The following is a 72,089-nucleotide window of genomic DNA, read 5'->3' on the forward strand; positions in this document are numbered from 1 at the left end:
TATTTGCCTTCTCATTTTAATCGATTGCAGTATGTATGGAATCATACTCCCTTTGCGTATATCAATAGTGGCAGTGAGTTTGCCATATTCATGAGCAAAGCACTTCCAGATGCAGCTGAGAGGGGAACTGTGATTTATGTGGTTTATGTGCTAATCAAGAATGAAAACTTAAAAAGTCACTTCAATAAAATTAGACATATACTCATTTACAGAAGGCTGGCACAAAGGTATTATTACAGAATGCACAGTGGTGTATAAAGAGGGGCAGGAAGTAACAGAACATGGGTTAAACCCACAAAAGAAAAAGGTTGAAGCTATTCAGAAATTAAAATATCCCACCAATTTGAAGGGTTTAAAGAATTTGCTAGGAATGACACGTTACAACAGAAAATGTATTGATGTTTATGCAGAAATTACACATCCATGTACTGAAGCAAGGAGTTCCCTGGACATGGGGAAAGGAATAATGTGAGGCAATGACCAAGTTGAAAAACTGTTTAATAAAAGCCCCATGTTTAACTTATCCGATAAAGAACCAGGATGTCAGGAGCACTCTCAAAAACTCAGATTGCATTGGCGTGAGCTCCTTTTTGGCCAACCTTTTCACCCACAATGCAGAAGTTAAGAATTTTGTGGCAATTTGCTGCCACATGGGTTAATTGCGGTATCTACCTGCGGAGTGTGACCCAGATCCCTATTGCAAACCAAATGTGAAGTATTCCATGGAAGTACTGAATGGCTAACCACATAGTTCCTTTGTTTAGTATTCTTTATTTGTTTTATATACTACAGATACATACATACAGTGGCACGAACATTGTAGCAGAGTGCCAGTCTTCCCTTTGGATGCAGAGAAACTGTGATAGCCCAGGGCCCGCTCCAGGCAAGGAACATCCTCTAATCTAATATGATTGTGCTTACAGTAGAGGTATGGTAGTTATTTCCCCCTTGTTGTAATTCAATGCCCAACTTATACAGGAATAATAGCATCTTTTGGTTAGACAGGCCTGAGCTTTTCTAGGATTGGGTCCAGGCTATGATATACAGAGCTATATGTGGCTTTGCACGGTCTTTGGCCACACCGTCTTGTGGCCTTTGTGGTGTACCTCTCTCCCTCTGTCTTAGTGTTGGGCCAGGTGGGTTTTGGGTTTTCCAGTGAAGGTGGATGGTTCCACAAACCTTTAGATAGATAAAATTGGTCTTGATTTAACTTTTTGAGTGATAATACGAAATGAGTCAGAAAAGAGACAGACAGATTCACCAGTAGGTGTTTTATATTGCAAGGTTAATTTAGGAGGATGGTGTTTCAACTCCTGAAATCAATTTGACAGATGCAAAGAGTAAACAATGTTTAACTAATTTTACCAGTTGAGAATACTGATCTAGATATGTACTTGTTCTCTTTTCTTATGAAATTTCTGCAGACAATCCGTTGATTCAAGAAAATTGAACACACACCTTTGTGATCAAATAGAAGACTGCTTATATTTCCTGATGAGGGTGTTGGTTGAAATATTTCATCAGCAACCAGCCCCGAAACTCGAGTCGACATTCTAGTTTCTCCTTTTAGGATTTTGACTGTTTTCTGGTCTATATGAATGTATCTGGTGAATTGTACATGTTCAGAACAATTTGAGAATATGTGCGAATATGATATTAACTCATTGATGTATGGTTAGATGATAAATACGTATTTGTTTTAAAAGTCTAATAGATAGTCCTTATGTGTTTAGAAACAAAGGTTTACAACAGCATATTTTGCACAGTATGATTGCTTGGTTTTAAATGAGGATGGGTATGACTGAGGTGTATGAATAGGTGTGGGTGATTACAATTTGGTGTGTTTTCTGATGATATATAATGGAATTGCATTATTGGATTGGCTGATTTTTTATTACAAATTGTATTAAGAATTTTAAAGATTGTGTATCAGTGATTGTCAGTTTGTGTATACTGTCTCTATATTTATGAATATAATGATATCTGGAAGAGAAAAAAGAAAATATGAATAAAATAAGTAATAAATTGATTCCACAATAAATGTTTCATGAGTTTTGAAATGAATCTCTCTAAAAGGAAGTGGTATGTGAACAATTGAAAAGCAATAAGGAATGCAAAGAAATTCTGTACATGTCCTCTGACAATTGTATTTTTTGTGATGCATTTTCCACAAACAACCGTATTATTTACTCAGGCCGTTACATTGATGATGTACTGATAATTTGGAATGGAGATCTGAAAGAATTAAAAGAATATCAATATCATGACTATCAGAATAACAATGAGTACAACTTACAATTCACTATCCAAGAACGCACATCTTCAATTCACTTTTTGGATTTGGAACTATATATCAAAAATGATACAATACGTACAACTCTATGTGTTAAACAGACAGCAAGCAATACTATTCTCCACGCAAAACTAATCATCCAGACCATGTGATTCTCAATATCCCATATGGAGGATTATTGCACATTAAGAGGAACTGCACGGAAGAGCAAGAATATGAGAAACACACAAAAGATTCAATTAACTAATTCAAATCAAGAGGGTACGACAGCTAGCATCTCGAAAAGACTTATGAGAAATTGAAGCTAGGACACTCAAGAAACATGTCTTCCACAAATGTGGACTATGAAATCATTGGTAGGAAATTTCAAATGTGGAAAATGTAAAGTATGTCTGAATTCAATAAATGTAAAGTTAAACATCCCAATGCCAAATGGAACAATCAAACAAATCAAGCAATTCATAAACTGCAACACTAATTATGTAGTACATGGCATCCAATGCATCTGCCAAAAACTACACAAAGACAGTACCATAAAACCGCTAAAAATGAGAATATTAGAACATTTGAGAACATTCAGGCACAAGGACATAAGATTTCCCTTGGGCTTCCATTTCCAACAGGAACACCAGGAACAATCTATGAACGGCATCACATTCTATGGCATTGAAAGAATCTGTTTGCCACCACAAGGAGGTAATAAAGAGACGATCTTGAGATCAAGAGAGGCTTTATGGATATGTTTATTGGATACATGTCATATTGTTTTGAATGAAGATGCAGAGATGCATAACCTTCTTTAGAACTCTTGTGTTAGTATGCATATTGGAATGCAATAGCTAATTCAGCCCCCATTGAAATTCTCTAGTGTTCCTTTCAAATATTACTGCCACAAATAGTATATCAAGCAAAATGTTGGGTAGAGCAATATACATGGCTCTCCCAATATTTCAATATAATAATTAGTAGTATGTCGTAACACACGGCTGTTTTGGACTCTAGATCGACTTTTCAAATCAAGTTTTACATTAGTCACAGTATACATTCTAAAGTGACATAGATTGAATTAAAATAATAGCACTCCGTAAGGTTTGAGCAAGCTTATAATCAATCGGCCCAAGCAATAATACTAACATTGAGGCCAATGTAAAGTAACTGAACCCTATCCAAGCTTTTGGAAACGTGATGACATGATTGTGCACAACAAGCGCAATCGCGTCATCACGTTGTCATAAATATGCAGCAATTTTGAGTCCTACATGGTTAGCATGCCGCAAGGACTTCTGTATCACGGGAAACCTGCGAGAAAGTACTTATATTTTCCAAGGTAAGTGGCAGATTTAGCGCAAAGCCAATCTGACTAGTTTACATTAGACGCTAAAGAAATTCAAACTCTGATATGGGACCCTCTATGGGAAACTAAAAGTAGTATAATTTATATTTATCCACAGCAACACGTTGTTTAATACAAAAGGATTGATAAATCAAGAAAGCCTCTGAATCTACTTAGCTTAAACCAATGATCCGGGATACTAAAGATTACTAATTCTGTAAGTGCGTCACTGCCAAAAAAAATTGAAAAAATGTATCTAGAGTCCAAACTAATGCAAGATATCTTTTGCCAGTCAACAAAATATAAATATTTAACTAAACAATCACAATTTATTTTAGGCACAAAGTCAGAATAATGATACAAACCCTCCTGATGAACCACCAGTATTATTAGGTGGAGAAACAGGTGTCAAGGGATTTTCTTTCTTTCACTTGGTGAAGTGCCCACATGTGATAAAGGCTTCTGTGTGTTAACACTGAATTAAAACTAAGTCTGGCGCAAAGTAACGGATTTCTCTCTTCATTTTGCATCATACTATTCGGTTACTGGTTAGCCTCAGCATCTGGAATCGAATTGCGGCCGACCCCTTAACAACAATCAATATATGTTAAAATTAATGAGGAATCACCAACAGTTGCTGTAATGCTGCACAAACTCCCTGATATCGAATGGCTATCAGGTCAACACTGTCAAAGTCCACAAACCTCAGTCCACACAAAATCATGACAGGCAGAAAAATTATTTTGCCACAACATTTATTATACCGGACCAATGACCAGGTTCTGGTAAATGCATCCACAATTCATGGATATGTGGAAGAGCTGAGAAAGCATTTGCAGTATGCATTTGCATTTGCGCAGCAGAATTTGGAAAAAGCTGCTGACAGTGCTAAATCATAGTATGATAAGAAAACATCTGTGAGAGAATTTGAAGTAGGTAATCAGGTGCTTAAATTTTACTTTGCAAAAGGTAAACAGAAAAATGCCAAATTGTTAGCATTCTGGCGTAGCCAATACAAGATTGTGGACAAGGTTTCACCTGTGGCCTACAGAATTATGGTGAAGGAAGGAGAGCTGACCGTGGAAAAATGTGACCATGTTAACCAAATCAAGCCATTTCACCTGAAACATGAGGTGAAAAGGCTAAAACAAGCTGGAGAAACTACTGGGGGATGAAATCAGAGAGCATATTTTCTTTGAAGAGATTTCACAGTAACAGGTAAGTAACTGCACCATAGCAGGTAAGTAGGTGTGAATGTAATTATTAAGATAAGGGATAAAAAGGGGGAATACATCAACTAAGTAGGTGTGAATGGAATTCTTTTTAAGTGGAAAAAGTGGGGATAAAACAGGTGAGTCTGTGTTCATGAAAATTTGAATGCAAGGTGTGTAAATAAAGGACAAAAACATAGCGTTGACGGAGAATTGGGATTCCAGGCTGGTAGATGTTCCAAATTGATGCTTAATTCTAATAGTCATTCTAAATGCTTGCAAAGGGAAATAATATTTCATGCAATGTATTTCTATGTTTAACTCACATGTTTGTGTCCAAATAGTTGTAAAAGAAAATGTTATTGTTGTGTATTTATATGTTTAGCCCACATGTTTATATCTAGGTCATTACAAAAACTGCATAAATGGCACAAGTATTGGTGGAATTGTATATATCTTATGTTGCCTAATCAGCATAATTTTATTCCACGTGAATTACTAAAGAAAAAGAGGGAAATTAATGTATTCTATCTCCTGGATAGTTAACCTGTCTATTTCTTCTTTAATTTAGAAGTTACCCGATTTTCCTCATGAGCAGCCCTGGTGTCGGTTGTCCACGGAGGAGGCCCCTGGGTGAACGGGAATACCCTGGACTGAAGAAGGGGGAAATATGAGCAACTGGAGAGCTTGAAAGGAACCCCACAAATAGTGGATGAAGACTTGTTTCCACGTCTAGGAAAACTGTGGCATGGACAGAACTGCTGATGAACAGACACAGTTTGCAAAGCTACTAGGGCCAGCTGCAGGCACTGTGATGGATTTGCTGCCACCAGTTTAAGGAGGTTGCCATTTTGTGAATAATTCTATACTATTTCGTTTTATCATTGCTTCTATCTATCCTTGTCTCTTGAGTGACTGAAGGATGAACATTTATTTTAGGGGTGAGTCATTTTATCAACATGGACATTGGTTTCAAATTACTTATCACTAGAGATGGACTGGTACAGCCATCTATTCTTAAAATATTCAACAGTTATTAAGCACATGGACAAGTATTGCAGATTGTATTTTTTTTTTGCAAAATGACTTGCCGTTACTTGTGTTTTGGTGATTTATTTATTAAAAAATATGTAAAAGAAAGGTTCCAAAAAGGTTCAAACAATTAATTTCTCAAAATGAAATCATATTTGAAAATCATAATTATAAACCAAATTACATTGGGGACATGACAACCTGTGAATGAGAGATTTTGCGAATAATAACGGATGCTTCTTGAGTTGAAGAGTGGAACATGCTTAGATTCTTACAAATGCACCCAGGATCACATGGTTGATGGAGTGGTGATGTAGCTCGGATTTGTATTTGTTTCTAAAGATGCCCTTAGATTTTGGGACTTTACAGAAACAAAAGGGGGGAGTTATGTAGGATAACCAGGGCGAATATTAGCCAAGAGTGAATTTTGGTGACTTCCCAGTCTCCTATAAAAGGGGTATATGCTCATGGTTAAAATATTGCATGCAGCATGTGTGCAGCTGAGACTGATGTGAGGCAGTGTTGTGAATTCAAACAAACCACGGAAACAGTGGTTTGGTTTTAACATTACATAGCATAGGGTAGCTTGAAGTGGTTGAATAGAATACCATAGCATTAGTTACCATAACACACCATTGCAGTGTAGGTACTTACGTTAATAACTCCTAACACACTAATCATTAAACCTTAACCTCTAACTCATTAACGTAATTAGGTGGTGGTGGAATTTCGACACACTTCTCAAGTTTCGCCGTGGGCGTTGAGCAGTGCCTGTGGGCCAGTCCCACGGATCCTTAAGCTCTGTGCGCTACGAACCATTTCAACCCGTGGAATATAGCGCAGCACAGACTATCTTTAAAGCCTTACTTTGTGCAATATATCTCTTGCAGAGTGCAGGGCTGAGAGTGTTTCGTGCTACCTGGTGGAGACGCTACTACTCTGGACATTCTTTCTTCACTTTCTGCTTCTGGTCCTGTCCCCACTCCTGAAAGACACAAAAACAGGAAGAAGCGCAAAGCGTGGTGCACAGAGTTAGGGGCTGAGAGTGTTTGGTGGTTGGTACACTGGTCCAGGGAGCAGGGAAGAACATGCCAACCAAATTTACTGACTTGAGATTGAGGAGCCGATTCATGGAATTAATGTGCGCTGAAATTTTCAGCGCAAGCGTGCGAAAGCGTGCGAATCGCAGTGCCAGTGCGAAATCGCAGCGAAACCCACGCACAGTGATTCATGGAAGTCCATGCACGAGGAAATTCCAGGATGTACGCCAAAATTCTGCATGGCGCACGCTGGCGCACACGACTCCAAACAGCGTGCACTAAGCGCACAGCGAAATCGCACATAGCGCGGCGCACACAACAAAAGTAGGAGGAACAGGGGGCGTGACACGCGGAATGGGGAACAACCCGTGAAAATGTGGGCGTCACAGGGGAAGTACAGGAGGCAAGTGCGTGGAACGTCCACACGCACGTTCAAAACACATATTCATGGAATCAAACGGGGCTAATTCGTGTGCCAAAAAAGACGCGCTAATCCGGAAACACGTACGCCAGCAGGAAGCAGGCATAGGTGGACCCGCGCAGCATAAAAGTACGCGCAAACAACAAACAAGCTCAGACGCCAGGATGAATATACCGTTCCTAGCAGCAGTGGTCGTGGGATACCGCAGGAGGAGGAGGATAGTCAGGCCCAGAATTTCTACACCCAGAACCAGCCTTTTTGGGATGCCCGATGACCAGGTGTATGGGAGGTACAGGTTTCCACCTCACATAATACTCGACCTGGTCAGTGAGTGGGAGGATGACCTCACATCACCCAGCCTGTGCTCCCAAGCACTCAGCCCCCTGCAGAAGGTCCTCAATGTACTGCACTTCTTGGCCACTGGATCATTTCAACGGACAACTGCTATAGTGGGGGGGGGTGTCACAGGCCAGGCAGTCACGCTGCCTACACCAGGTCTTGGCCATCATGACTGCACGCCCATCAGTCCGCAGGCACATATACCTGCCCAGAACACCTGCAGAAAGGCAGGCTGTCGTCCTGGATTTTTACGGGGTGGCACACTTCCCCAAAGTGCTAGGTGCCATTGACTGCACCCATGTGGCTCTACGTCCCCCCAGGGCATCAGAGCACATCTACAGAAACTGCAAGCACTGGCATTCCATCAACGTCCAGGTAGTATGTGATGCCAAGGGAATCATCACCTCAGTATATGCCAACTATCCAGGGTCCACCCATGACAGTTTTATTTACAGAATGTCAACCCTAAACCGGGACCTAGAAGATGGGCGGCATGTCGATACATGGCTGCTCGGTGAGTATAAATGCCACAGCACATGCATGCATGTCAGACACTGAGCAATGTCACAACCCACTAATGACACCCATCACCACCTCCCCAGGGGACAGTGCCTACCCTCTGAGTACCCACATGATGACGCCGATTCGGAACCCCACCACGCCACCCGAGGTAAGATACAACACAGCCCATATTGCAACCCGGGGCATAGTGGAGCGCACATTCGGAGTGCTCAAGTCACGCTTTCGCTCCCATGACCATTCTGGCGGGCAGCTGTTATACACTCCCCCAGTAGTGTGCAGGATCATAGTGGCAGCATGTATCCTGCACAATGTTGTAACACACCGGGGCCTGCCTGTGGACATGGTGGTGCCCCCAAATCCCCAACCACAAGCACGCCCTCTGCGCATGGGAGGGGAAAGGGCACAGGGTGAGGCAGCCCGTACACAGCTGGTGGATAATTACTTCACCTAAAATCACACCCCTGTGGAGTGCACACAGCCCTGGCACATGCCAGCTGACAATCAATGATGATGACATAAGGGACAATCAACTGTCACAACCATAGCAGCCTGGTCACCTGGAAGTGTTACATTGTGTGCCCTACCTACACAAACACCACCAATGGTGTGTCATCAAAAGACACACTTCTATGCTGCAAAAATCATTACCCCCTTGCAAAATACAACATGACAACAGTGCCATGTCACCCAACCCCTCCCCAGCACCGCCACCCAACACACCATGGCATGTCATGCTATGTGAGAGCAAACAAAGCAATCCCCAAAACATCACACAAGTGTCACAGTACAGTGTCCTCAATGGAAACTGCGCACACACAATATGCTCCCAGTAATGTAGAACTAACAACATGACCAAATACTTACCAACAATACAATGCAGCTACACATCCTCAAACATAGCATAAACATGACAGTACTAAGTTAAAGTAGTGGTAGTCTTACAACCTGATCATGCCAGCACATCAGCCACTTCCAACTGTACAGTGCTACTGCCACGCAAATGTCCAAGTGCACTGCTTACAACATGAACTCCATCTCCAAAGTAGACGGCATTGTGAAGACATGAGGAATTAACCTGCAAATTAGGCAAAAGACATGGATGCACAAGCACATAGCAATACACCATGCAGTGTACAATTCAACAACAATATCCACTAGGAATGTATACACAGTATTGACTACAGACTGCCCACACAGCTCATGGGAGTCCTACGTCACCGTGTAAGTCAATGTCACTTGGGCACACCCTTTGTAAGCCCATGGAAACGGGAAGCAGGAGTGGTGTGTGTCTCACGAACCCAAGCATCTAACCCAAACTCAGGACAAGCCTGCATGTGCCCCTCCGGAATACAGTGGATGCCCACCCGAGCCACACAAGGGAAGACACTGCAAAAAAATAAAAATAAAAATAAAACATAAAACATCAAAAATCAAAAATGGACATGTGGGGACCAGGGGGGGCACCCAGGAGGTCCGAGGACAGGGTGCGCACCAACACCTTCCTGTGTGGATGTTGGGAAAAAAAAAACAGCTCCATGGGCTCATGGCCTGCACGGCTATGCCAATGTGGGAGAACTGCTGCTGTCGCTATCATCACCCTCTGCTGCTGCCACAGGAGGTGGTGCTGCCACAGGAGGTGGTGGTGCAATGGGAGGCAGCCCACGCAAAGCCCTGGTATGGCCCTCCATGGCAGCAAGGATGCGGGTGTGGAAGGTCTCGTTTTGGAGGATTATAGTGCGGAGATCCCCATGCAGCACCTGACGTGATGCACGGATCTCCTCCGGAGTTACCTGCATCTCAGCTGAGAGCGAACGTGTGAGCTGCTCCAGCTGCTGTTCTGTCCTCAAGTTAGTGGAAGCCTCAAGGTCAACAAGAGTCTCCCTGAGGTGATGGATTTCTACCCTCAGAGCTTCCCTGTGGCCCTGGGACTCTATTGATATCAATTGGTGTAGTCTCCAGTGCCGCCCGTCTGTCCCTTTTAGACACCAAAATGTCCTCCCTTTGTGATTGGCAAATGGAGTCTGTTGCCTGCTGTAGTAGCTCCATCTGCCTGTCAAGGGGGGCAATGGAAGTGGCCACCCTCTCCATTGCTTGAGCCATCATCTCAACTGATGCTGCCTGTTGGGTTGCCATACCGTAAATGGATTGCTCCCATGCGGTATTGCCTGGTGGCGTACGGCCACCGCGTCGGCGGGCACCACACCTGTTTGGGGCAAGGCGATCTGCGCCTTGCTGTGCTGGCACTGCCTGAGGCTGCAGGACTACATTCCCCCTCTGATCTGCTGGCCCAGGAACAGGATCAGATGTTGTGGAGTGTGACCCTGCATCCGATACCGCCAAAGGCGGATTTACCAACACTGACATCCCCATAGAGGGTTCTACCCCTGGTACAGGTGGGTTGGACAGAACAGAATCCCTGCCAAAAACACTTACCTGCGACGGCACATAGGTCTCATCATCCGAATCAGCACCTGAATAGAGGTCTGGGGAGGTGCACCCAGAGGCACCCCTCGATAGAATGTTCTGCAGCAAGATTGGGTTCTCATCCACCACCACACCACGTCCCCCACTGGTGCCCGGTCGTGCCTGAGATTCCTCCTGGGTTTGCACCATCTCCTCAGCCTCAACAGCATCAAGTGCGTCATCCCCTGAAAAAACATGAAAGACAAAAAATGGAAACAGGCATTAGCATCATAGCACACACATATGCCTGACAAGCTACATAACCAGTAGATGATTTACACGATTTACACATGTCCCACATGACTATAACCCTCCCATGCATGCACTGTCACTGAGTTTGAAGGTGACCCAAAAGGCAACACTGATGACACCTACATGGAAGAGCAACACATTTGCTGCATGCTGGGTAGCACTGCCATCACACATTGGCATGTGAGTGGCATGCCCAATACACAAACATGACACATGCCATCACACAGATGGCATGTACCATAGCCATGGTACATTCCACAAGTACATCCATATGTCAGTGAATGAATACTGTCAGCCATCCATGTGAGATGGACTTGTTGAGATGAAAAATGCTACATAGTGTGACAAAATAGGCATGTGCCACACACTGCAACACATCCAGTGTACAAAAATACAGCGATTGCAGGCCGATGTATACATCAATGGTTTGTCACTTCAACATGACAGGAAACAACTATCATGTTCCACATTCAAACAGTCCTCGAAAATTCATGTGATCAGGCCAATACTCAATTAGCATGAATGGTCAAATCATTCAACTAGCAAGGTAACACATGTGGTCCAATGTGGGGTTCATCAATGACAGAAGCATGTCACAAATGTGTGAATAGGGCTGAGGAATGCTAGCCAAAGTGGGAGAATTGAAACAATCAGCCTGAACGAACACTGAAAAATACAAACAATGTTGTTGCAAGATGCCACTTCAAGGGCAACTGCCGTAATGTTGAGCCAAATTACTAATGTGGGCAGAAGGGATACTGTCACACCCAAATCCAAGGCTGCTGAATGTTTTGGATGAAGCACATGGGTGACCCATACCACTCAGGCACACTCACCCTCACCTGGCACTCAATCAGAACCCGTCACCCAAACAACATACACATGCACTACACACACATGCATGGGCACTCACCGGACAATGCTTCATAATCAGGTAGCCCTCCCACACCTTGGATCTGTTCCTCTGTGACAATGGTCCCAGCAACAGACTCATGTTTAGTGAGACCCACCGCCAGTCACCAGAGTATCGGCATGATTTGAGGCCAGCTTCTTCTTTGCTCTGTGTTTCAGGTCATTCCACCGCTTGTAGCAATCATCAGCTGAGCACTTCACAAATCCAAGGGCACTTATGCGGTCGGCGATGGTCTGCCAGTGTGCCCTACGTTGACCAGGTGTGGTCTTGCACCCTGCAGTCACCAACATTTCGTGGCTATGTGCCGACACATAGTGCACAAGTGCATCAAGTTACGGATCATTGAAGCAAGGCTTCCTTGAGGTACCGGAGTGTGTAGCCGTGTCTGGGGTCTCAGCCTGTTGTGCCAGAGCACCCTTCTTCCTCTTCTTTAAAGGTGGAGCAGAGCCAGAGTGGCTTACGCCGCTCTGGTCAGTAGGGGCAGAATCACCGGTGGACTGGGTAGTAGGAGTGTGGGAATGCACAATTACCATAGTTCTTGATGCAGGCATTGGATGCTGGGTAATGTTGGCAGGGGGAACATCAGTTTGATGGACTGGGACTGACACTGTCCTGGCTGGGAGAGTCGAGCTGGGGCGGATGGAGCTGCAGCTGCCCCTGCAGCCTCCCCACCCTACATACTTAGGGCAGCAGATGACATAGCTGCCCCAGATGCACGTTGATTGATGACAACTTGCACCGCCACACGTGGCCTAGACCTGCTGACCTTGAAGTCAGCCAGGGAGTCATCCTGTGCCAGGTCAGGTGCCACAATGGGCTGGTCCAACAGGGGCTGAGCTTGAATGGTGTCAGCCACGTTTCCATCAACCATGGGAGGGCATGGGTGTCCCTGATTGTTCCTCCACACATGGGGGCATAGGAGCACCCTGCAAATCCCGGCCACATCCCCTATCGCGCCCACCACGCCCACCTTTTTAGGGTCGGGCACCTTTGCCTCTCTTACCGCTTGGTCACCTCCCAGCCATGGCACTGATGTTGTTGTGTGTATGGGAGTTGCAGTAAACTATGGTCCTGGGCAATTGGGGGTCAAAGGGGTAGGATACCAGGTGGAATTCGTACCCTAGTGCTCTAACAAGGCTGTCTGTGACCCCTGGGGGAAGATGACGGGTCACGCAACGCACAGGCAGCCCAAAAATAAACGTGCACGCAACCCCTCGTAGACCACGTGCGTGAAAAACTTAACTCGCACTACGCTGTGGCACCCAGAAACACAAAAATAAGCGTACGCGTAATACACGCAGCCTACAATGACCTCTGAAGGGGAACGCGACACACGGGGCAAGCACAGTTGCTAAGTACGTGCGGAACTCACTGTCTGCCTGGAAAAAGAACGTGAAAAATACGCACGTGTGCGCGATGGCAACACCCCCGCCAAAAGAAGAATTGTACGCTGTCTGAGGAGACAGGACAAAAGGAGAAGTGAACTCTGTTTGAGGAAACAAGCCCAACAAAAAATCAGAAAAGAACTGTCAGAGGTAACAGGGAGTACGAACTAGAAACGCTGTGAAGTAATCGTGTGTGAACCGACAAGAAGTACAGATTTCACCCACTCGCTCTACACGAAAAGCACGTACAAGGAAATGGCGTCCTGCACGCAGCTTTTAAACCGGCCCACACGTACATGTCAGAGATGCATGTACACGGGCGCTTTCATCCAATTACACGCGATGACACTCGGACGTGCAGCTTTTCCAGGTGTGCTCTGTCATCACGTGCTATAATGTAACTTACACGCCTACGCGCTAAGGGCCTTTGGTCCAATGAAATAGCGTGCGTGTGCTGACGCGCTCACGCGCTAAGGGCCTTTCCTCGAATTACACGCTGACGTGCAATTTGTTCACGTGCCAAATCACTCCGTATCAAGCTGGCCACGCGAAAACACATGGAAGACCACGCTCCTGCCCTGAAGGCCATTTTCCTGCCCCCAAGAGCCCCGAGCATACTCCCACCTGCCATCTGCTGCTGCCTGCCTGCCTGCTGCCCACGTGCCCTGCTATTTGCTGCCTGCACATCAGCCATCTGCAGGGGTGCAGTTGCTGTGACCACCCCTGCTGGAACTGAAGACTCCCGACTGGGATGCCATTGCTCCACAGCCCAGCCTCAGGACCCAGTTGCCCACCCACGCCTGCCTCTGGGGTTGCCATGTCGGGCACACCACCATCTGAGACCACTGGCAACCCCCAGCCAGAGAGGCAGAGGGCCACCAGCTTCACTGCCACCGAAGTTGGTGTCCTGGTGGAGCAAGTCCTGGGGCAGTATGATGCCCTCTTCGGAGGTTTGCGTGCCGACAAGGAAGGACGGACCAGGATCTGGACAGACATCGTGACTGCCAGCAACGCGGAGGGGGTGGCAGTCCGAAAATTCCAACATGTCAAGAAGGGCTGGGAGGACTTCAGATCCAGGATCCTCAACAAGGCCCGGCGCCTCTTGAAGGCAGCGGATGCTAAGGGGCGCCGGGGCCACCTGTCGGAACATCAAATGAGGATCCTGGAACACATATCCCCAGCGCTCCACGTCCAGGTCCTTGAGAGGCAGACCCGTCTGGAGTCGAGCGGTAAGTGTACATGCATACTGATTGTAAGCTGTGCGTGTGGTGGTGTGCCAGTAGTGTGCAGGTTGCACTTGTGGTTTTGTAGGGACATGTATGGATGTGTGTGTACAGGGCCGTGAGGCTAACACATGCGAGTCCTCTCATGTGTGAGACACATGGATGGTGCATGTGTGTGTAAGCTTGCATGCCAAATGCAGATGTGTGAGCACACATGCTTGAATGACTGTGTATGTAAGTTGGCATGGTTGTGGTGTCACACATGGATGTCGGTTCCAGCTGCATGTATCTGCAACGTGTACATGTGCATGTGTGTGTATTTCACAAGGGTGCAACAGTGATGCAACATGGATGCTTGGGACACTGATATGTAGAAGACTGATTGCCATATGTGACATGGATGCCGATCTCATCACTGCGACAGTTGGTGGAGGTGTACACATGCATGTAAGTGTGGTGGCATGTGTGCATGTCTAGTGCACTCCCTGTGTTTCATGTGATGTCTGGCTCACCTTTGGCTGCTCATGCTGTTGTATGTGTATGGATGGTGCTGGCTGTTGCCATATGGCTGTGGAATTGCTCAGGTGTGTGAGTTGACATGCCATGTGTGTTGGGGATTGTAATGCCTTGTCTGAAGTTTGACACTGCCACTCAGGTGCAATTGGCATGTGTGTATCAGTCCATTGTGCAGTGTCCTGATGCCTGTCGCCTATCTCTCCCCGTCTGCAGCGTCAACTGATGAAGAGGGCGGAGAGGGTGCTGTGGAGCACAGCGGCGGGGATCACACCACCAGCCGGAGACGCAAGGCCCGGCTCCCCTACCAGGTTGTGATCTCGTCAGGGAGTGAGGAGTCCGGTGCCGCGTCCCAGGCCGCAGCTGCCGAGGGTAGGTCCAAGAGGCGGAGGTCGGAGTTGGACTCCTTGGCAGCAGAAGGGGCAGCTGAGACCCCACAGGGTCCGACGAAGGAAGATGGCACAGAGTCATCCAGGTTGGTGGGGGGTTTGTTGGAGGAGGAGACCGCGCAAGGGACAGAGACGGGGTCTGGAGGTGGGGATTCCATTGGTGCCAGTGGTGAAGTGCAGGACCAGGGGCAGGAGGCAGCACAGGCCGCCGCGGAGGTGCCTGTGTGTAATCCTGTCCCCGATCCTGTGACTGCATCATCCCGCACCAGCAGGGATGCCTACGTTCAGACCCGTTTTCAGGGATGGGATCAGCTTACAACAACTGGCCTTCCTCTCCCTGCGGACGTGGCTATCCGGGACCGGGTTGAGCCTGTCCTGGGTGGGGTGGCATTGTGTCAACGGGACATGCGAGGTGACCTGCAGTCTTTTCATGGGGAGACTGCACGTCATCTCGAATGGCTCGTTGACCACGTCAGCCTACTGGGACAGGTCACCCAGGCCGGATTCCTCCGTTTGCTGAACCTTGCTTCGACCCCCTCCTCACCTGAACCCCGTATGCGCCAGTCGTCCTCCGTGCCATCTTCCCACCCATGTATCACCTGGGGACCCTGTGGATCTGCCTCTGACCGTGCGGCCAGGCTGGTGGAGGACACATTCCTGCCACAGTCAGGAGTCGGACGTCCAGCAGGGGTGGCCAACTCAACAACTGCACCCCAGCCGGAGGAGGATGTGCAGGCAGCAGGAGCCAGGGCACGGGCACTGGCACAGCAGCAGCAGCAACAAGGTGGGAGCCATGATGGCTCGGGGCCTTCGACATCGGAGGTGCAGGCATCGGCCGGAGGGCAGGAGGACCCAGGACGGGAAGTGTCTTCCTTGTGGCAGCGGTTAGGCCATGCTATAGATGCGGAGCGGCAGTGGGCGGAAGAGGCACGGCTCACGATGGTCAGGACGGAGAACTCCATTCAAAGGGCTCTGAGGCGGGCCGAGTGCCTCGAGGCAATTCGCAGGGACCTGGAGGTCCGGATGTCATCATCCCTGCGAACCCTCTGGGCCTTAGAAGAGGACCGCCTCCGGGACATCGAGCAGGAGTTCGATGATGCCCTGGCCCGGGAAATCAGGAAGTGAGCCGTCGGACTAGCCCGCTGCCATTGTATATAGTTAATTAGTGTTAGGTTTCTTTTTGGTTTTCATTTCATTTGGGGCGCTTGGACAATGCCCCACCTTTTTTGTATATATTCTTCATTAGGTAGGGTTTTTGTAGGTTTCCTTTCAATGGTTGGGCTCATGGACCCTGGATTTGTACTTTGTATATAGTTCTACACTGGATTTCACTTCATTTAAGTTTCTTTTTTACCATGGATCAATGGATGTGTTTTATTTTTACACTTTGGATTTGGTTGGACGGACAGACTCTTTGGACCCATTTGCTTTTGGATTGATTTGGATTCTGCTTTCACACATTATTTTTGAATATTTTGGACATGCAGCTTTTTTCTTCATTATTTCCATTATTGTGTGTTTTTTTTATTCATTTGGTTAATTATTGAATACACATTTATAATATACTTTACTGATGTGGTCTTATCTCTTTTGTTTTGTGCATGTCACAATGTTGATCTTTTCACAGTCATGTGTCACCATTGCGTGGGTCTGAGGAACATTGATTCATGGCCATGCTGGCTATGTATTTTCTATCATGACTTTTGGAATTCAATGTGGGGTGTTTGGACTGGGGTGGGATTTGGGTGGCCATGAGGGGCATGGGTCTGGAGTGTGATGACCTGTCGAGGGGGACATGTGTGGGGGCCTGCTGGCAGGTGCCCCTGACTGCTGGGGGTGGGGTGCAGGGGGACATGTGTGGGGGCCTGCTGGCAGGTGCCCCTGACTGCTGGGGGGTGGAGGTGCAGGGGGACATGTGTGGGACACGAATGGGGGCCGGCTGGCAGGTGCCCCTGACTGCTGGGGGGTGGGGGTGCAGGGGGACATGTGTGGGGGCCTGCTGGCAGGTGCCCCTGACTGCTGGGGTGTGGGGGTGCAGGGGGACATGTGTGGGGGCCTGCTGGCAGGTGCCCCTGACTTCTGGGGGGTGGGGGTGCTGGGGGACATGTGTGGGGGCCTGCTGGCAGGTGCCCCTGACTGCTGGGGGGTGGGGGTGCTGGAGGACATGTGTGGGGGCCTGCTGGCAGGTGCCCTGCACTGCTGGGGGGTGGGGTGCTGGGGGACATGTGTGGGGGCCTGCTGGCAGGTGCCCCTGACTGCTGGGGGGTGGGGGTGCAGGGGGACATGTGTGGGGGCCTGCTGGCAGGTGCCCCTGACTGCTGGGGGGTGGGGGTGCAGGGGGACATGTGTGGGGGCCTGCTGACAGGTGCCCCTGACTTCTGGGGGAGTGGGGGTGCAGGGGGCCATGCGTGGGGGCCTGCTGGCAGGTGCCCCTGACTGCTGGGGGCTGGGGGTGCTGGGGGACATGTGTGGGCCTTCTGGCAGGTGCCCTGCACTGCTGGGGGGTGGGGGTGCAGGGGGTAATGAGTGGGACATGAGTGGGGGCATGCTGGCAGGTGCCCTGCACTGTTGGGGGGTGGGGGTCCTGGGGGACATGAGTGGGGGCCTGCTGGCAGGTGCCCCTCACTGCTGAGGGGTGGGGGTGCTGGGAGACATGAGTTGGTGATCATATTGCAACGTGACATGTGGCTTGGCTGGGGGGCATGCCCATGGTGGATGGGCTGCCTGCGGGACATGACCAGGGGTGCAGGGTAGTCCCCTGTGGTGTGGGCTTCCTGCAAGAGCCGTGCAGGGGGTAGAGGGGACACCTGGGAGGACCCACACTTCCAATTCATGTGTAGGACTCCCTGCGCACCCCCGAAATACGTGTTCCCCGCTCTGACAGCAAAATCGCATGTGAAACTTCATGCGCAGCCCAATAATACACGTACCCAGCCGAATCGCATGTGAAACTTCCCGCGCACCCCTGAAATACACGTACCCAGCCCAATCGCATGTGAAACTTCACATGCACCCCCGAAATACACGTACCCAGGCCAATCACGTGTGAAACTTCCCGCGCACCCCTGTAATACACACATCCAGCCCAATCGCATGTGAAACTTCCCGCGAACTCCTGAAATACACGTACCCAGGCCAATCACATGTGAAACTTCCAGCGCACCCCTGAAATACACGTACCCAGCCCAATCGCGTGTGAAACTTCCCGCGCACCCCCGTAATACACGTACCCCACTCCCCACTCGCACAGGCCCATTCGTGTGTGAAAGTTCACGCGAACCCCGTAATACACGTACCCTGCTGAAATCACGTGTGAAACTTCCCGCGAACCCCAGTAATACACGTACCCCATTCGCACAGGACCTTTCGCGTGTGAAACTTCACGCGCACCCCAGTAATACACGTTCCCCGCTTGGTGTTTGCTGTTTGGCAGCCCTGTAAACTGGTCCAGGGTTAGCGCAGCCCTTTGCGCCCAATTGGGAATTTTGATGGCTTTTCCTTGCGCGAGGGCGTTCTTGGGGGCGTAACTGCCGCTGCTGCAGGGTCGCTGCGCCACTCTGCGCCACGGCTGGTTTTGGAGGCTAAAATCCATGAATACGCTGTGCGCGGAAATCGATTTTAGCGCACGCGGTAGGCGCAGACATTTGCACGCGCACACTGTGTGCCAGCCGCGTGTGCCACTTTAGTGCAAAATTCTATGAATTACCCTGTAAATGGTGAGTGGCAGTCCGTGTATAGGGTATTTTGGTGAACATCATACTTGATGAACAGTATTCCTTGAGTGGCATAGGGGAGACAGAGCTTGCTTTTTAGGGCCTAAATCACACTGCGCTTCAGTGATCTCATCAACTTCCTGCCCAATGCATCACCTTTTCCTTCCCTACTCGGCTATTTTTTCTTTTAATTGCTAAATGGAATGTAAAAAACGTCACTGCTACACATTACCAAGTGACTTATGCAAAACAGGAGAGTGCTCTCGCAAAGCAAGAAGTGTGACCTAAACTCATCACCCTGCAGTAAAAAAAGATAAAAGGGAGGCAATGCATTCCGTTGATACATCTCAGCCGAAACTAAAGGATTATTTTGAAAACGCTGCGACTGCTAAAGTGTCAGAACAAGGAGTTTCCTCCTCTGACCCCATTATTGAAAAAGGGGCTGAGCTTATGCTGGAATCCAACATCTCATTTGACAACAATGGTTCTTTATTAAAACTCTGCCAGGACATACAACGGAATTCTGTGGGACCCACAGATTTTATTTATGATAATATTATAGGAACAAACTTATCTCTGAGTCCCGATCTGGAGAAGCTGCTCACAACATCAGACTCATCATCTAGTGAAAGTGATTATGAGGAGAAAGCTCCGGCTGATGGTGCTAGGCTTCAGCATGGACTCCATAACATGCAATCTCCCACTGTAGCTTTACTGTGGGTGGTTGAATCAAAAATGTATGCGTTTTTCCTATTATGTACTAATATGGTGGCTGAGCAGCAAGGCCTGAAGGATGAGGTAGCTGGTAGCTAAAGTGGTCGATGTAATTCATTTAGCCAGCAGTGACCCTGTTCCTCGTGATGTACAGCGGGTAGAGCAGCCCCTTGCTCAGATGTCTATAGCTCTTCCTTCTATTGATGACAATCTACCCTCTGAGCACAATACGTCTGTAGACCTGCCTTTAAGGGTGGTAGGCTCCATGGATTCACAAGCATTGTCATCAACTTTTTGGGAGGAATTGCAGCAAGGAACAGCTTATGTTGTGGCTGACTCTGAGAGCTGTGTGTTAGAGGCATTATGTGCTGAAATCTCGCTCCTCAACAGCCCTCTGAGACCCACCAAGTGCAATCAGCGCAAGCGCCATACTCCCATAGGTTGGAAGCTCCAACACAAAGCTGGGAGGAGTAAGCAAGCAGCTCAACTGAATCAGGGGGTAAGATTGGGGGGACTCCATGCACTTACTTCTCGGAGGGTGTCAAGACTGTGACTAGGATTATGGGGGATGGGTCGGTTAGACGGGTCTACCTTCAGGGCCCTTTGGATAGGTGGCTTTGTCCTCCCATTGTGGAGCCTGAACCGCAATTCGCAAGACAATCATTAGCTGCTCCCACTAACTTAGAGGTTGTGCCCTGACCTGTCCTGGCCTCAGCCCCTCCTTCTTTCCCCACTTCTGTTCTTTCTCCTGAATTCTCAAACACAGTTCCCCCACTACCTATATCTAGTATGCTTCATGGGGGTGTGGTGCTACCTTTAGTCCCTACTTGTAACTGCTTACAAGTGCCAGCCAGGGAAAATTCGACCCCATTTCTGCGCACAAATAGTGCTGTATCATTGGAATTGGCGTGCCCTATTGTTAGCTCGCCAGCGAGAGCTCACACGGTGCCTAATCGAGATACCTGGTTGGCACGGGTTGAGTCACTTTTGCCCAATACTCATGACATACTGGGGTCCAAATCTGATTCTTCCTGCTTCACTGACCTATTACACATCAAATTCATTGAATCGAATCCTACAGCACTTAGTTCCTTCTTGAATCGTACTTGGTTACTGGAATTGCTTCATCTCATCCCAGATCTTTGCACCATTTCGTCTAAGGACATACACAAATTGGAACTGCCCTGCTTTGAGACTCCTGTTAATTGGGCACTGGTAACATTTGTTTCTCCCATAGTAGCGCAGCGTATATGTAAAAATGCAAAAGTGTTGCTGGAACTTGGATTTGAGATTTTAGTGTTTCAAACATCTTTACAAAATGATTCGCTTGGTGTTCTTTCTCAGTACACATTTGGGCCAAGGTCAATTGTAGATAAACAGGTTCTGCATAGGCAGCAAGGGCATTGGTCCCACATAGTACAGCAGCCATACTGACCAGGTCCCCAGGAGGAGGTTGAACCTATTCACCTGTTATATTGGAACACCAGGGGGCATTGCTCATTTCTTAATAATCCAGATTATCTTGATGTGTTACACAGGGCCCCATTTTTTTGTTTGCAGGAAACGTTGCTAACCACTCTTTTTTATGGTTACACTGTACTTTTCTGCCCATCTTTGCGGCCATAAAAGGTCCACCAAATGGTGGGCTATGTATTGAAGCCAAAATGGTTTATGACATTTCTGAATTCTCTGCCTCTAGACCTCATGGGAACATTTTGTGTGTCTGCACCACTTTTTGGCCGAGAGACATCTTGATGGCAACCCTACATGATCCGCCGGGCGGTGACATCACAGCAAAGTTGATTGAAGTTGTGGTTGAGACTTCCAGACATTGGCACACTTTAATCCCTAAGGGTAGGATCATTCTTGCGGGAGATTTTAACATTGATTGTCTCCAGAATCCACCAATAAATCAGAGGGGTGACAAGAAAGGTTTGGTGGGGATTTAGGCTAAAGAATGGTCTAGTGCCTTAGCAGAGTTTGATCTTACCCCTTTGACTGTTAAAGAGGATGAATCACAGATTACATGGTCCAACAGATTGTACAGTAGTTGCATTGATGTTATCTTTATTGATCCTCGGATTGCTAGCTATTGCCCCGAACTAGAGCTCATTCCTATGACTGCTAGTGAGCATGTAGTGCTGGTTTTGAGGTACTTGGGCCCCTCGAACAATGCTGTTAAATAATGAGTGATCCCCCAATAGTTAATATCCAGGGAACTAGGCAATGCTGGACATCAGCTAAAATACAAAAATGTAATTCTTCGCTGGTGGGTTGTGGCTGTAATGGGGCAGACATTTAGAGGAAATGTGACTGGGACTTGGAGAATTTGCAGGACTTTTATTGCCCTAGGATTCTAGGCACCTTGTTGTAAGTAAACATACGGGTAAGCCAGGAGTAAGGTTTGACTATGGCATAGACAAAAAGAAAAAAGAGTTTAACTCGGTATTGCAGAGAACCAAGAGAAGTTCTACATTATCTTGGAGGGAAATAATTCAAATTGTAGGTGCTGCCAGGTCTAGATATAAGATATGTTTGCGGGGTTATACATTTACAGAGAACATGACTGGCTGGAAATGTATTAATCATCTGATTAGGATGCATGACACCAAAAAATGGTGGCACCTTATACATAGTCATGGTGCTGGTAGTGTTGCTAAGGAAATTTGTTGCATATCAGAGGAGAAATGGGGTATTTTTATTGAGCATTCATATTGGCGGGATGCGGAATCCAATCTGATGAAGGAACCCAAGACAATGCGTGATTAATTGGTTTGCACGCATAGTAGGGAGGTCGACCTGGTGGCCATTATTGCCAAGTCTGAGGCCTCTAGGGCCATGGGCTCTGATGGTCTTTGCAATGCAGTCCTCAAGAGCGATCCTCAGTTTTGGGCTCCATTGCTTCAACTTTTACTTTTGCAGATATGTGAAACTGGGATCATACCTTGCTCCTGGAAAGGTTTGATTTTGATACCGGTCCATAAGAAAGGCCCACGCAACCTTCTGTCAAATTATAGGCTTCTGGCCATGTTGGACTGCAGCTCCAAGATATTTGCAAATATATTGTTTGATCTTCTCCCCTCTTGGGTGGCGGAGCGTGGTTTGTTGAATTTCAAGCAGAGGAATTCAGAAAGGGCTGTGAAGCGACTCATTCGATCTGGATCCTTCTAACCTTAATATCCGATATATATATATAGTGCTATCCTGGCACTACATTATACCTGTGTTTTGTAGATTACTCTGCCGCTTTCAACAGTGTTTTAAGATCCAAATTCTAGTACAAGTTGGCAATATGGGGCATAGACCCCTCGTTATTATATTTTATTAAATCATTATATGACGACACACAGGTCTGGGTTAGAATGTCCCAGGAAGGGATTTTTCTAGATTCTTTGCCACTAATAGACAGCTCAAGCAGGTTTGCGTGCTCGCACCCCTGCTATTAAACCTTTAGGTAGCTGAGCTAGGACTTGTGCTGAAGGCTGTCAACAATCATCCGCCAGGATATGGCAGTGAATTCATCACTTGCCTGACGTATGCGGATGATACTGTTATATTATATCGCACAGCTGTTGGACTGCAGCGTTCTTTAGATGCTCTTCATGTATTTGCCCATGAGCATGATCTTAGTCCAAACGCCATAAAAACAAAGACCATGATGATTGGTAAAAGGGCTCATGGCGCCCCGTCATTTGTCCGGAATTTGGGCAGTGTCAACTTAGAACAGATCGATGAATACAAATATATTGGTATCTGCATTGGAACAACTATCTTGCATAAGTACTTGGCTGAGGGGATTTCACTCAAGGCATGGAAGATGTGGATGACAATTAAAAAGATCATAAATGCCTATGTGGGCAGTTCTAGCGAGGCCAAGATCAACCCCTACACGATTTCAATTGTGCTAGCATACTATATGCCCTGGAAATTTTCCTGGAGAAGGCAATCGTCTGGCTCCCAAGGCTGGAATCCAAAATGTTGTTGTCTTTACTCGGCCTACGAGGGAGGGTGAATTTTGAAGCTGTACGGCTTGAACTAGGTTTGCGCTCTCTTCTTTCCCTTTGGAAAACTTCTGCTTGTATCTTTTGGGGGCGAAAATGCATTATGGTTGCCTGGAGGAAGATACTTTACTAAGCCTGGCTGTTAATCACTCCTGCCGATTCTGTAAAAGTGTATGGTACAGGGAACTTGAGTCAATGGTAACACGGCATCTTATTGTAATCGGTGTGCATAGTGTGCCAGAATCGTGGCTAGGCTCTAATCTAAAATAGAAATGAAGTCTAGATTTCATGATACCTCTCAGGCACCGATCCACTTGGCCAAACGGTGCAGGTATGAGATTTCTTCACATCAAGGTTTCTGTGTAGATCGTCCAATGCATTATCTCACTAAGCTCTGCACACCTACATTGATCAGATTTATTTTATCTGTATGTCTTTATACTCTTCTTGTTCTAGAAAATACAAGGGTCTGGGCGGGCATTGCAAGGGGAGAGTGACTTAGCAGACATTGTGGTAAACAAGTTGAGACTCTGCAACATATCCTCACCCAACGAAAAGAACTTAGCCTGGAGTATGAGAAAGGTTATAGTAAATTCATGCTCCTTTTACAGATCAATTTTGGAGCATGTTTTTTTTTTTGCTGAGTCGCTGGTGGTTGCTATCACAACTTGTGGCTGATAAGCTGTCAGTTTTTCCTAAATTTTAATAGATTATATTTATTGAAAAAGTATTTATATTATAGCCTAAGTGGGTGTTTTAAAGCATGTAGTTTAAATATGAAATGTGTTTTTAAATGATATTGGTGCACTGCTATCGTCTCTATATTGTATTATTTTTATATAGTGGAAAAGGGGACATTGTTCAACCAAAAACACTTAATAAAAAATAAAACGAATATTGATAAGAATGGGACAGCTTAGTGCATGGCAAAGGGTGCAAGCTAAGGGTACACATTTAGGGTCCAAACTAGGGGGTGTAAATGGAGTTGCGGCACAGACTCTGTAATGTTGTTTAGAAATAAAATGCTGCAATTAAAGCTGCTTTTGTGATGGGGATGTGAGCTGAGGAATGTGAGAAATCATTCTACCCAAAGCAGCCATTGTTTGAGCTGCTAGCACCGGAAGCAGGATGGTAGAAGTGTTGCATGTCGATTCCGGGCCCATTTAACCAAACTCTGTTCAAGGGTGACTGTGAAAAAGAATAGGGACTTCTGGAAGTTTCCAGAAGGCTTGACCATGCCAGAGGAGGTGTGCGATTGATGGGATGGCATCACTGCCAGGGGCTGGAAGATCATATGCTTTCTGTAGATAGATATAAGAGAAATGGGTTGGCAAGGGTAGAGCTAAAATGGCGGAGAGAAAGGAGGGGCTTTTTGTTGCCGAGAGAGAGTGGAAGAGGAAACAAATTGGAGTAAAAAGAAGTACTCCGGGGGCTAGCTGAGACGGAATGTGCTAAAAGCTGCAGTGTCAATAGCTGAGCCAGAGTGGAGGGGTGAGAGAGAGATATGCTGCTCCAGTGAGACGGACAGAGAGAGAGAGACTGCAGAAGTGGGCACAGCTACTCCCATGTGAGCTGACTTATTTTGGCGGATGAGGTGAGCATGACCTTCCGATAACATTAATAATGAACAAAGTGACTTATTAGAAGGATTCTGGGCCTGGCTCTGGGAGGTATAGAAGTGGGATAAATAAACAGACAATACAAATGAAGTTAGCTATTTTTCTTCCATGTGAAAGGGGACAATTTCATATGCAAACTGAAAGCCTGCAACCCTGCCAAAAATAGATGCTACTTTTCAAGGCTACAGATAGCGTTTTTTTTTCCAGTCAAATGGTAAATTGTAAGTATAATCTGCTAAGAGCGAAAGAACTTTATTGCGAGGAGAGCAGTGGCCATGAATTATATCCCTGTTGTGGTTTGAAAAATAGAGAATGCGTTCACTCCAATGAAAAATTAGAGATTACAATTTGTAGTTTTCATTTTTATATCATTGCAAATGTCGTGCTCAGTTTGTCACATTGCATTTGTTATTTTCATCGCAAACACTGTGTGCTGAGTTGAGTCCCAACTGCATATAAAGTACATGAAATAATTAGCTCAGTGCTGGTCTGTTCCTTGTGTGCTCTGTGTATTTGTGTTGATGCATAGGCAGATACAAAGCTAGGGAGCATTTAATACCACCTGCAGTAAATGTACTATGCACCACAACATGAAGCCCGATGCTGTCCCTTAGTCAGTGCTCCGAATAAAAGTACATTTTGCGGTGAGCTGATCTCCATGTTAGGAATCAGTGAAACACATAAGACAGTGCATGAGACTATAGAGTCAAGGAGATAAAATATCCGACAACCCCTAAACCAATCCTTAGAGAGAGGCTGAATTTGGGAGGGGAGACAAGGTTAACTGTCCAATCCTATTTGCAAGAACTCTTGCAGGGCACTCACCAAAAATGTAAACTTAATGGTGTCATCACTGTTATCTAAAGCGTATGCACTCTGAGGAAAAAAAGAGCTCCTAACATTACCACAGTGGAAGAAAGAACTGCTAAAAATTACCATCTGACAGATGGCAGGAAACACCAAAAGGAGATATTTTCTTCTGGGTGGAGCTCTTTATTTCTGGGAAGGCCTAAAAGCTGACTGGGTCCTATGGGGGAGAGCTGGAGGCCAGACCTGTTCTTCCAGAGGCTCCTGGCATGCAGCTGGCTTTCCTGAACTTTAAACAGAGGTTTTCTATGTAAGTAGAATTGAACCCTTTGTAACCAAATGTGGGGGAATCTAAAGGCCTTAAATCCTTTCCCTTTATAGAAGGCGGTGGGAAGGGGGAAAAACTGTCTAGCTTCTTAGCCTATTTAACTGATAAATATTAATTTATTAAATTCCTGTTGGTGGAACACCACAGGATGATTTTTGTTAAAATTCAAAATTGACAAAGCTCATCCCCAGTATGTGCTGAAAACTATAGACTGTAATTTAATTGGCTAATCCTATCGGTGCAGCTTCCCCCACACAGGCCTATAAGGCGAGGTGGTTCTGAAATCCCAAATTCTCAAATCATCATCATTTTTGCTGTCTAGCTTCCTCAACATAGGCCTTTCAGTGAGCGGGGTCTGAAAACAAACCGCTAAATCACCCTGTGTTTATTTTAAACCAAAGGTGTGGGTGGAACCATAATTGCCATATGCCTTTGTGCCAGTCTCTAAACCCAATTGCTAGCCTTTTACATGCACAGGCAAATCGGAATGGCTTGTGCTCATTGACCAGTCTAATTATTTCTTGAAGTGAAATTTCTAGAAAGAAAATTATTGTAATTTGTGTTTTTCCCCATCCATTGGTGTGATGTATTTGTGTAATGAGAAGTTAATTGTGAGCCACAAAGAAGATGGATTGTGCAGTTTAGTGTGATTTATATTATCTACAGTTCAAATAAATAAAAATATATTTCCTGTATGCCGGCCTGGTTCTTGGCTCATTGGTAGCTGAGGGGGAAGCATCTGACTTGCATGATATGAGGCTGAGATAGGGCTGAATAAAAGAACTGACATTAACGTTTATTGTGTGACACTTTGGGAAGAAAGGAACTCCCTGTGTTGAGGGTGGCCTCTCAATAAACCATTACAAACCTCAGAGGTCCTGAAACCTTATTCTGAAGCCTTTAACCAACCTGAGAGGCTCTGGATCTTTAAACTGAAGAGGAGCTATAACCTTAAACATGGGTGATGCTGGCACCTTAAAACTGGAAGGTGCTGAAAGCTTGAACTAGATAGATTCTGAAAACTGGAACCTTTGAGGTGCTGACACTTTGAACCTAAGAGGTGCTTAAACCTTGAATCTGAGATGTGCTGAAAACCCTTGAACCTACGAGTTGTGAACTCTTAAATCTGAGAGTTGCTGAAAGATTTAATATGAGATGTGCTGAAACTTTAGACATGAGAGATTTTGAGACTTTAAATCTGATAGATGCTGAAACCCTGAAACTGAGAACGTATTTATTTATTTATTTTTACATTGATGTCCCTATTACAGGATAAGTTGCATGTCAGACATACTGAGTGAAGCATGCAATAGCATAGAAGTAAATTCCAAGTAAAAAGGCTGCCAGTGTCTATACCCACAAAGGCCATTGTCCATGTGTTGAGGCAGGCATTAGAGAGCAGCCCGTTAGATGAACAGCAGAGATTTTAGTGACTTGTGAAAGGTCCAATATGAGTTTTCAGCTCTCAAGGAGGGCGGTAGAAGGTTCCAATGTTTGGCAGCTATGGGAGGGAAGGTGGAGCCTCCCACATTGACTCATTTGATTTTAGGTTGGATCATGCCATGAGTGTAAGCAGCTCCAGTGGGTCTAGACGAGACAGCTTTTGAGAATTTCTGTGCAAGGTAGGGTGGGGCCTCGTTGGACAGGCATCTGTCGGTGATGGAGAGTGTTTTAAAGAGAATCCTCTAACGGACAGGGAGAAAGTTGGCTTTTTTTCTTGCAGCTGTGATATATTCGAGTTTGGGAATGTTCAAGGGTCCTCTTAGTGCATTATTTTGTATGACCCAAATCGTTTTCATGTTGTAGGCCAAGGTGCCCACAAATAGGGTATTGCAGTAATGAAGTCTTGATCATATTGTGGCCCTGGCTAAAGTGAGGTAGTTCTCAGAGGCGAGAACAGGTCTGGCTGAGTTGATCAATTCTGTTGTGTAAGCAGCTGAGGAGGCAATAGTGCTTACTTGCTGAGAGAGGGATAGTGTATCATCCAGGTACACTCCTAGCACTTTCACAGATGGTGAAACTGTTATTGTAATGCAGTCGATATTAAAGGAGGAGTATTATGAATTGAGTTTCTTGATCATAGATGGGATGCCCACCAGCAGGATTTCTGTTTTGTCATAATTTAAACACAGGCGGTGGGTTGCCATCCCTGCCTGGATGGAAGTGTAGATGGAGTAAAGGGTAGTCGAGTCATGAAGATAATTGCTAAAGAGTGGGAGTAGTATCTTAGTGTCATTGGCATAATTTGTGAACGATATGCCGATTGAGTCTAGGAATATGAAGAGGGGTTTTGTACAAATCTTGTACAGAGAGGGGATACGCAGCATCCTTGTGGGACACCACAGGTTATGGAAGTAGGAGGGATGCTGGCATTCTCAGTAAATACTCGGATGACTCTGTCGCTTAGGAAGGAGACAATCCAGGATGAGGCTTCAGGGGAGAAGTTTGCTGCAGATGAGAGGTAATGACCTAGGATTTTGAAGTCAAAGGCAGCAGACAAGTCTAGTAGTGTGGACCTCCCATAATCTCATTGATCTGAATTTTTTGATCCAGTAGCACTGATTCAGTTCCATGGCCCAGGTGTTAAATATGGAGCTTGAACCTGAGCTATGCTAATATCCTCAACCTTCCGTGTGTTCTAACCCTCTTAGCACTTGAGCCTGAGACGTGCAGAACCCCTTGACTTTGACAGGTGAAAAAATATTGTGCATACTTAACCTTCAGAGACCTAAAGAAGTTTGGAGGACTTGAATTTGAAGGGGTGGAAAGACACAGAGGTATTTGCAAAATAGGAAACAGAGCAAAACGTCTTGAGTTATTGAACAATACTGCTATGTAAAAGATTAGGCTATCCAGTGATAGTTGAGATGTGTGAATCAAGTCTTCAACCAGAGGTAAATCTCCCAAGGCTATACAGTATTCTTTGGTGTGTAAGTGCACAATAAGAGAGCAGATCAGAACCCCTGTGTTGGTAAGAAAATCTCAGATAACACGAAATGTAAAGCAATTGGTGGTAAAAGGTGAAGTAGACCCAATGGGCCACAAGTGTGAACAGTGGAGAAAAGAGGATGTTTTTCACTATAGTCCCAAGTGAAAGAAATGGACAAAAAAGAAGCAGTTTGGAAAAAAGGTAATTTTATGGAGGTGAAATAACTGATAAGAGTAAGCATCCTGACCAAAGCCAAAACAAATATTTCATCAAAAATATATTAACCCTTTGAACCCGTACCCCCTTCCAAGTACTCCCACAGCATTTGCCCAAAAAAAGCTTTTGACTACAGACAGTGGGAGGGAGGCAAAGATATTGTCCCCTCACGGCCTCTACAAGAAGGCACTCCTGGCTCATTCCGAGTGCCAAGCTAGGTAAGCCCTGCAGGGCCTTACTTATCAGCAGGAAGCTGCCAGTGAGTGTTTGCATCCTGCACACGTTGTGTGCTGCCGTCATGCCCGCAGCCCACACTGCAGCTTGGAGGGGCCTCGTGGCCCAGGGCAGCTCTCACAATGATGTGACCTTCTCTCACCTTCCATCATGGCTGCCACCTTTACTACACCTTTAGGCACCAGAGTGCCTCATCGTCACTGGGCTTTGTGAAGGCCCTGATTGGCTTTCATCTTCCCACAAACAGCAAATTGCAAGCCTGCAGGCTGGAAAGCCGGCCCACAAACCGAAGGCCTTGACCCAATGCTCCTGTCTGAGCCTGTCAGTGCCCGGAAGGGCTCGGGAGGGCCCCCACCTTTGTGCCCCACCACAAACAATGCTGCAGCATCCTGTGCACGTCTTGCTCCTGTACAAACTTGGTCCACAGCATTGCCAGGCTCCCTTCTGCCTAAATGTGAGTGATGGCTGATCTGTCCTTTCGCCTCCTCCACCTATCTCCTTGAACCATAACTGTGCCAATCCTATCCTGTCTTACTCCCTTGATCACCCAGTTTTGTTCAATGAACTCTGTGTTCTACAAATGTAAATTCTTTCAAGTTGTGCTTCTTCCTTTTCCATCTTGCATCCCTGTGTGCCCCACATTTATTTGTGATCCTTTTCAAAATCATATCTATTGTGATCCTTTTTTAAAATTGAATCCTGTACCCCAACCTTTGCTCTGAATTTGTATTTGTTCCCTCTTTAACTACTAGCCCACCTTGGAGTAAATGCCAGGACCAGGACTGTACAGTGCAGCCCCCTTTCTTTCCTTCTCTCGTCTATCCTCTGCCACTGAGATGGCACTCACCATCTCTTCTATCTTCTCTAACTGCTGCACTATCACCTATCCTCCCTCTTTCACGATGTCGGGACAAAAAAAGCACAAAAAAGACATTCTGGGTGCACATCCTGGCCTTCCTATCGCAGACACCCATGTCAGTGCATCTTCCAGAGAGATCTTCACTGATATCCTTTTCTCTGTCCCCTCTCCAGACCTATGGACTTCTCATCTCACCTCTACTCTATCCCCTTTCACATCCTCTCCCATTAATGGTGGCACCAAGTGGGAAGTTCTCTTGGCGGGCTTCTTCTCTTCACGCTGCATCATTAATGTCTACCACACTGGCACTACCCTGGTTCAGGGGCTTCAAGCCAACCTCCTTCTCTTTGACTGGATTCTACCATCCCACATTAACTTTCTTCCTTCTCCTGCCTCTCCCCCTAGCACTCTCTCTGCCCCCCACCTCTGACTGGAGTTGCAGGCCTCTGTACCCCACCTCATAAAACCTTGAAATGAAGAGACTGTCTCCACCTGGTGACTCTTAACGACCACTCAGACAACAAACACTCTGCTTACATCTGCCCCCTTCTTGAAGATAGTGACCTCGACATTCTTGCTCTCAATGAGACATGGTTCAATGCCAGCTCAGACACTGCTTTTGACTCCCTACTTCCTGATTGCTTCAAGATCATTTTCAAGCTGTGACCTTGCTGTGCTTGTGGTGGGGTTGCCTTAATCTTCCCTGAGTGGGTTCCTTCTTCCATCTTACCCACCCAGCTTTCCTCTTCCTTTGAGAGCCTAGTATGCAAGTTGGTCATCTCCTCCTCCTCCACCCTGACCATTGCTACCATTTACCAGCCTCCAGGCGCTTCCTACCTGATCCTCTCTGAATGGGTTGATTTCTGTTCCTCCTTACTCTACTCTCAACCTCCTGCAATCTGCTCCTCTTGGGTGATTTCAACATCCAATTGGACTCCCCTGGCAGAGAATCCACTCTCATCATTTACCTCTGCACCTCTCTATCCCTCTCCGTTCTCCCTTCTGGTCCAACCCACTCTGCTGGACACACTCTGGACGCCCTCATCCACTCTGACCTCACTCTCTCATCTCTTCTGGTCACTCCTCTCTCTTGGTCAGACCACTCTCTTCTCTTCTCCCACCTGGGTCCCTTTGGCCAGCAGACTTCACCCTTTAAAGACTTGCCAACCTCGCTCAGGAACATCCGCCCTATGAAACAAATGTCAGCTGCTGTCTTCACTTGCACCTTTATCCCCCATTGGCTCCTAACTCAGACTCGACCACTGACACTGCTCTCAGCAACTTCCACCTGTCCATCACCAACACTCTTCACATTCTTGCCCCAGGAATGAGGATCCGCCTGAAACCCGCCTCTAAACGTAACACCTGGTATGACTCTGAAATTGCAGCCCTGAAACAAAAGTGCAGAGTGGCGAAACGGAAGTGGCAAACTTCAGGCTCACCCTCTGACAAACTGGCCTGCCACCTGCTCCAAAGGCAAGACTCTCCATCTGTGCTGAGAAAAGGGCCCACATTCAGGCACGGGTTTTCTGGTGCATCCAACAACATGGCTGAACTTCTCAAAATCTGCAGGGAGCTAGCCAACCCTTCCGCAGTCTCCTTATCCCCTCTTCCTTCCCTGGCCCTCTGCAACACATTGGCCACTCACTTTGCCACCAAAACTCAGGACATTCTAAACAACTTTGTTACTCACCCTCCCAACCCATCCCACACCCCCTTGCCTCCGTTGGCCCCTAACCCTCCTACTTCCTACTTCTCCTTCACCCTCATATCTGAAAAAGTCACCAGAGTTGTCCGCTCCATGAAGGTCTGGCCACTCTGGGTTTCATATCCCAGCCAGGCCTTCCTTTCTTGGAGTCAAACGATTCATGAATGCCTCCCAGGAACCCTTGTACTTCCCTTAGGGTAATGAGTGGCATCCCCAGACAGGTCCCTCCCCCTTTTATTACTGTTTTTACCTTGACTGCCTCCATTGCTGTGCTCCCTCTGCCCCCTCTCCCCTTCCGTGTTGTTTTGTCATTTTCCCTCCCTGCCTCCCACCTCCCAACCCTCCCACTGCACTGTGATTGGCCACCTGACCCTCCGGGCCTAGCTTGGTTGCCCTACAGTCACCATGGTCGCCATTCACATCCTGAGCTGAGCGGGTGACTGCAGGCAGATGATAGAGGTATCAAGACCCTCTGCGGGTCTGTTAACTTTTATTACTGTTTTTACCTTGACTGCCTCCATTGCTGTGCTCCCCCTGCCCCCCTCTCCCCTTCCGTATTGTTTTGTTGTTTTCCCTCCCTCCCTCCCGCCTCCCAACCCTCCCACTGCACTGTGATTGGCATGCCCTCCCCCTCCTCATTACAGGCGCTATCTGGGCAGCCCCTGCCCGGCAGCCCCACGGCTAAAGGCCCCTAAATCAAAGGGCGGCTCTCACTGTAGCACCTCCTCCTGTTGTGTTCGCAGTGGACGCCAGTTACCAGTCAGTCTTCAGGGTAATCCCATGAGCTTCGTTGACACCTTCTGATCCTTCTTGGTTGTGTAGTATTCCCCGTGTTGTGCAAAAACCAGGCCTTTTCTCCACTATTTAGGATTCTCAAACTTAGGTGTTTTCCATGTGTTGTTATAATATGCACTGTGTCAGTATTTAAATAAGTGCATTCTGAAAAACCAAGCATTTTTTCCCCTATTTAGGATTCTCATACTTAGTTGTTTCCCCTGTGTTGTTATAATATGCACTGTGTGAGTATTTAAATAATTGCATTGTAAAAAAAAACAGGCCTTTTCTCCCCTATTTAGGATTCTCAAACGTAGGTGTTTTCCCTGTCTTGTTATAATATGCACTGTGTCAGTATTTAAATAATTGCATTGTGAAAAACCAGGCCTTTTCTCCCCTATTTAGGATTCTGAAAACTAGCTGTGACCTCCTACCTGTCTCAGATGGGCGCATTTTCAAAACTCTTATCCTGAGTGTAGTAGTCTGTCCCATTGCGCAACTGCTTGTCTCGCGCTGTCTTGTCTGCTCACTCCTGTGACCTTCCCTAGTGCTCACTGTCTCTCCTATCTTTTCCAACTGCTTCTCTATCGACTATCCCTCTCTCCTCACTAACTCTGGTAGGAAAAAGTTTGAAAAGGACATCCTGATCTCCAACCCAGGCCTCCCTATTGCTGACACCTACACCAGTGCCTCCTCCAAGGAAACTCTCACCAACATCCTCTTTGTCATGCCTTCACCAGACCTATGGACCCTTCATATGGTCTCTGTGCTCTCCCCTTTCTCCTCTTCTCCCATTAATGGTGGCACCCGCTGGGACGCTCTCCTAGCCTCCTTCCTTCCCTCTAAGGTGATCATTAATGTTTACTCTAATGGGACCGTCTTGGTCCAAGGCCCTCATGCCAACCTTCACCTCTTTAATGGAGGCTTCCTGTGCCTCATCAACTTCCTTTCTTCACCTGGTGTCCCCTTTCCCATTTCTCTGACTACTCCTACTCCCCCTTCTGCCTCCTCCTTGGCTACGTTGCCTCCCCCTTCACTCTCTGCCCCCTCTCAGGCCCCTACTACACCTCCGCAGGACGTACCTCTGATCTGTACCCCTCCCTGGAAGTCCTTTAAGGATGACACCCTTCTGCATATTGCCACTCTAAACTCTCGCTCTGCTGTCAAACACTCCTCTGATATCTGCCGCCTTCTGGAAGAACTTGACCTTGATACCCTTGGTCTCACCGAGATATGGTTCATGGCCAGCTCTGTCACCAGTTTTGATACGCTCCTACCTGACGGCTACAAGATCCTCTTCGCCCCCAGGGTCAACCGCTCAGGTGGGGGTGTAGCCCTGATCTTCCCTGAGTGGATTCCTGCCTCTGTCACTCCTACACAGGCCTAACTCTCTTTTGAATGCCTCGTCTGTAGGCTCTCTCTCTCCCCTAGCCACTCACTTACTGTGGATACTATCTATCGGCCACCTGGTCAGATTTCCTCCTTCCTCTCTGAGTGGGCGGACCTCTCCTCCTCACTCTTGGCCTCAACTACTCAACTCCTCATTCTTGGAGACTTCAAGATCCACCTGGATGCCTCCTGTCCTCCCTCTGGACTCTTTCGCGACCTCTGTGACTCTCTCACTTGCTATTCTCCCCTCAGGCCCGACTCACTCTGCAGGGCACACCCTGGATGTTCTGATCTCCTCAGACCTTCCCCTCTCTGTCCCTATCCCCACTCCTCTCTCCTGGAGTGATTACTTTCTCCTTCCCACCTTACCCTCCCTATCCCTCAGGCCAAGCCACTTCCATCACTGCCACCCACCTTCTCGGTCATCCGACCCTTGAAGCGCGTGTCAGCTGAGGCTTTCGCCGCCACCTTCTCACCCCCTGGCTCTTTGGCTGACTCTCATCCTGACACAGCCCTCTCTATGCTCCACTCTGCTATATATGATATCTTGATATCTTTGCCCCTGCTCCTTTGGCTGACTCTCATCCTGACACAGCCCTCTCTATGCTCCACTCTGCTATATCTGATATTTTGATATCCTTGCCCCTGTCATGAGAATCCGCCTGAAGCCCAAAGCCAAATGCAACTCCTGGTACGACTCATACCTCGTCACCCTAAAACGCAAGTGTAGGGTGGCTGAGAGGAAATGGCATGCTTCATGTACATTCTCTGACAAACTTGCCTGCCGCCTGCTGCAAAGGCAATACAGGCTCTCTGTCCTAACCAAGAAGAAAGCGCATATCCAAGCCTGCATCTCTGCGACATCTAACAACTCAGCTGAACTCTTTAAAATCTGCAAGGAGCTTGCCAATCCTGCCACAGGCTCTACCTCTCCTGTCCCCTCCCAGGCCCTCTGTACGGCACTGGCTTCTCACTTCATCTCTAAAACTCAGGGCATCCTGTCCTCTCTCTCCTCCTATCCCCTCCCTCCCCATACTCCATGCTCCTCCCCTGGCCTTTCTGCAGCCACCCCTCGTCCCTCCTTCTCTGCCTTTCCCCTATTCTCTGCAGACGAGGTCTCTAGACAAGTCTGATCTATGAAAGTCTCGTCAAAACAGGTTCACCCCTGTTCCTCCAAAACTATCAAGGACCACATCGACTCCCTGGCTCCTGCCCTGGCTGATTTCTGCAATCACTCCTTCGCCACTGGAGTCTTCCCACCCCCCCTGAAGCACTTCCTTGTGCACCCCCTTTTCAAGAAACCCTCTGCTGACCCCTTCTGCCCGGCTATCGCCCAATCGCCATCACTCCCTTCCTGGGCAAACTCCTGGAGAAACTGGCCATCTCCCAGTTTTATCTCCACACGGAATCTGTTGGTTGCCTTCATGACCATCAGTCTGGCTTCAGAGCTGCCATAAGCACGGAAACCGCTCTCCTGAACATCTGTGAAGACCTGATATCCAACCTTGACTCTAACACCCCTGCCTCCTCATCCTGATTGATCTCTCTTCTGCCTTTGATACTGTCAACCATGCCATCCTGCTAAACCGTCTCCGTGATAAACTGGGTATCACTGGTTAGGCTCTGGCATGGCTGACTTCTTTCCTCTCTGACCGACCGTCCCAGGTCCAACTTGGGTCCTTCCTCTCTGATATCTTTTTCTCTACCTGTGGTGTCCCCCAGGGGTCTAACCTCTCTCTCTGGCTTTTCAACCAATACCTGGCACTCCTGGCCCACTGCATCAATGCTCTTTGCCCCCACTTCCAGTTCTTTGCGGATGACACCCAGCTCATCTTTAGGTTATCCTCGGCCTCCTCCTCTACTTCCCTCATCTCTGACTGTCTGTCTGCTATACAGAAATGGTGTACCGCCAATGACCTCTGCCTTAATGCCAGTAAGACTGAGATTCTCCTCATCAGCACACCCGCTCCCTCCTTTCCTGTAGCTATCTGGCTGGTCTCTATTGGCCCTCTTCCGGATCACATCTGCAAAGCTAAAAACCTCAGGGTCATCTTCGACTCTACACTCTCCTTCTCTCCTCAGATCTCTGACATCTCTAAGAAGTCACACTATCAGCTGTACCTCGTCAGGTTTCCTCTCCTTCCCACAGAAGCTCACTGTCTCCAGAGCTCTGGTTCTCTCTAGGCTGGACTATTGCAACAGCCTCTTTCTTAAGCTGCCTGCTTCTACTCTCTGCCCTCTTCAACTTATCCAGAACAGGACTCCGAGACTTGTCCTTGGCCTCAAGCCCAGGGATCGTATCTCTCCAGGACTGAAATCTCTGCACTGGCTCCCATTGGCTGAGAGTATTAAGTTCAAACCCCTCTGCATCGTCCACAAGGCCTTCTGGGGCCGGGGGCCTCAGTTCCTTCAACTCTCTCTTCCTAAATAGCTTCCTTCTCGAGGTCTTCGCTCATCTACCTCAAACTCCCTCAGGGTCAGTCGCTTCTCCAAGCAATGAGTTGGTGGTAGATCTCTTTCCTCGGATGGGGCCTCCCTCTGGTACAGCCTCCCTGCCTCCCTGAAACTTGAGGAGAATCATCTTCGGTTCCGGAAGCACCTCAAAACCTTTCTCTTTGCTTCTGTGTTCTCTCCCTCTCTCCCTTGCTGACCTCCTGGCTGACACTGAAACGGCACTGGCTACCTGGCCACCCTCTGATCTTGGGCCCAGGTCCCTTCCCCCACCAGTTGCATTCCTGCACTGCCTTCCTGGCCACCCCACACGTGGGGACTGTTTCTGTATCCCTACAGTCCCACTACCAGCACTTGACACCTGTTGTCTGCCTTTACCCTTGCACTTGCCACCTGCTGGCTTTACCTTTACTGTTATTTATTTAATTATAACCTGTGCACTGCACTATCCTCTCTCCCTTACCCACCAAACTTCTCCTCCTTCTTCCTGCCCATGCACTTGCGCGATCTGAATGACACTTGGCCTAGTAGGATTGTTGTTTGTCTTCCCTGTGTTCCCCCTCCCTTGCCTCGCCGTGCCTTGAAACACTTGTGTATAGACACGTTATAAATGCCATATCATATCATATCATATCATATCTTACAGGTTCCCCCTTGCACATCCAGAACCATCAAGGACAACATTGGCTATCTTGCCCCCGCACTCGCTGACCTCTGCAACTACTCTTTTGCCATTGGTTCTTCCCTCCTCCCTCAAGTACTCCCTTGTGCGCCCCCTCATTAAAAAACCATCAGCAGACCCTACCTGTCCAGCCAACTACTGCCCTATTTCCAAAAACCCCTTCCAGGGAAACTTCTGGAGAAGTTGGCCTTGCCCCAACTCAACTCTCACACTGAACTTGTTGGTGGTCTCAACGACCATCAATCTGGATTCCGAACATCCAGAGGCACAGAAACTGCTCTTCTGAACACCTGTGAAGAACTGCTTGCATCCCTAAATTGCAACTTTCCAGCTGTCCTCATCCTACTTGATCTCTCCTCTGTCAATCACTCCATGATATGATAGATTATTTATAACATGCTTAATACCCAGAGGTTTCTAAGCACTGACCCAGGGATCTAACCTGTGTTGCTTCGTGTCCTCTTGCTTCCAATGTGAGCACATTGCCTCTGAGCTATCCTCCCGAGACATACAAAGGCTCCACGATACCCTTGGTATCTCAGAATGGGCACTGCATTGGCTGACCTCCTTCCTTCCTAACTGACCATCCCAAGTCATCCTGGGCACCTTCTCCTCTCCTACTTTCTTCACCACATGTGGTGTCCCCCAGGGCTCTATCCTCTCCCCATGGCTCTTTAACATCTACCTTACTCAGCTTGCACTCCTCATCTCCTCCTTCTGCCTCAACATCCAGTGGTATGCAGATGACACAGAACTCTTCCTAAAACTTCCTGCTGACCTCTTGCACCTTCCATCATCCCTGACTGCCTATCTGCCATCCAGGTCTGTGCACTTCTAATGATGTCTGCCTCAATGCCAGCAAAACTGAGATCCTTCCCATTGGGACCCCTGCTCCCGTCTTCTTCCCTTCACTTTGGCCTCTGCTCCCTGTGCTCTGTTTTCTGAAGCCAGATACCTTGGAGTCCTCTTCAACTCCTCTCTCTCCTTCCTCCCTCACACTCAGGACATTGCCAAGAAGTCCCACTTTCAGCTCTTCCGTCTCAAAGGAATTCTATCTTTTTTCACCTTCCCCCAGAAGCTCAATGTTACCCGCGCCCTGGTTCTCTCTAGACTTGACTTTTGCAATATCCTTCTCCTGAATCTACCTTCTTGCACTCTGCAACCCCTCCAGCTAATCCAGAATAGGGATGCTGACTTATCCTTGTCCTCAAGCCCAATCACTGCATCTCTCCTGCCCTAAAAAGTCTTCACTAGCTCCTGGTTGCTTCACGGATTAAATTAAAATCCCTCTGTATCATCCACAAGGCTGTCTGGGGCCAGGGGCCACACTATCTGCAACTTTCTCCTACAAAATATTCTCCCTCTAGACCTCTGCGTTCCTCTGGCACCAACTCCTTGTGTGTAAAGCATTTTGCCTTCTAGGGAACAGTCTCCACCTACCTCCGCGTCTTGAGCAGGATTTTCTTAAATTCTGGAAGCTCCTCAAGACTTTCATCTTTACCTCCTCTTTCCCCCTTCTCTCCTCTGCTAATTTCACAGTTGCTTTCATTGGTGTCCAGGGCGCTTATGCATCCTCTGGGCTCTGACCTCCCCCACTGAATCTCCCCCAGCTTCTGCCTATCCTCAGCTCTTGCCTTGGCACACCCTTCGTCCTGGAGGATTGCACTTACCATACCTTGCACTTCATCTGTTGCTCACCCACGTGTATGGGCACATCAGCACCTGCCCCACTACCCCACCCTTATACACTTGCACGTTCTGAATACTCACAAGGCATTGTAAGTTTGTCCTTTTTTCCCTACCACTATATTTATTATCTGTATGTATTTTAATGTGGCTCATTTCCATGTCCCTTCCCTGTTGCCCTGTGGCCACTTTGAAATAGAATGTACTTGCTGTAAAAGCGCAGAACAAGCAAACAATAAATAATTTCACCACCCACCTCCAAATTGGGGCGTATGTATGTCTTAAAGGCAAAACAAGTTTTTCTTGGAGCTGTTTATGTCGCAGAGCCAGTCACATGGTTAATGCAAATGTAATCAATCTATGTTTTTAAATCTCGGCCACAACGTACATCTGCATCCACATGTCCCCTCCATTGTTGCCCACATTGTCCCTGGTACCCACGGCTCCTCTTTCCCCCGCTCCTCTTGTTCTATAGCGCCAGCCTGCTGCTGCCTTAGGGTAGATTTAAAGGTCTTGATGGCACAAAAACATTTAGAATAATATAATGTAGCTAGATCATAAAACACCAACATGCCCACATAGCCACACTGTTTAGTGGACAGATGGGTGCATAATAAGGGCGTTTATGTAATAATTCGGCACACTAGGGTTAAATATGTTGATTTATGAGAAAAGATTTGAAAATAAATGTAAAAATTAAGTTTCTTCATTTTAGGTTTTATTTGAGATACTGTCAGGATGTCACAGTACATATCCTGAAGAAAGTACCTTTGTGACCCACAATCTACTCATGGATTCCATGAATGACCAAACATGTACATGTCTCCCCCTTGGAATGTTTATATACATATCATTGGTGCATTTGATAACTGTACATGACTACGATGGTAACAGCTCTGCTTGTGGGATTATAATGTCCTACACAGGAAGGATGCCCGGCATAACATGACATTTGAGGCTGCACTTGACATGTAAAAGCCCAGGTCCTTGACTTCAGTGGAGGTGCACATATTTCCATACTTTGTTGAGCTGGTTTATCTGTGAAGAGTGTTTTGTGGTCATGTCATGCTAGGATGGGGAATATGATAGAGAATGGTAATCTGCATGTTTACACTTGCACGTGAGTACAGATGTCAACCCATAATTGCATGATTTAAACCCAAATCCTGCTGTGTGATCATTTGTCTAAAATGAGTATTACAAAATAATCACAAATAATCCAATCAATTTAAAAGTGAACAAGGAGATCTGAAGTAAGCGATTGAATTTGCAATGCCATCATGAAGTAATCCAAAAGTAATCTGACATTTGTTTTGTTAACTGACAGTCAACTAAAAAGCTATATTTCAGCAAATGGTGCTCTTAAAACATAGGCAAATAAGATCCAAGTGACACTTCTCAAAATGCTGCATTCATTTCCTTCGGTTTACACGTTTTTCACCCTTGGGGCCTTTTTTAAAACCGGACGTGAGCACAATACTACGTGACTTTGTTTCTTGCAATTGGGTAAGGTCATTTTCAAAGGTAGTTCAATTCCGGGTTAATCCCTTTGTTTTTCTATATTCACGGAGCTAAATTCTCCTTGTGGCCGCGATCCTAAGGATCCTTAAATGGGCCCAAAGCCCAAACACGTGTAAAACCGGAGGACATATTAGCTATAAAAATGTGTGGTGCATTTTAAGAAGTGTCACTTGAATCTTATTTTTGGAGTAGGGGTCTCACTCCTAAATAGGGTGACCAGATTTCCAAAACGAAAAACCGGGACGATCAACAACATAAAAAGTGTCTACCCCATCGCAGCCCACCAATTACCCCCATCCCCTAATACGCCCCCCCACAACCACCACCTAATCATATTTCCAGCACTTCTCCTTTCTATAAACTGTACATGATCTCATTTGTGCAGTTTTGTCTGTGAATCTTGGCATGTTAATTCAAAAGAAGCGTTTGCTCTCATTGATATTACATGGCGTGCTGTACAACCTTTTCCAAGCCAGTCTCTGTGGCACAGTCATTATGTGTTGTGACTTATACCAGAAAGGTGGGGGGTTCCAACCAATCCTTCAAACTCTGAAAGGGTTCTGAAATGTAATCGCAATTTTAATTACATAGCCACCCAACCATGCAAACATCGGACAGGGTTTCTAAAATGAAAAAACTCCCGGACGACGGAGAGTGGTTTCCCCAGACTGTCCCGGGACGCCTGGTCACCCTACTCCTAAAACACCTCCCATGCAACAGAGTTCAAAACTAGCTTGATTTAATGATTCAGAAGAATGCATCCAGGTCGCAGTGAGATTCTCCCTGAATACCCCAAGTTTGGGCTTGCAGTTCTCTTAAACCATGTGCAAGTGGTTTCTACTGGAGCCAGCCGCCGTCTTTTGGCACATTTCTGAAGAAAGTTGCACTGGTGCTTTTGGTCCTACCCCTTGGACTCCTCTCTGTTTCCAGGGGCGGACTGGCCTATAGGGAACTCTGGAGATTTCCCGGTGGGCCTCTGCACCCTGGGCCTCTTTTCTGTGATATTTCCACATTGGGCTTGCTGAAAATGTGTCATATGGGGCCACTTTGAACTTTATTTCCAGGGCCTCTTTTGGTCCCCAGTAATTATTTCCAGGGCCTCTTTTAGTTCCCAGTCCAGCCCTGTCTGTTTCCCTGCCTGCATATCTACAGACACCACCACGTGAGCCCCAGTCTTTCTCTCAACGCCCACCTCTTTTCCCTGACTACACAACACCCCTTCTTACCCTCGCTGCTCGGGTATATAGGCTTGGGCCTGCGACAGAGCGCATTTTGACATTACAAAGACAGAGGTAACAGCGAGACCGTGTAACACGCATGTGTTAAAAGTTTGCAGGTCGGTAGGTGATAAGGAGTTTATTTCCGCTGACTTTCTCCAGTACCATTTAACAATTTATGAAAACAGATTTAAAAGCAGAGTTAAAAAGTGATTTATCATGGCTTACTGCAAAGACATTGCCTGTTAAAAATGCGACTTTAGAATTCCTGAGAATGAGACACTTGCGTGACTTAATTTATTCTAGGATTGCATGTGTGGCAGCACATGTTTACGTGTGCATTTGGAATTTTTATATAGCACGTTATTGGGGGATTTGAGACTGCACATGGCATATGAAGGCAGCCTGCAGATGCCCATGTGCGGCAACACTTGCCATAGGATAAGTATGCTAGGGACAGCACGCGCTTTGCAGGGCATTTCAGTGTGCACTTATGTGCGTGGAAACACCTACTGCTTTTGCCATAGCGTTGTCAATCTTACACCAATATGTTGCGTTTTATGTTCCTCTTCTGCTGCGTCTGGCACATGTTTTCTATAACAATGTTCTAGATGTGTTCATGTTTTCCCCTGCCTTGTGGGGCACACATGCTACTTTTGTGGCCATTGATTGTGTGTGGACTGCCTTCAGCGGGCCTGTATTGCAGGCGCTCAGCTCTATTTCAGCGTGATCACCCTTTTCCTTAATAATCGTGCACGCAATTGCATCGCAGGCCCCTTTTACTCGGTGAAGCATGCTGTCATCTTTCTAGCAGGTGTGATAGCTCGTCATTATTTATTTATTGTGTATTATTGAAGCTAAGAAAAAAGGCGATTCACTACTCACTTCTGTGTCACCCTTTCAATCTCCTGTCCCTTTTGCGCACCTCGTTGTCATGTGTTATTTGACATCTGTAAAGAGTTAAAAGTACCGGCCTAATTTACAAAAGCGTTTTTTAGAAGGAAATATCCAATTGAACAACGCGTTGTAAATCAGGTCCTTTTAACGTGATTCATTTTTCTAAAAAACTTTGTGAAGTGCCCTGTAAACGCGATGGATAAAAAGCCATAACTGAAATACGTGCCTGGGTCTCTCTTTCCCATCCATTCTCACAATTAGCAGTTCTTTCTCATTCACGTTTTGTGCCAGTGCACTCGTCGGCCTGCGTGTTTCAAATGCGAAAACCAGTCACCTTATAGGAAGCTCGTGCAGTCTGTTTTAAATAGATCACAAAACATACATTTGTATATATTTTATAGCAAGGTTCAATGAAATGTGAAATTATGTAAATGGAAAAGAGGAACCGGAGCATTGAGCCTTTTTTTAATTCTCCTGTCCCATAAAACATCATGTAATGAGGCAATGATCTTAAAATGTCCTATATGCAAATAATTTATTCCTCCGATAACATTAAAGATTCAAGGAAGGCATTTTATATGTGGTTTTCCAAGGATGAAATAGCTGCTATCCGTGTCTGACCCTTTTTACCTTCTGCAAGCGGATCGATCAGAGAGTACATTGGGGTGACTGCAGACACTCATTCTAAATGTGCAGCTGCCTTTCATATGTCTTAATACGTTTATTTGTATTTACTGTTGAACCCAGAGTAACAAGAATAATTGATTTAGAATATATGTGCATAATATCTGAAGAGAACATTTCAGTATCTCACACACACACACACACGCACGCACACACACACTCTCTCTCTCTCTCTCTCTCTCTCTCTCTCTCTCTCTCTCTGTCTTCATACACGTATAATGCTCATTTGACACTGGATATATTGTGTCCATCAAACAGGGCACTTTTCAACTCTCGTTCCCCACCTAAGCAGCATTAATAACCTCACTTCCCCTGCTTAATTCATTGATTCTTTTCATATTCATAAAGTGCGCTTTATTTCTAAGTGCTGTACATATAGCATCGCAAAATACAGTACAATCAGTGAAGCATGAAACAATTAGCCAAGGGCACAACAGAGGAAAGCGATGACTGTGACAGATAGGGAAGAGCAAGGATATGCTATTTTAAATTGGCAAAAATGATGGACAATTTAGGAACAATCTGATTATGTGAAGAGAGAACATTTTAATGAAATGGAGCAAGGGGCGGGGGGTTCGTCGCGACCGGAAGGAAACACAAGGTCAACTTGGAGTGCCAAAGAAGCACTATTTAGCTAGGAGGAGAGATTTCGCAATGCTAGCACAAGAGACTCCACCCTGTGCAGTGCCACATTATCCAGGCATTGGAAAAAGATTCACATATAAGAGGTTTCCTATTTGCAGGACTTTACAGATATTTAGTTATTTTGTTTTAGGGAAAATCTAAAAATGTAATCTTCCTTACTTCTATTTTACACTACACACACATGTGCAGCTGAATGCCTGCTTGCACCCCTCATGCTCACACCAGAACAGCTGTGCAGATCTTATTCCGCATAACTCTGTATCACTTCTGACCTTGCTGGTTGTGAATCAAGCAGGACACTAACACATGGTGCTCACCTCGGATGCACAAACTCCTAGTGTCCTCACCAGGAACTAACTACAAACATGTCAGCACACAGAAAACAGACTCTTCTGATCTGCCCTCATCAACACTTCAGGTTGCAGGCTTGCCTCTCACTCTCCAGCACGTAACCTCACCCCCACTTTATCCAAAAGCATGTGCCAAGAGATTGGCAAATTGATATAAATAATCTTTCAGTAATATCTCCAATTTTAAATTAGCGTGGTCCCACAAACCAATATCAAAATACATTTAGGCACATGAACAGGCATGAGCTCTTCGAGGAGGTTTCACCATCTCTGTCATATGGCCTAACGCTCTGTCCTAACACTGGTTCCTGCTGAAGGTCAATTCTGCCCAGAATCTGGCAGAACAGGACCACCAAACAAACATAGATCACAAATCCTACTAATAATGTGTGTTCGTATATAGCACTTCATGGCAGATTCCTCCTGCTGCAGAGATGTAATAACAGGTGTTATCATTACCAGATTCAATGCTGTGTACTGCGTTGTGGAGTGGACCCTGTTTCAGAATTAGAACTTGTGAAGTGCAGCCTGGGCCCATGTCTAGAGCAAGAGTTTAACTCCTTAGCAATTCATCCCAACATACTAGTGCAGTTTTGTATGGGTAGGATTAGCCTTGTCGACCAGCAGAATAGGAAAATCCTACAGATTTTTCAGAATGTCTAACAAACATGCAAATAACTTCCATTGAAACTCACTGCATGCACATATGTTTCTCTCACTTCCATTGTGGATATCAGAAAATTATCTCCTGGATTTCATATTGTGGGCATGGACAAGCTCAGCCTTAGTTGCAAGGAGACCATTTTATCTGGTAGGCACACATCAGCCTGTTTTGGTGGTAAAACAAGCAGCGTTGAACAGGGCAGATGTTGACCAATAAGAGATTCCAATTCAGTATTGGGCCCTGCAGGACTTGGCACACTGGCAGTATCACAATCCGCCAAATGACCAGATCCATAAATATCATGGCATAATGACCAGAGCAAATTTGTTCAGTTGCTTATAGTTTCATGTTGTATATTGTCTGCACAATGGGATTCTTAATCCTCAACATATGTGCTATGATGTTTTGCACTCAAAAGGATGGCCCTACCTATACCTTCCAGTTACCATATAGCTCCATACTCAAAACAAAGGAGGGCTCCTTACCCCTCAAGCTGTGGACCCTGAACTTTACCAACAAGCCAAATCTTCGTTCTTCACTTGAGCACAATAGTCCATGATCACAACAAAAAGAAACAGTGGAATAATGTAATTTAACACCGGACTAGATACCTAAAATGAAAGAGCTGTGAGCTCCCGAAGTCATGAACTGCTCCAGCAATAGTAAGATGCCAAACAAGACTCGGTGAGTGTTTTTAACTTCCTTGAGGGTCAAGATGGAATGTATACGTCATGCTATGTAACATGTACGTGGAATCACCATCTTGGTATGCGCATGTTTAGTGGGCCTTCCTAATTGGCCTTGCCGGCGTTGTCCTGTTGTCCATCTGATACCGCTGGGTCCACGGTGGGTGCCACTGGCAACCCAGGAGCATTCTGGAGGCAGGGTAAACGGCAGCAATGGGAATCCTGACAGTACACACCCCTACAATACCCCTTTCCACTGGGGAGGACTGCACACCCCAAACACCAGGTTTATCAGGGTACGTGGTATGAAAAAGCCTGAGCTTGTGACGGGCAAATACATCCTGAGCCAAGACCCAGGACCTATCTTTCAGACCATAACCTAGCCAGTCAATCAAATATTGGACTGTCTTGTACCTGATCCTAGAGTCCAGGATACAATTTACCTCATACTCCTCTTGCGGGCCCACAGCAGGTGGTTTCACTAAGTGCCTATCTGGATATTTTACAGAGTGAAAAACAGGTTTAACAAGGGACACGTGAGAAACTGGATGGATCTTATACCTTACTGGAACCCATAAGCAAAGGGTTTGAGTTAATATGCCAGAATGTCGATCCAGAAAAACAGACACCCCTCAATCATGGGGAAATGTACTATGTTGGCCGAAGACCAACCGTCTCATGCTCTTAGTGTTAGTAATACATAATCATAAGCTTGACCGAAGTGCGGCCATTTTAAGGTGACAGAAATCGCCATCTTGTTTTCTCTAACGTTTGTTTATTGCTTTCTGTTCTAAATGCATCGCTGACATGATCTTCTGCTTTACCAGTGTGCAATGCAAGGCCAAGGGAAATATGCTGAAACATAAAGTAGCAACCCTGATAGAAATACCTTGTCTCCTCCCGCGCGCTATCCTTGAAAGAGGGCAGCGAGGCATCCTAATCAGCCCACAGTTGCCAGTGTGTCTCGAAAACACAGTGAAAATACTTGGAACGAACATTAAATTGCTTGAATTATGTTCTTCTTTGTGGCCCCCCTTCTTGAGCCCTGTAGAGTCCTGGAGAGCGAGTTGACTGCAGGACCCAAATAGAAACTAGGACATAGGAAGGCCTGGAATGTGGCTCTCCCCACCACATGCAGCTTGCTAGCGAGAACAGAAGCATTCTGTTCTTTTCAACAAAGACTTATGTCTGCAGCCTTGCAAAATTGCAAACTGTTGCTAAAAAAATGTTTGAGGTGTCATACACGTCACGATTGTCAATCATCGTGCTGTTAAGTTGTGCGTCCCGAGGACGAGGCGTACCTGTATCTCCAGGAGTCTTGCGTGCCGAGGTAGCCAGGTCGTGATAGGTGTAGACAAGTAGCTGATGAAGTCTTTCGCTAATGAAGAGAAGTGACGCAAAGAACCGACCCCGGGCCCGTCCTGTAATACAGGATTGAACTGGGGCCAGCTCCTGACGCCACGAATGACACTTCCCGATATTAACGTGGCGCCAGAACAGTGCAAGCACTAATTGGGAAGGTCGTAGATGTTACTGGCAAATACTGGCAAAGTATCCCAAGCAGCTATCCAGGATGATAAAGGTTCAAGGTAGCCAGTACAGGTAAGCAGAATGTTCAAGGTACCTAAATGCGAGTAGCAGCAAGTCCAAGGTACCAATGCAGGTAAACAGTGAGTCTAAGGTACCGGTACAGGTAAGCAGAGAGTCCAAGGTACCGATGCAGGATGAAGAACAGGGATCCACAGAAGCCGGAGAAGCGGACCAGGACCACAGGAACCCCAGCAGGAGGCGGGCAACTTAGGCAATTTCGAAAAGGAGCAGAAAGGGGAACCAGGGGGAAGAGACCAGAGAACACAGGAGAACAGGTAAGGGAAGGGGAAGAAGGCGGGATGACTAGAGGAGGAGCAGGAAAAGACCCAGCCCAGGACCAGGATCAGGACCCAAGAACCCCAGAACCAGGGAAGCGAAGCGGAAGGGAACCAACCGCGTTGAGACGCGATGAAGAACAAAATCGGATCGCTTAAGTAGCGGTCCTGTGTGAAACCGAGGCTTGAACCGTGCTGCAATGCGCATGCGCGAATAGGTGCCGCCGCGTGAACGAGTCTTGGAACGCAAACTCGCTCGAACAGCTACGTGAACGGCACCCGTGCCCTACACGGGTCAGGACAGAGAAACTCCGCCGGGGGAATGTGCCCAGAGCGGTGCGTCGTCTCCACAACCTGAGACGTGGGTACAACTGCCAGGAACCAGCACGCCCCCTAGAGCCCCGTCGCCCCGCACAGGTAGGTGTTCTAACACGTGCTCAGTTCAAAGGAGATGTGCAAGGGAAGGTGTTTGATGTGACACTACTGATTGTAAATTGTTAGTTTTGTATATATGTAACTGATGTTTGTGTCTCGCTCTCTTGCTTCTCCCGAGGTCTGTTAGACACATGTCGCGGGACGTGAGACCAGTTGGCCAACTGAGACTATTTACTTTGCAATAAACCCTAGCTTTTGGGAATACAACCTCGTGTCTGGTGTATCAGTTTGTGTGTGGTGACTGCCTTGTTTCCTTCAAGATGGCGCCCGAATAGGGACCCTCCCCCACTTGTTCCATCGTGTACCTTGCAAAATACGGAAGGCGGTATGAGCGGCGAGGACGGGAACGATCGAGCCGGGATCAAGAGGTGTTCGCGGCGCCCCTGCGTAAGCGATGAGACTCCTTTCTGCAGATCTGCACACAGCTGATCCCTGATCGACGTGCCCGGCCAGTGAACAATGAGGCGAGGGTCCCGAAACGAGGCAGACACAACGTCATTGGTTGCGTCAGTATACGGATGAATTGTGTCTTGGAAAGACAAATTGACTACTCAGGTGAGTCGTGCCCCGATTTGTAAGTAATCCTGATATTGTTTGAGAGTTGAGGTTAAAACATTATTTTATTTATTATTTATTTATTCACATTTGTTGAGCGCACAGCAGACCGAAGGCATCGTGGCGCTTGTTACAGTGTTGCTTATACTTAGTTACATACAGTTCATGTCCGTCGGTGTTACATAGGACGACATTCTTATTTAGTTACATACATGCATTGAGCAGTAGGAGAACCAAGTGAACAATGTTAGTTGAAGAGGGCGTTTTGAGTTTTTTGCGGAAGGAGAAGAGTGATGTTTCAGCTCTGAGGTCAGTGGGCAGGGAGTTCCAAAGCTTAGGTGCGAGGAAGGGAAAGCCTATACCTCCTGCTTTAGATCTGTTGATGCGTTATATAGTTAGTTGATTAGTGTATTGTGCTCTGATCGGTCTAGTGGATTGAGTTCTACATATTGTGTCAGATAGGTAAGAGGGTGCTGCTAGGTTGATGCATTTATGCGTGGTAGTGTGAATTTTGAAGGAGATACAGTCCTTGACTGGGAGCCAGTGAGCTGCCTTCCTGGCTTGTCTGATGTGATCTCTTTTCGGTATGCTGAGGGCTGCTCTAAGAGCGTTGTTTTGAGTTGTTTGGAGCTTCGATAGGTTTATTTTGGAGGTGCCGGCTAGTAGCGCATTACAGTAATCTAATTTGGCTCCTATGGTTGCTCTGGTGATGGAGAGACAGTTATCCTTAGTTAGGAATGGTTTTATTGCATTGATGAGTTTAGTACTCAGTGCAGAGGCCGAGACTATGGCGCTGACTTGTTTGTCCATGGATAAGGTAGCGTCTATGTGAACCCCCAGTGTTTTTACTGAAGGTAAAACTTGGATGATACAGTTATCTATGTTGAAATTGAGGTACAGCGGGTTGAGGTTGGATAGTGTGGATTTCTGGCCTAGAATGAGTATTTCAGTCTTGTCCCCATTCAAGCAGAGGCCGTTAGTGGCCATCCATGCTTGTATGGTGGAGTAAATTTGCTGTAAGGTAGTGGCGTCTTGATGATAATTCCCCGTCAGGGGAAGGAGAACCTGCGTGTCGTCAGCGTAATTTGTGTAAGTGATCCCTAGTGCGTCTAGTTTATCAAAGAGAGGTTTGGTGAAAAGATTATAGAGCGTGGGGGCAGTACAAGAGCCTGCCTGGAGTATTGTCCACCCTAGCAGGGTTTTTCCGCTGTGGCAGACAATCTTTGGAAATTGGCCAGGTTGCACCTCGGGGGGGAATGCCGACTTATGATATGTATGTGAAATATGGTGTGGGAGCGATAATGTTTTGTGAAATTTGGCATAAGCAAACCAGAAAGCAGGAAGATCTTCAGTGGCCGAGGAATGGGAGTTTTGAGATGGACAGAATAGATAACCTGGAAAAGGTTTTGATAAGTTAAAAAACACGCCTCCCAGCACTCAATATCCTTAGAGATTGGAGGAGGGAAGTGATGGTCCGATTTAGAAGTAGCGAGAAACATGCGCGCAGGCATAAATCGAAATCAGAAAAGGAGGAGGAGGAGTGGAGTAATAGCTTGAGGAAAGCAAATAGACGAGACCAGTTAAATATCGAGAAAATATATCCACAAAGAGAGTTACACTCATCAGACGAATTGATAAATGAAATATTAACTGAAACGAAACAAGGCCCGAGAATAGAAACTAAAAAGACTACGTCAGTAGTTGCTGCTCAGCCCCTCCCAACCCCAGCACAGCCACAGGCTGCATCAGTAACCGTGCCGCCCACTAGTCAGCCCACCCTGAGTGTTTTGCAATTACCACAGCCCCAACAGACATCTCTCGCTGACACTGCCCCCTCCGCATCTCCCTCCCAAGAGGGTGTCTCCATCCCGACTGCTCCCCAATAAGCGAACTTGAACAAAGTGAATGTGTGAGAGTGACCGGCAGTGTGATCAGCAAGGGGAGAAAGCGAGAGTTGCAAGAGCAGGCGGAAATGTATATAGATGAGAATGATGAGGCGGCCACGCTAGCGTCGATGTATGATTTCAGGAGAAGCAATGGAAGACAGGTATTGTTGGAATGCATGGGGGAATATTTGTCGACACAATGGAAAAAGTTAATTGGGAAGTTGCCGCCACAACGATTGTTGGATTTGAATGCATTAGCCCGTTGTAGAGAGAGAGATGAAGAAATAAAAGAGCATATGGACCGACTTTTTGAACTTAAGAATTAACTTGATGAAGAATATTCTGAAGTACTTGCCACACCGGGGTATAGTAGGAAAGATATTGAGAGGAGTAGGAAAGAAAAGGTACCCAATAGACAGCAGTGATTCTTGTCGCCAGCAGGACGGACTGGGGCTGGGCTAAAAGTATGCATACGATAGGCGTTAAAACGGATGGCAGACCCTAGTATTCCTGCAATGGAAATACATGGAATATTTGATGAATATTCACTACCGTTGAAAAGGAAATCATTACAGACAATGGTTGAATATCTGATAAACAGGGATATAAGCGAGGAGAGAGCCAGCCCCCCCAAGACAATGGCAGTATATAAGAGGGCATTGGAACGAGGGACGATAGAAACAGCCTTATCCCTCGATCTTGAAATATTGTTGCATATGAGAGAAGGGGGAGGAACAGTGAGCACCGTATTTCCTATGAGGGAAGTGCCCCCTACCTTTGTACCAAAGGTAGAGATTCCTGCGGTAGGCACCGCTCCAGTTCAGATAACTCCAGCATATTACACAGCCCAATATGTGCACGTCCCTTTCTCTAGACAGGAAGTAAATAACATAAAGCAAATGATCCCTGATATACGAAAGAACCCAGCGGGCTTCTATAAAGAAGTAGAGTCTTTATTGCAATCATCAGTGTTCACTATGAGTGATATAGATCTAATATTCCCAGTAATCCTGCCAGCGGACATATGGAAACGGATAAGGAAGGTAGATGATGAGATGGCCTATAGCGCCACTTGGGCAAATTTAATGCAGGAGGATAGAAATAAAGAAGTAGGCGCGAAACCGGGGCCAAATATGACGGCGTTACCAGCACGAATAGTACGAAAATTGAAAGAATTTGTCCCAGAGAAAAGAATTCAATGGGACAAATTGACTGCGTGTGTTCAAGGTAAGGACGAGTTGGCTACAGATTTGTTTAATAGATTTGAGGAAGTATTTACAGACTTCAGTGGGCAGGATGTAAGCACCGAAGCGGGAAAAAGGTTATTTGTTGACAAATATGTGAGAGGATTAATACTCCCGATTCAAAACTTAATAATGACATCAGAAAAGTGCATGGCAAGCGAAAACGTTAGGAGAAGTATTACACATGGCCCAATATTATGAAAATCGAGTGAATATGGAGAAAGAGAAGGAAGCAAAGGAAATAACAAATTTGAAAACAAGGGTGCTACTCCAGCAAGTATCAGGACACAACAGTGGAAGGGTAAATGCACAGAGCAGGAGTAATTTGAATATGCACGGAGGGCCCTTGGGATTAAATCAATGTGCGTATTGCAGAGAGGAAGGACACTGGTGTGCGCAATGTCCACATTTACAAAATAGAGGTGCGTACGGTCAGAGAAGACAGCACAGAAGGCACCCAGGAACAAATGGCCACAACAGAAACCATATGCAGCAGCACCAGAATAGTCAAGGGAATGGAGCACAGAATCAAGGCCAGTCTCTGAATCAAACTACTTTTACCCAGAATCAAAATCATCAGGGTATGCAAAATGGAAATAGAGGAAGAGGCGGGAACATTTTTGATACTCAAACAGGTGCATACTACAATAATAACAGTGACTACACTTGAGATGAAGTGTTGTTACCCCAATAGGACAGCCCAAGACAGGGGTCGGAACAAGTGTCTATTCCTGTGAATCAGAAAGGACCCTACATAGAAATGAAAGTCGGGAATGAAGAGCATAGATTCCTCGTAGATACGGGGGCACAAAAGTGCTCGATAGACCATCACTTAGTTCCAGAGATACCACTGTCAGGGCATACAAATATTTCAGTAGGGTTTTCAGGTACCCCAGTGATTAATCCAGTGTCCCAACCAGTAGCTGTAACATTAGGTCCATTCACTGAGTACTGTCCATTCCTGTTAACAGAGAATTGTGGGGAGAATCTTTTGGGATTAAATGTATTGAAAGAATTGAGTGCAGTTATTCACTGTACACCAGATGCAGTGTTTTTAACTATTTCACCACAGAATGTACCAGTGTCAGAATTTTTGTCCAAACCTTTGCCAGGAGAATTGAGTGACGTGCCAACTTGTATATGGGCAATAGATGGTAATGATGTGGGATGCTTGAAGATAGAGCCAGTGAAGATTACATTGAAAGAGGGAGTAACGTTGCCACGTATTCCACAGTATAAAATTTCAGCAGACGGAGAGAAAGGATTGAAAAGTATTGTGTCTGATTTGGTAAAATTGGGAGTGATTGAAGAGATTACAGGCAGTATATGTAACAGCCCCATTCTTCCGGTGTATAAGAAAGGAGGTAATGAGGTACCATATCGTTTCATAACTGATTTGCACACAATAAACAAGGTAGTAGATCCGCAATTCCCATTGGTTCCGGATGTTACCGCAATTTTGATAATGATCCCAGCTTCCGCAAAGTATTTTAGTGTTGTTGATTTGAAAAATGCTTTCTTCAGTATTCCAGTAAACAAAGAAAGTAGATATCTGTTTGCTTTCACACTAGGAGGGCGATCGTTTACTTTCACACGCATTCCTCAAGGCTACACAGAAAGCCCTAGCATCTATAGCAGAGCATTAAAAGAACAACTAGATATGCTAGAGCTACCAACAGGTTTTGTATTGCTACAATATATAGACGATCTGTTGATCGCAGCAGACACAGAGGAGATTTGTAAAGAGAGTACCATTTTACTATTAACACACTTAGCAGCGCATGGCCACAAAGCCAATTTAAAAAAGTTTCAGTATTGTCGAAAGGAAGTGGCTTATTTGGGTTACTTAGTTTCGAAAGCAGGGAGAAGACTAACGCCAGAGAGAATAGAGAGCATTTCTGGTATGCCTATTCCAAAAACACAAAAAGGAGTCAGAGCTATAATAGGCATGGCTTCTTATTGTCGGCAAATGGATAGTGAATGTTGCCTTAATAGTGAAGCCGATGGTGGAGTTGACAAAGAAAGATGTTGTGATGCCCTTGCAGTGGAATGAAGAATGTCAGAGAGCATTTGACTTACTAAAAACTGCATTGTGTTGTGCTCCAGTTTTGGGGACATCAAATTATGAAAAGATTTTTAAATTGTTTGTGTATGAGAATGACGGCTGTGCGTTGGCAGTTCTAACACAGGAACAAGGTGGAAGAAATAGGCCATGCGGCTATTTTTCTTCTGTACGGGACCCTGTAGCGCACGCACTACCACGATGTTTGTGAGCTGTTGCAGCGGCTGCTGCGTCAGTGAAACAAACAGAAGGGATGGTATTGGGGCACACCATAATTTTGATGGTACCACATGCCATAGACGTTCTACTCAATAGAACGCAGACGCAACACCTCTCCTCTGCTAGATTGACTAGATATGAAATTGTGTTGTTTGCACCCCACATCCAAATTATGAGGTGTAGCGCTTTGAATCCAACAGAATTAATGCCAAAGCCCGGGGAAAAACTTGGTGGAAATAAATCACCCCCCCCCATGATTGTGTAATGGTTACTGAGGAAGAAACAAAAGGGAGAATTGATTTAAGTGATACCCCACTAAAAGAACCAGATGGAGAAATGTTTTGTGACGGTTCCTGCTTTAAATTACCTGACGGCACTTCAACTGCCGCATATGCCATCACCACCTTAAAGAGTATTGTGGAGAGCAAAAGAATCCCCTACAACTCTGCACAAGCGGCAGAAATAATAGCATTAACCAGAGCTTGTGAGATAGCTGAGAATCTGAGCGTGAATATATATACAGACAGTCAGTACACCTTTGGCGTGGTTCATAACTTTGGCCGACTCTGGGCTGAGAGAGGTTTTCTAACATCACATGGGGCTAGAATCCAACATGGCCCTTTGATTGTACGATTGCTATCTACACTCACATGTCCAAAGCACCTAGCAATAATGAAATGCAAGGCGCACAAAAAGGTAACATGTAAAGTGGGAGAGGGAAACGCATTTGCAGACAGAATTGCAAAACAAACGGCCAATGATATGAGTACAAAGATGTTTACAGTACAGTCTGAAGGGGTGCCCTGCATGATAGAGAATGGAATTGCAACTGTCAAAGAGATGCAGGCGGAAGCCACTGTTGATGAAATCCAAGGGTGGGCTGAGGGCTCTGCAGAATTAGATCTGGAGGGTTGTTGGGTGGACAAGAAGAGCGGGAATTGGATGTTGCCAAATGCCTATGTAAAAGCAATGGTCACAATGGCTCACAGCCCCACTGTTATATGTGCAAAGAAAATAATTCAACATCTAGCCACAGTTTGGGAAAATCCACTCATAAAAAAGAATGCCGAGAGGTTGGTACAGAATTGTATCACGTGCCTACAACACAATGTGGGGAAGGGAACAGTGACTCCAACAGGCAGTTTTGACCCTCCCTCTATGCCATTTGAGGTGAACCATTTTGATTTCATAGAAATGGAGAGATGCCAAAACTTGAAGTATGGCCTAGTGTTTATATGTGCATTCAGCAAATGAGTGGAAGCATATCCATTGAAAGACTGCACTGCTATAAGCACAGCAAAAGTGATGTTAAAGGAATATTTTTTCCGTTTTGGCCTGCCCCGTGTCATATGGTCAGATAATGGTCCGCATTTTGTAGGTGCAGTAGTACTACAGATTTGTGCAGGTCTCCAGATCGATAAGCGATTCCATTGTTCGAGACATCCGATGTCGGCCGGTCTTATTGAACGCCACAACGGAATCCTGAAATCTAAGATTAGCAAGATATGTGCACGAAGCAAGTTAAGTTGGGTAGATGCATTACCAATAGCATTATTATGCATGCGAATATCTGTGCAGGCGAGACCTGGGCTCTCCCCATATGAGATAGTCATGGGGAGACCGGCGAATATTTGGTGTGCACCTCAGCCGAAGAAACTGAACTAAGTTGAATACCCAGTGCTCAGCATTTATTGTAATCTCCTGGAGGCACTACCGATCAGATATACTGGCCCGGGACACGCACTGGAGCCAGGTGACTGGGTGCTGCTTAAAAATTTTGAACGAAAAACATTGTTGGCACCCAGGTGGCGTGGTCCCTATTTGATACTCCTGACAACGCAGACGGCCACCCATGCAAAAAAGGTGCCGTCACCATCTGAAAAACTGACTGATCGAGGCGACCGGAAAGAAACAGCGGTTCCAGAAACGAAAGAAACAATTGCCAGTTCTTTGCCACAGAAACTGCCTGATTCTGAAACAAAGCCTGATGAGATTGCCATAAAAGAGGAAGGGCAAATAATGCCCCAATGTTGTCCAGCAGATTCTGCATCACTGCTGGCCGACACCAAGAGAATACCTCTGTGGCGCCCACCATCCTCTGTTGCGCCACAGCCTGCATCGTTGCCTGGGCGCCCATCATCATCTGTCATTGTGCCCCAGGCTGACTCCAAGCTTGAGTCCGGAAGTGCACCTGCACTATTCGTTGATCACACGGTACCAGGAGCAAGGCGGTACAATCTACGAAGTTGGAAAAAGGAGTGATCAAATCTTCGTTTCATCAATCTTTTGTTGCCTCTGTTTCCTATTCTCGAATGAAGTAGGAACCGGAGGGCTACAGGAGAGCAATGTGAGGGTTGTGCAAGTCAGACAGCCCAAAAGTGAGACTCCTCGGTGCTAACATCAAATCCATGTGTCCTGAACCCGAGCGGACAAGCGGGGTGCACATGGTACAGAAGGCAATTTATAACTGCTCTGAAGTTCTTTAAGCAGTATACTAACGCATAAGAGATCTTGCCCAACGTGCAAGCAATCCAGGCTGCTGAGAACTGGCAGAATAGACAGTTGACATTTATCGAACTCATTGACATTCGGACGAGTGCCGCGAGGAGAGATATCCATGACGAGAATCGCTGAGGAAGAAAACCCTGTGAGAGAAGATGCCAGAACTAGCTTTTGCCCCCTCCTGCACCATTGCTGACAATGCTGATAATGAATCAAACATAGAAACTGAAAGATTGCATAAAACAAGTTACCGAAAGAATTGCATGCTGACCTTGACAATAATCATGTGCATAATGAGCATAATGGCCCCAGTAATAACAGCACTGGTACTGTGGTATTTAGAGGAGATGCACCCTTTAGAAATTCTCTTACCAATTAGGAACTTCTCCACCACCGAAAGCCCTATTTATGTAATTACTTACACTCTGTCCCCAATGGAAGAGAGACATAGAGAGCGTTATGGAAATAACACATTACTGCAAATTATGAACATGACACATTCAATTTTGAAAAAGAACAACTGTTGGGTGTGTGCTCATTTGCCACAGCATGGTGGCAAAGGAATAGGTTGGTACGTGCAGCCACTGACATTAAGTTCTGCATGCAGTGCATCTCTGAGTACATTGTATTATGGAAAATGGAATAAAAGTGAAATGGGTCAATTAGATAGCACAAACATGAATGCATTTGAAGAAATTATTATGAGACCCATAGGTTGGTCAATATTTCATAAAGCATGGATGATAACACCAAAAGCTACGCCCAAACCAATGCCACAAGATAGACTGTCTCCTCCAGAAAAGCCATCTGTGATCGTATTTCGCATAAAATCAGAAGGAAATAAAGATGCAGTGCCCCCTCTTACACAGTAAACTATAGCCCACGTTCTGTTCCTTTTTGTTTCTAAAAAGAAGGGCTACTATTTTGTAGGGACATTCACTAGATGTATAAACACAGCGATTATTAATAGGGAAGTAGAGGCAGTGTATGTAGGTGACCCGGTGTATTTCATATTGTGGAGATAAAGCATATCCTTGGTTACCTAGAAACTGGGGAGGTACATGCTATTTAGGACTACTGTTCCCAGGAGTGTTTTTCTTAGAAACAACAGACATAGCCAAACTATCTAGACCTAGGCCACGAAGAAGTAATAAAGACGGATTAGTAGCAGTAGATGTAGCAAAATCATTTATACCATTTTTGGCCTAAGCAATAAACTCCTATAATATTCAACGATTATCCAAAATCTTAGAAAAAACAATAAACGGAACAAAAGATATATTATACAACATGACGTTGGAGGAGAAAGGGGTTAGATTGATGAGACTGCAAAACAGAATGGCTCTTGATGTAATCCTGGTTGATCGTGGTGGTGTTTGCAAAATCGTGGGATCAGCGTGCTGTGTATTTGTAAACAACTCCTCTCCCACAATTTTCAAGGCAATAAGAAAATTACATGTATTAAGTTCTGAACTCCATAACCAAGACGGGAGTTGGGATATAAGTTCCTGGTTCTGGGAATTATTATATTCATGGGGATGGAAACTATTTGCGCTTCTGATAGCAGTACTAGGGATATTCATGACATGTTGTTGTTGCATACACTGCCTACCTGTGATGTGCACCGAAATTAGTGAAGGATGTGTACAGATGATAGAGAAAAAGAGCACTAGTAGATCAAATATCCTTGGTAGAGAAGAGACAAAGACAGTCAAAGTATTCATGTCCATTGACATAGGTGACAATGAGGAGGAAACAAAAAATATGCAAGATTCAGAGCCTGACTCAGAATCAGAATCTGAAACAGATATGTGGCCGGAAGAGGATGCAATGTACGGATGAGATGTTTGGCATACGGCCAAAAGGAGGGTTTGTCGATCCAGAAAAACAGACACCCCTTGATCATGGGGAAATGTACTATGTTGGCCGAAGACCAACCGTCTCATGCTCTTAATGTTAGTAATACATAATCATAAGCTTGACCGAAGTGCGGCCATTTGAAGGTGACAGAAATCGCCATCTTGTTTTCTCTAACGTTTGCTTATTGCTTTCTGTTCTAAAATCTTGGCTGACATGATATTCTGCTTTACCAGTGTGCAATGCAAGGCCAAAGGAAATATGCTGAAACATAACATAGCAACCCTGATAGAAATACCCAGTATCCTCCCGCGCGCTATCCTTGAAAGAGGGCAGTGAGGCATCCTAATCAGCCCACAGGTGACAGTGTGTCTCAAAAACACAGTGAAAATACTTGGAACGAACATTAAATTGCTTGAATTATGTTCTTCTTTGTGGCCCCCCTTCTTGAGCCCTGTAGAGTCCTGGATAGCGAGTTGACCCCCAGGACCCAAATAGAAACTAGGAGATAGGAAGGCCTGGAATGTGGCTCTCCCCCCCACATGCAGCTTGCTTGCGAGAACAGAAGCATTCTGTTCTTTTCAACAAAGACTTATGTCTGCAGCCTTACAAAATTGCAAACTGTTGCTAAAACAAGTGTTTGAGGTGTCATACTTGTCACGATTGTCAATCATCGTGCTCAGTTCAAAGGAGATGTGCAAGGGGCGGTTTTTGATGTGAATCTACTGATTGTAAGATGTTAGTTTTGTATATATGTAACTGATGTTTTTGTCCTGCTCTCTTGCGTCTCCTGAGGTCTGTTAGACACACGTTGTAGGGCGTATGACCAGTTGGCCAACTGAGACTATTTAATTTGCAATAAACCCTAGCTTTTGGGAATACAACCTTGTTTCTGGCGTATCAGTTCATGTGTGGTGACTGTGCCTTGTTTCCACATTTCGGGGGTCCCTCAGGGGCCCCTTCAGGCTCCTTAACCCTCAAGCTGTGGACCCTGAACTTTACCAACAAGCCAAATCTTCGTTCTCCACTTGAGCACAATAGACCATGATCCTCACAAACAGAAACAGTGGAATAATGTCACTTTACACCGGACTAGATACCTAAAATGAAAAAGCTGCGAGCTCCCGAAGTCATGAACTGCTGCAGCAATTGTAAAATGCCAAACAAGACTCGGTGAGTGTTTTTACTTCCTTGAGGGTCAAGATGGAATGCATACGTCATGCTACGTAACGTGTGCGTGGAATCACCATCTTGGTATGGGCATGTTTAGTGGGCCTTCCTAATTGGCCTTGCCGGCGTTGTCCTGTTGTCCATCTGATACCGCTGGGTCCACGGTGGGTGCCACTGGCGACCCAAGAGCATTCTGGAGGCAGGGTAAATGGCAGTGATGGGAATCCTGACAGTACACACCCCTACAATACCCCTTTCCACTGGGGAGGACTGCACACCCCAAACACCAGGTTTATCAGGGTACGTGGTATGAAAAATCCTGAGCTTGTGATGGGCAAATACATCCGGAGCCAGGACCCAGGACCTATCTTTCAGACCATAACCTAGCCAGTCAATCAAATATTGGACTGTCTTGTACCTGATCCTAGAGTCCAGGATACAATGTACCTCATACTCCTCTTGCGGGCCCACAGCAGGTGGTTTCACTAAGTGCCTATCTGGATATTTTACAGAGTGAAAAACAGGTTTAACAAGGGACACGTGAACAACTGGATGGATCTTATACGTTACTGGAACCCATAACCAAAGGGTTTGAGTTAATATGCCTTCAATATTGAAAGGTCTGATATATCAGATTTTCAGTTTCCTGGGAGCCAGACAGTATGTGTATGTTTTTGTGGACAACCACACCTGATCATCAACCTTGTAACGGGGAGCTTCCTGTCTTTTCCTATCTGTGTAATGTTTCATGTTATCCTGGGCCTTCTTTAGATGGACAGTGGCATCCGGGATACCTTGCTGAATATTATGCATTGCCTCTAATGCAGAAGGGACTACAGTGACTCTGGTGGAGGACAGGGCTAGGGAACAGGGATGATAACCAGAGCATAGTAAAAAAGGTATTCTGGAAATGCATGTATGATAGGAGTCATTATATGTGAATTCAGCCAATGTAAGCAGGGTGACCCATTCCTCTTCTCTGTCAGATGCATAGCAACACAAAAATTGACCAGTATGTTGGTTGACTCGTTCAGTTTGTCCACTGCCTTCTGGATGGTAAGCTGTGGTGTGATGTAACTTGATGCCTAGGAGTTGAAGTCTAAAAACATGCTTTATGAATTCTTGGGCAAGGATCACAGCTGATGGAATCTCTGGTAACACCACAAAGTGAGCCATCTTGGTGAATGAATCAACAATAGTCCAAATTGTCATGTTCCATTGAATAGGGGGAAGATCGGTGACAAAATCCATGGAACAAGCCTTACACGGACCCTTGGTTATGGGTATGAGTTGTAACAGCCCCATCATCTTCCTTCAATGGGTTTTAGTTTGAGCATAAATATGACAACCCAGAATGTAATGCCTGACTTCATGATTCCACTCTTTCCACCATGCATATCTCTCAACTTTCTGTTGTGCCTTGAGTATACCAAAATGACCAGCTCCATAAATATCATGGCACCATTATATGTGTGTTTGTTGGATAGGCCTTATAGGTAGCCATAATTTCTCTGAATGAAGAAGAGTCCTTGATCTTCATGATGACTTAGGTATTGATGTAGAAACTCTTTGGTCAACTTCAGGGTATAAGCGGCTTTCAGAATCTCCACATATTTTATCAGGGTTGCTAATATTTTCTCACAGAATATGGAAGATGGACCTGTCAAGGGTTTGTATCTTTTATGTACCTTCTGGACAAGGCATTTTCTGTAGTGTGTTGTGAACCCGGTTTATAAGTCACATGGAAATCTAAGACAGCAAAAATGTGGATCCAACGGTTTTGTCTTCGGTTTATGTCTCTGGTTGTTCTCAACAATTCAAATGTTCATGATCACTAAGCACAAGAACCGGATGTCTTGCACCTTCAAGATGATGTCTCCATACTGTAAACAGTTCTTTAATGGCTAACAATTCTTTCTCAGAGATACTATAGTTAAGTTCTGGAGGATTCAATTTCCATGAATGGTATGCAACTGGATAATGATGTCGGGTTTGCAGATCCTTTTGGGACAAAACTGCTCCTTTCACGTAATTAGAGGTATCAGCCTCCACCAAAAAGGGTAGAACTACATCCGGCAGCTTCAACACTAGTGCAATTGTGAAGGAGAGCTTTAACTCATCAAAGGCCTATTGTGCTGCTGAATCCCATTGGATCAGTACTCCTTGTTATAGCAAACGGATAAGCAGAATCAGAACCTTGGAATGCCCTTGGACAAAACAATGATAAAAATGAGCAAACACCAAAAGACTTTGTAGCTCCTTATGATTCTGGGGTTCCGACCATTCCAAGATTGCATCAATCTTTTTGGGATCCATCTCCACCCCATTTGCGGGAGAGAATATAACCCAAATACGCAATCTGTTTCTGATGAAATAAGCATTTGGATAGTTTCGCATATAACTGGTGTTTACAGAGTCTAGTCAGGACTGGCTTCACATGCTCAAAATATTCAGGAGGATCCAGAGAGTAGATGAGACTATCATCCAGGTAGACTACCATGAACATGATCATACATATTCACATCTTCCCTGAATATATGTAAAAAAACATTATTTCTTCAACAATAATGCATGTATTCAGCAGATAAAAAACATGGGTTGTACATACAATACAGAGGTCTAGAGTAAATACAGTATTCATTAATTTTTTAAGTCTAAAAACAGTAAAGTACTGAATAAAGTAAAGCAGTATATTTACAAATGTTGGGGGAAAGTTAGAAATATAAAATAGAAAAGGAAGAGAAGAGAGGACAAAGCCTCAATAGTGCTCCTTTTCATAGAATATGTTTTTGCAGCAAACAACCAGACTACACAAATTCATGTTGATTCACTTAATTTTACATCTGCCAAATGGATCCCTTTTCTTCATCCTAACAAAGGGGATGTTACATTTTTAAAGTCCTAGAGATTCATCCAAACACTTACAGGCCTTCCTAACCATTATTTTCCCCTCTTCTGTGTGCACTCTTTCGTTCAGTTGTGCAATTTTCTGCACTGAATACACGAACATTTATGTCCCTCTCTCACTCGTACCCAGATAAACAGCTTATTTGTTACATTTATTTTTCTTCATCACGTTGTAGCTTCAATGGAACGTGTACCATACCTTTCACTGTAAATTTGCGTTGCTGCTCGGTGTTGTGATACTTCCCCCTTTCATTGCGCAGTTCTATCTTCCTGCTATGCAGTGGTGCTACAATGCAAAAAAGACATGCTGTGTGATATTTAGTAGTGGTTCCTATCACTTCTGTCAATTTGTTTTATTGCACAAAAGGAACAATTCCGATCCTTTTATGAATTACGCATAAAAGGTGATGAGAAGGTGAACATCAGGGATAACGACTTACTCGCAGCTTTCAATGTCCTAAGACAACAGTTGTTTTCAACTGTACTAAAGAGAAATATTTGCATAAGAAAGACAGCTTTAAAACAATGCTTGAAACATTTTACAATGCTGGCATATATTGTGGACACAGTGGCATCATCCTTAAAGTGTTACTGTGTCAATACAGATGTACACTGTGTGTACCAGCATCTTGGCAGTTGTTTACAGTGTGTATACTTGCATATGCTGTGGGCACAGCATCATACATATTTTACAGTGGGAAAGCTGGCATATATCATGGGTACAGCATTATGAAAGCTTTATATTGAGAATGCTGGCAAATATGGTGGGCATGCCATCATGAACTGTTTTGCAGTGGAAATGTTGGTATGTATTGAGGGCACATTACCATGCACATGTTGTAGAATGCGCCTGTGTACTGTGACGTCTATTGGATATTTTCATATATTATACTACTGAGCTGATTGTAAATTAAATGGATTTTTAGCAGCATTTCAACCCGCCATTACGAAATAACCTCAGGCGACACCATGAGTCTCCTACATTACATGGGGGTCTCATAATGTCCTTCCACAGAAAAGATTCAGCAACCACCATTGACCTTGAATTATTTATAATGCTGTTGCACCCGCAGGATTTACCAACTCCCTTTGCACCAAAAACTGCATCTTGCACTGTATGGGTAGAATACAAGAGGGTCAACTGTGTACAATTTATGAAAGAATTGCTAGCAGAATAAACAGCAGAAGAACACCTGTCAATCTCTCAAACGAGTCAACTGTGGAAACAGGGATGTGAGCTGCTGTTGAAAGACGTTCATCTATCCTTTCACATTCCAGGCTTTGGTTAGGTTAGCAAACGCTCTGCCAGTCCCAAACCCTTGTTGTGTATCATGCATGGTCAACTTCTTAGTAGCTGCCAAAGTGTCGGGCCACGTGACGTGGTCTTGGGACCCGCACTGTTGGGACTTGCACTGCTGTTCTCACACTCACTTATTTAGCTATCCACCCATTCCCATGGGTTCACTCATATTTGTTAGGAAAGATTCTCTTTACTGCACCTTTCCTTCCATCTTTATGGAACCCCCAAACTTTTTGCTTTTATTTTTCAATCTGACCTGTACTTTTTGCAGTGCAGTGAAGCCTTAAGCTTCACTGTACTGGCCTTTGCTCACATGTTATGGGGAACTGATATGTCCTTAAGGCTATCAGAACTGGGAAACAGTGTTTTCCCTAGTCTTGTGACTATGTTGCTACTTGTGATTAGTTTTGTATCACATGTGGTAACTTTTTATGATTGCACACAGCAGCTTACACTGCAGTGCAATGGGGGACTAACACTCAAGGGATTTTTTGATTACTCTAGAGGTGCTTAAAAGATGGGCTGGTGGCAGCAGTGACTTTTCCCCACTTTTTGGGGAATTTCGTTTTAGCTTAACTGTTTACCACGTTTGGCTACTTACTGTGGCTACTAGTCAAACATGACTGTGCCACAAGGTTTTTCGCACATTCTTTTTGCATCTTGTTGTTTAGCCTTCTTCCTGGCCTCAGGAGCCAGAAAAATCCTTATAAGGACTTCCAGTACCCGGGAAAGCAGCAGATTTTGGCAGGCTACTGGAGGGCTTTGTGTGTTTGCAGGCAGGATGTGTGCTGGGTCAGTCTGACCCTAATACACATCCAGGCTTCTGTGTGTCTGAGTGGTATGCATGAGTGTTCCCACCAGTGGTCCTAATTGGACCACTGTGGGGTGTGCGTGTGTCGGCTAGTTCTGCCATTGGCTAGTGGGAGTTTTGAATCCTACCTGGCTTTTAGTATAAGAAGAGGGCCCCTGCATGCATTTCTCAGAGATCCTGGAAGATCCTGAAGGAGCCAAGAATCTGTCCAGCCGAGAAGACCCGCAAAGAAACCTGTAACCTGTCTGAAGGAGGCCTGGCAACCAACTTCTGCTGCAGTCCTGGTGGAGACCTATCTGTCTTGTGATCTCCAGTAGGCCTGCAAAGGTGCTACGACCCCAGGAGTGGAGGGACCATCCAATCCCGAAGCCAACTCGGTGCCCAGTACAAAAACCACCTTTGAAAGTGCCCGGGAATCGTCCTGTGGGTGACCAGCTTCGTTTTTGGGCTACCGGGTTATCTTTATTGTCGTTCTGAGTTTCTGAATCTTGGCACACACTCAGCTGCCACTGCAACGACACCCCCTGCGGAATTTCGGCATCCTAGCACCAAGGGGACCCGAGAAAGACCGGAAAGTCCAACTGTGGCTACTGAGTCCTGCTGCATAACTGTGCGTGGCGTGCATGGTCCGAAACCTGCTTTTCTTACCCACCTCCAGTCCCGAGAAGGGTGCTGCATTGTTTGTTTCTGCATTTCTTCATAAAGAGTCCTTGCCGCAGCAAAAGATCCTAACCGGAATATTACTCAAACCTGCAACCCGTGAAAATCGAGGACCACGGAATTTGGCGGGAAAAGCAAGCCAGGACACTCTTCCTTTGTTCTGGAAAGTCTTGGGAAGATTCGGAGTGAGGGGGGTAAGTTACTGAGCTTTTACCATACCCCTGCACTCACATTATAAGTCAATGGACTTATAATAACCTTTACTGTAACACTATTGGCTTTGCCATTACTTGCCTTGGCAAGACTTCTGACTGTTGGGCGTAATTTTGGGCACTTGTCTATATTAAACCCTGGCTCTAAGAATCCATCACTGGACCCCAAAGACCCTGCCTACATTTTCTCCTGCCTCCTGAGTTCTGTGTCTTTGTATCCTGAACAATAGGGCACAAGGCCCCAGGCAAATTAGGGTTGGACAATATTTGTTAGGGACCATCTCTGTGGACCTTTTTGTGTGGGATACCTCTTCATTCCCTTGCAGGAGTATTTTGATTTGTATTATGCACTTGAACCTGTGACTGTATATATGTATTTTAGTTTGATGGTATTGGTTGATAAGTCTACCTACTTGTGTTCATTTTTCTTATAGTGTGTTTGGGCATAATTAAATAACTGTATTTTTATACATCCTGTCTAAGTGTAATTTGTGACTTCCATTGTGTGACCTCATTGTGGACCCTTTACACTCTCACCCCTCTGAAGAACTTAGACTAGACCCCCTGTCACTGCTACCTTAAATTGGTTTGGCTACAGCTTCCCAGAGTTTTCCCTGTCACATTATAGGTTGGCCTTCTATACATCTGTCCACCAGGCCAGAATATAGAAAATCAGTCTTAACAATATTCACGGTCATTTATCCACCCCTGCATGCGTATTAAAGAATCCATGCACCCATATTATGCTTATGCATTTATGCCCATACATTCCCATTATTGTTAGACAACCTTAAACTTTAATTCATTGATCCATCTTCGAACTGTTTAATTCAACTGTACAGCACCAGAGTCTTAACCATTCATTTTTTATTTTTTTTTAAATTTATTTATATATTTATATAGCGCTGAAAGCCCACAGGCATCAGAGCGCTTGAACAAATATAACTTACAACATAAAACATAAATAGTGCACCGCCTAAGAGGGAAAAACAAAAGTACAAGTACAATAAATGCGGCACATTTGCAAGATCATCTTAAAACAAAACATTTTTAAAATAACATATTTGAGAACCATGCTATTTCACTATGAGTTTCAACTTTGATAGGCAATTAGGTTAGTATTTAAAGTTACTCAGATAGACAGGCAGGTTGGTAGCCCCATATCCAACCAGCAGACATTCTGAGTTTTCTTGATTACAGCACTCCTCAATCTACAATCTATGTACCATTTTCAGATCTGAGTGTCTAACTACTCCTGGCACAGTTCTTTGGCAGAGCCAGGCCAGAGCTTTGTTTCTTAGTACATCCCTTGGCTGTCTTCCACAAGGTTTCTCTATATTATCAATAACAATGTTTCTGACATCCATAACTAAAACCTGTAGCAGCTTGTCTCTGGGTACTGGCATTCGTGATTTCCGAACTCAAATCTGGTTAGAAAAAGAGAACAAACTATGAGGGTAATTCATAGAATTTCGCAGAAAAGTGTCGCAAGCGGCTGGCACAGAGTGTCCGCGTGCGATTGACTGCGCCAGGCACGTGCGCTAAAACCGATTTCCGCGCACAGCGTATTCATGGATTTCAGGCTTCCAAACCAGCCGTGGCGCAGAGAATCGCAGCGACCCTGCAGCAGCGCCAGTAACGCCCCCAAGAACGCCCTCGCGCAAGGAAAAGCCATCAAAATCGCTAAATCATCGCAAAGGGCTGCGCTAACCCTGGACCAGTTCACCGGGCTGGCAAACAGCAAACGCCAAGTGGGGAACGTGTATTGCAGGGGTGCGCGGGAAGTTCCACACGCGACTGGCCCCGTGCAAGCAGGGTACGTGAATTTCAGGGGTGCGCGGGAAGTTGCACACGCGATTTCAGCAGGGTACGTGTATTTCAGGGGTGCGCGGCAAGTTCCACACGCGATTTCTGCAGGGTACGTGCATTTCAGGGGTGCGCGGGAAGTTCCACACGCGAATGGGCCAGTGCGAGCAGGGTACGTGTATTACATGGGTGCGCGGGAAGTTCCACATGCGATTTCAGCAGGGTACGTGTATTTCAGGGGTGCGCGGCAAGTTCCACACGCGATTTCTGCAGGGTACGTGCATTTCAGGGGTGCGCGGGAAGTTCCACACGCGAATGGGCCAGTGCGAGCAGGGTACGTGTATTACATGGGTGCGCGGGAAGTTCCACACGCGATTTCAGCAGGGTACGTGTATTTCAGGGGTGCGCGGGAAGTTACACACGTGAATGGGCCAGTGCGAGCAGGGTACGTGTATTCCATGGGTGCGCGGGAAGTTCCACACGCTATTTCATCAGGGTACGTGTATTCCATGGGTGCGCGGGAAGTTCCACACGCGATTTCATCAGGGTACGTGTATTTCAGGGGTTCTGGGGAGTACTACACGTGAATTGGCCGTGTGGGTCCTCCCAGGTGTACGCTCCACAACTTCCACGGCCCCTGCAGGCAGCCCACACCACGGGGGACTACCCTGCACCCCTGCTCATGTCCCGCAGGCAGCCCATCCACCATGGGCATGCCCCCCAGCCAACCCACATGTCACCTTGCACTACTGATCAACAATGCATGTCTACCACCACCCCCACCCCCCAGCACTGTGGGGCACCTGCCAGCAGGCCCCCACCCATGTCTCCCACCACCCCCACCCCCCAGCCACCAGGGGCAGCCTCCACCAGGCCCCCACTCATGTCTCCCACCACCCCCACCCCCCAGCATCCAGGGGCACCCTCCACCAGGCACCCACTCATGTCTCCCACCACCCCCACCCCCCAGCCACCAGGGGCAGCCTCCACCAGGCCCCCACCCATGTCTCCCACCACCCCCACCCCCCAGCAGTGCAGGGGCAGCCTCCACCAGGCCCCCACTCATGTCTCACACCACCCCCACCCCCCTGCCACCATGGGCAGACTCCACCAGGCCCCCACTCATGTCTCCCACCACCCCCACCCCCCAGCAGTGCAGGGTCACCCTCCACCAGGCCCCCACTCATGTCTCCCACCACCCCCACCCCCCAGCAGTGCAGGGGCAGCCTCCACCAGGCCCCCACTCATGTCTACCACCACCCCCACCCCCCAGCAGTGCAGGGGCAGCCTCCACCAGGCCCCCACTCATGTCTCCCACCCCCCCCACCCCCCAGCAGTGCAGGGGCAGCCTCCACCAGGCCCCCACCCATGTCTCCCACCACCCCCATCCCCCAGCAGTGCAGGGGCAGCCTCCACCAGACCCCCACTCATGTCTCCCACCACCCCCACCCCCCAGCAGTGCAGGGTCACCCTCCACCAGGCCCCCACTCATGTCTCCCACCACCCCACCCCCCAGCAGTGCAGGGGCAGCCTCCACCAGGCCCCCACTCATGTCTACCACCACCCCCACCCCCCAGCAGTGCAGGAGCAGCCTCCACCAGGCCCCCACTCATGTCTCCCACCACCTCCACCCCCCAGCAGTGCAGGGGCAGCCTCCACCAGGCACCCACTCATGTCTCCCACCACCCCCACCCCCCAGCATCCAGGGTCACCCTCCACCAGGCACCCACTCATGTCTCCCACCACCCCCACCCCCCAGCCACCAGGGGCAGCCTCCACCAGGCCCCCACCCATGTCTCCCACCACCCCCACCCCCCAGCAGGCAGGGGCAGCCTCCACCAGGCCCCCACTCATGTCTCCCACCACCCCCAGCCCCCTGCTACCATGGGCAGACTCCACCAGGCCCCCACTCATGTCTCCCACCACCCCCACCCCCCAGCCACCAGGGGCAGCCTCCAGCAGGCCCCCACTCATGTCCCCCTGCACCCCCACCCCCCAGCATCCAGGGTCACCCTCCACCAGGCACCCACTCATGTCTCCCACCACAACCACCCCCCAGCAGTGCAGGGGCAGCCTCCACCAGGCCCCCACTCATGTCTCCCACCACCCCCACCCCCCTGCCACCATGGGCAGACTCCACCAGGCCCCCACTCATGTCTCCCACCACCCCCACCCCCCAGCCACCAGGGGCAGCCTCCAGCAGGCCCCCACTCATGTCCCCCTGCACCCACACCCCCCTGCCACCATGGGCATCCTCCACCAGGCCCCCACTCATGTCTCCCACCACCCCCACCCCCCAGCCACCAGGGGCAGCCCCCACCAGGCCCCCACCCATGTCTCCCACCACCCCCATCCCCCAGCAGTGCAGGGGCAGCCTCCACCAGGCCCCCACTCATGTCTCCCACCACCCCCACCCCCCAGCATCCAGGGTCACCCTCCACCAGGCACCCACTCATGTCTCCCACCACCCCCACCCCCCAGCCACCAGGGGCAGCCCCCACCAGGCCCCCACCCATGTCTCCCACCACCCCCACCCCCCAGCAGTGCAGGGGCAGCCTCCACCAGGCCCCCACTCATGTCTCCCACCACCCCCACCCCCCAGCATCCAGGGTCATCCTCCACCAGGCACCCACTCATGTCTCCCCCCACCCCCACCCCCCAGCAGTGCAGGGGCAGCCTCCACCAGGCACCCACTCATGTCTCCCACCACCCCCACCCCCCAGCCACCAGGGGCAGCCTCCAGCAGGCCCCCACTCATGTCCCCCTGCACCCCCAGCCCCCAGCATCCAGGGTCACCCTCCACCAGGCACCCACTCATGTCTCCCACCACCCCCACCCCCCAGCAGTGCAGGGGCAGCCTCCACCAGGCCCCCACTCATGTCTCCCACCACCCCCACCCCCCAGCCACCAGGGGCAGCCCCCACCAGGCCCCCACCCATGTCTCCCACCACCCCCACCCCCCAGCAGTGCAGGGGCAGCCTCCACCAGACCCCCACTCATGTCTCCCACCACCCCCACCCCCCAGCATCCAGGGTCACCCTCCACCAGGCACCCACTCATGTCTCCCACCACCCCCACCCCCCAGCCACCAGGGGCAGCCTCCACCAGGCCCCCACCCATGTCTCCCACCACCCCACCCCCCAGCAGTGCAGGGGCAGCCTCCACCAGGCCCCCACTCATGTCTCCCACCACCCCCACCCCCCAGCCACCAGGGGCAGCCTCCACCAGGCCCCCATCCATGTCTCCCACCACCCCCACCCCCCAGCAGTGCAGGGGCAGCCTCCACCAGGCCCCCACTCATGTCTCCCACCACCCCCACCCCCCAGCATCCAGGGTCACCCTCCACCAGGCCCCCACTCATGTCTCCCACCACCCCCACCCCCCAGCAGTGCAGGGGCAGCCTCCACCAGGCCCCCACTCATGTCTCCCACCACCCCCACCCCCCAGCATCCAGGGTCACCCTCCACCAGGCACCCACTCATGTCTCCCACCACCCCCACCCCCCAGCCACCAGGGGCAGCCTCCACCAGGCCCCCACCCATGTCTCCCACCCCCCACCCCCCAGCAGTGCAGGGGCAGCCTACACCAGGCCCCCACTCATGTCTCCCACCACCCCCACCCCCCAGCCACCAGGGGCAGCCTCCACCAGGCCCCCACCCATGTCTCCCACCACCCCCACCCCCCAGCATCCAGGGTCACCCTCCACCAGGCCCCCACTCATGTCTCCCACCACCCCCACCCCCCCAGCAGTGCAGGGGCAGCCTCCACCAGGCCCCCACTCATGTCTCCCACCACCCGCACCCCACAGCATCCAGGGTCACCCTCCACCAGGCACCCACTCATGTCTCCCACCACCCCCACCCCCCCAGCAGTGCAGGGGCAGCCTCCACCAGGCCCCCACTCATGTCTCCCACCACCCCCACCCCCCAGCATCCAGGGTCACCCTCCACCAGGCCCCCACTCATGTCTCCCACCACCCCCACCCCCCAGCAGTGCAGGGTCACCCTCCACCAGGCCCCCACTCATGTCTCCCACCACCCCCACCCCCCTGCCACCAGGGACACCCTCCACCAGGCCCCCACTCATGTCTCCCACCACCCCCACCCCCCGGCAGTGCAGGGTCACCCTCCACCAGGCCCCCACTCATGTCTCCCACCACCCCCACCCCCCTGCCACCATGGGCAGCCCCCACCAGGTCCTCACAATCCCCAATCATGTGCGTAATGGTCAGCCTCCACAGCCAAAAAGCCCTACCAAGTAACATATTCAGCCACATGGAAATGGAAATCACATGTTACACCCCCAATGTTCATGAAGCTAATGAACCCATGTCCGTCACACACAATGGTTGCAATTGAATGGGAAAACACACAACATGACATGCATGAAACCAATGAGATGATACCACACAGTGAAGTATGGAAACAAAATTGTATTGAAAAAAATAAAGAATGCTAAAGAGAGAAAACAAACTACAATGTGAATGAGAAAAAAA

Source organism: Ambystoma mexicanum, chromosome 8 (assembly GCF_040938575.1).
Source record: "Ambystoma mexicanum isolate Mex_15411 chromosome 8, UKY_AmexF1_1, whole genome shotgun sequence".
Lineage (NCBI taxonomy): Eukaryota > Metazoa > Chordata > Amphibia > Caudata > Ambystomatidae > Ambystoma > Ambystoma mexicanum.